Genomic DNA, 71,449 nt, shown 5'->3' on the forward strand with positions numbered 1-71,449 from the left:
CATATAGATATGACTGGGCAGGGATGCTAGGTTTGTGGTATCAGTGCTGTATGCAGTCAAATCTTGGCAGTCCTTCTAACTTTGAAGTGTATACATATACACAGGGCATCCGGAACGTACTCACACCCCTTCACTTTTTCCACATTTTGTTATTAGGTGGGCTAGCTTGCAGAAGCTAGCCCAACTTGTGATATTCCCACTATTTCTTTCTTTCTTTCTTTCTTTCTTTCTTTCTTTCTTTCTTTCTTTCTTTCTTTCTTTCTTTCTTTCTTTCTTTCTTTCTTTCTTTCTTTCTTTCTTTCTTTATTATTATTCTCCCCACTTTTTTGAACCTTAACTAGTTCTTCATACTTTGTGCTAGAAACTTCATTCAAACTTTAAAATGTTCATGAAGTTCAGCTCTTGAACGGATCCATTCAGATTTTTGATATTTTTTTATAGTTTTTTAGAAATTTAACTTTTAAAACTATTTTTTGTCCCATTGAACTGCTTGAAACTGCTTTTGGAATGTTCAGAAACTTTGTTTTTAGAGTGGTGGCAGCAGTTGCTTTGAAAATATTCACACATTTTGTAAACTGCTGACACTCCTACAGTTTTGAAAGCTCACACACATATTATACATCAAAATGTTCACACAACTGTGCTGATTCGTACAATGTAAGTATCTAAGCAGTGTGACTTATACTTTTCGCTGTATGATGATTTGTTCGGCAACTGCGCTCCTCATTGAAACGTATGGCAACGCACTCTAGCTTTTGAGCTGCTAATTTAGCATTTTTACTCTTTTTCTAACTTGTCGCTATGCCTACAGTTTTAACAGATAATACACATATTATATATCGAAACGTTCCCATAATTGTGCTGATTCGTACAATGTAAGTATCTAAGCCGTGTGACTTATAGTTTTTCGCTGTATGACGATTTGTTCGGCAACTGCGCTCTCCATTGAAACGTATGGGCCCACACTACCTTTTGAGCTGCTAATTTTGCATTTTAACCCTTTTTCTAACTCGTCGCCATGCCTACAGTTTTTTAGCTACACGCTACATATCATAGCCTAAAATGTTCAGCATTTTCTCAGGATTCCTACGGTGTCAATATCTAGGCTGTGACCTTTATACTTTTTGAGAGAGAGCTGTCTGAAGCCAACATGCCTTTCCATTGAAGTGAATGAGAGGATGCTCACAGTTTCAGTTGGGATTTGAATTTGGGGACACTTGCAGGTTCTCTGTACAGGCACCCTTTTATCACTACTCTGGTAGCATTCATATTCATTCCTTCCTTCCTTCCATCCATCCATCTTTCCTTCCTTCTTTCCTTCCTTCCTTCCTTCCTTCCTTCCTTCCTTGCTTTCTTTCTTCCTTTCCTTCCTTCCATCCATCCTGCTTTCCTTCCTTCCGTCCTTCCTTCGTTCCTTCGTTCCTTTCTTTTTTTCCTTCCTTCCTTCCGTCCTTCCATCCATCGTTCCTTTCCTTCCTTCCTTCCTTCCATCCTTCCTTCCTTCTTTATTTCTTTATTTCCTTCCTTCCATCCTTCCTTCCTTCCCTCCGTCCTTCCTTCTTTCTTTCTTTCCTTCCTTCCTTACATCCTTCCTTCCGTCCTTCCTTCCTTTCTTCCTTACATCCTTTTTTCTGTCCTTCCTTCCTTCAATCCTTACTTCCTTCCGTCCTTCTTTCCTTCCATCCTTCCTTCTTTCCTTCCTTCCATCCTTCCATCCTTCCTTCCATCCTTCCTTCTTTCCAGCCTTCCTTCTTTCCAGCCTACCTTCCTTCCTTCCTTCCATCCTTCCTTCCTTCCTTCCTTCCTTCCTTCCTTCCTTCCTTCCTTCCTTCCTTCCTTCCTTCCTTCCTTCCTTCCATCCTTCCTTCTTTCCATCCTTCCGTCCTTCCTTCCATCCTTCCTTCTTTCCATCCTTCCTTCCATCCTACCTTCCATCCTTCCTTCTTTCTTCCATCCTTCTTTATTTTTTCCATCCATCCATCTTTCTTTCTTTCATCCATCCATCCATCCATCCATCCATCCATCCATCCATCCATCCATCCATCCATCCACCTTTCTTTCTTTCTTTCTTTCTTTCTTTCTTTCTTTCTTTCTTCCATCCATCCATCCTTCTTTTTCTTTCTTTCTTTCTTCCTTCCATCCTTCCTTCCTTCCGTCCTTCCTTCCGTCCTTCCTTCTGTTCTTCCGTCCTTCCTTCTGTTCTTCCTTCCATCCTTCTGTTCTTCCTTCCATCCATCCTTCCTTCTTTCCTTCCTTCCATCCTTCTTTCCTTCCTTCCTTCCTTCCTTCCTTCCTTCCTTCCTTCCTTCCTTCCTTCCTTCCTTCCATCCTTCCTTCCGTCTGTCCTTCTTTCTTTCTTTCTTTCTTTCTTTCTCTCTTTTTTTCTTTCTTTCTTTCTTCCATCCTTTCTTTCATCCATCCATCCTTCTTTCTTTCTTTCTTTCTTTCTTTCTTTCTTTCTTTCTTTCTTTCTTTCTTTCTTTCTTTCTTTCTTTCTTTCATTCTTCCATCCATCCTTCCTTCCTTCCTTCCTTTCTTTCTTTCTTTCTTTCTTTCTTTCTTTCTTTCTTTCTTTCTTTCTTTCTTTCTTTCTTTCTTTCTTTCATCAGCTATTGAACTCAATAAAACTATGAGTTATGATGAGTGGTCTAATCTATTTTTGAGTGTAGTACTAGCAGTACTTATAACAAACACCTACTGCTTTTCACTGCTACTGCTTCTAACTTCAACTTCCATACAACACCTCCACAGCTACTGCTCCGCCCGGGGTGGGCTATAGACACATGGTCTCCAATGAGGGGTGCATGGGGATGGCCTGGCAATCACTGACCTGCCCCCCACAACCTCTGAGTCTCGCCACCACGCCACTGTCCACGCCACCGTCCCCACATCTCAGACCCTGAGTGGGCTAGAGACACATGGTCTTCACCGGTGCGGGCGGGTAGGTGGCCCGGAGAGGGGTACACTGTCCTTGACCAGCTCTGACCTGAGGGGGCGGAGTCTCACCACCATGCCACTGTCCACGCCACAGACCCCACAACTCAGCCCCTGAGTGGGCTGGAGACGCACGGTCTTCGCCGGTGGGTGCATGGAGATTGCCTGGTCCATAGTAGTTCTAGCAGTATCTTACCTCCGCAGTAGCCGATAGTTTTAGAGAAATAATGACCACAAACAATTTATCAACTCCAGAAGTGGGGCCCTTAGGACATATTGAAGACTTGGCGACCACCTTTAACACCAGAGTAAGGGCAGCCTTGGATTCTGTAGCACCTATTAAACTGAAAAGGATCACAACCAATAATAAAGCTCCATGGCGAAACAAGGAAACATAACAACTAAAGAGAACCTGCAGAAGCTCTGAGCGTATATGGCGAAAAACCAAGCTACAGGTCCACCATGATATTCTCAAAGAACATCTCTCAGCTTTTAATAAAGCAATAAGAAATGCAAGGAAAGACCACTTCTCAAAATTGATATCTATCAATCGAAATAATTCAAGAGTGCTCTTCTCAACAATTGATAGCCTAATAAACCCTGCCGTAAAAACACCTGATAACCTGCTCTCTACCTCTAAATGTGAGGAATTTGCAGCTTACTTCAGAGATAAGATTATGAATATTAGGAGAAATATCACCCAGGAAAGGCCATGCATCCCGTTTACAGATCCTCTCCCTCCATGCAATGGACATATGAGCCTGTTTACACTGATTGACACAGAAATGTTGAGGAAAGTAGTATCCACACTCAAAACCTCCACATGCCTGCTGGATCCCATCCCCACCGATTTTTTCAAAACAATTTTTGACTCTGTATCCTATGACATTTTATCCATTGTTAATGACTCCCTATCTACAGGTGTCTTCCCACCAATACTTAAAACTGCTCTGGTGAGACCCGTACTGAAGAAAAACAACTTAGACACTTCAGTTTTTAGCAATTTTAGACCAATCTCCAACCTTCCCTTTTTGAGTAAAATTCTGGAAAAAATAGTTTTCAAACAGATTAATGATTTCTTAGCTACAAGTTGTACCCTTGACCTTTTCCAGTCCGGCTTTCGCGCCCACCATAGCACAGAGACGGCATTAGTCAAAGTTGTAAATGACCTCAGAATTAATGCTGACTCCAAAGAGCTTTCTGTTCTCGTCCTCCTGGACCTGAGTGCAGCCTTTGATACTATAGATCATGCAATCCTCATCGAAAGACTGGAAAAGTGGGTTGGCCTCTCTGGTCCAGTCCTAAATTGGCTTAGGACCTATCTAACCGGTCGGGATTTCTTCGTCGCCCTCGGTGATTATAGCTCAGGAAAGATCCCAATGACCTGTGGGGTGCCCCAAGGATCGATCCTAGGACCTCTACTCTTCAGCCTGTACATGCTGCCCCTTGGCAGTGTCATCAGGAGGCACAACATTAGCTACCATAGCTACGCAGATGATACCCAACTCTATATTTCTGTAACACCCAGTAACTACAGCTTGGTTGACTGCCTTGTCAAGTGTACTACAGATATAAATGTATGGATGTCACATAATTTCCTCCAACTAAACCAGGACAAAACAGAAGTACTGATCATTGGAGAAAAAGCTGAAAGAGAGAAACTAGCTGCACACTTAAAAACTCTGGAAATTGACACCAATTGCCAGGCTAAAAACCTAGGTGTCATACTTGACTCAGATCTTAATTTCGAAAACCACATAAAGAATATTACAAAGACATCTTTCTACCACCTAAGGAACATTGCCAAGGTGCAACCCTTTCTCTCTCAGGCTGACACCGAAAGATTAATGCATGCTTTCATCACAAGCAGGCTGGACTACTGCAATGCTCTAATATCAGGCCTACCAAAGAAAGCAATCTCTAAGCTACAAATGATACAGAATGCTGCAGCACGAGTCCTCACTAAGACTAGACGAGGGGCACACATCACACCAGCCTTAAAATCACTACACTGGTTACCAGTCAACTCTAGAATAGACTTTAAAATACTACTACTAGTCTATAAATCTCTCCACAATCACTCACCAGAATATATTTCTAACATGCTTGTTAAGTACATGCCCAACAGACCACTCAGATCCTCAGGTACTGAACTCTTAACAGTTCCAAAAGCCAGGACCAAGAAACACGGAGAGGCAGCTTTTAGTTTCTATGCCCCCAACCTCTGGAACACCCTACCGGAGTGCCTAAGAAGGGCCGAAACAACGGAGGTCTTCAAGCGAGACCTCAAGACGTACCTTTTCGACCTAGCCTACAATCACTAGCTAGGAACTTGAGACACAGAAAGGCAGCCTCAAACCTACCTGTGAATCCTCTATATACATTGGTCCAGTAGATGCCCCACTGTCGCCCGCAGACAATAGATACCCCCGTGTCAGTTGTGGATGTTGTAGTACTTAGTTAACACACACGTACACACAGACACACACCAGTCCACACCCAGCTTAGGCCTGGACCTGGGCCCAGTTCCCTTTCCCCTCACCCTACCCCGGGTCCGTATCCCTTTCCCACCCCCAACCCTACCCCCGACCCCTGCCTCTAACTGGACCCAGGCACACCTACACTCACGCTCACACACATACAGACATACACCAGTCCTGGGCTCAGATCCCCTCACCCTAACCCGGGTCCGTATCCTTTTCCTACCCCCCACCCTACCCCAACCCCTGCCTCTATCTGGGCCCAGGCACGCACACACACACAGACACACATCAGGGTTTGCCACACCTCTCCCATGATGCTCTTATCCTTTCTTGCTCTAAAAATGTAGTTTGATGTAATGTACTGCTCTATATATGGCTCTGTGTGCTACTAACCCTGCTCTGCCTCCCCTCTCCCTAGTGCCTCTCTCTCTCCCTCCTATCTTCTAACCAGGTCCAGTGGATGCCCCACTGTCACCAGCAGACCACCCTGAGACCGATAGATACCCCTGTGTCTGCTGCAGATGTCGTAACAAATTAGTTAACACACACACACGCACACACAGACATACAACAGTCCACTTCCGGCTTTAGGCCTGGGCCCAGTACCCCTTCCCCTCACCCTAACCCGGGTCCGTATCCTCTTCCTACCCCAACCCTACCCCAGACCCCTGCCTCTACCTGGACCCAGGCACACTCACACACACACTGACATACACCAGTCCTGGGCTCAGATCCCCTTCCCCTCACCCTAACCCGGGTCCGTATCCTTTTCCTACCCCCCACCCTACCCCAACCCCTGCCTCTATCGGGGCCCAGGCACGCACACACACACACACATTAGTGCTTGCCACACCTCTCCCATGATGCTCTTAGCCTTTCTTGCTCTGAAAATGTAGTTTGACGTAATGTATTGCTCTATATATGGCTCCGTGTGCTACTAACCCTGTTCTGCCTCCCCTCTCCCTAGTGCGTCTCTCTCTCTCTCCCTCCTATCTTCTAACCAGGTCCAGTGGATGCCCCACTGTCACCAGCAGACCACCCTGAGTCCGATAGATACCCCTGTGTCTGCTGCAGATGTCGTAGCAAATTAGTTAACACACACACACGCACACACAGACATACAACAGTCCACTTCCGGCCTTAGGCCTGGGTCCAGTACCCCCTTCCCCTCACCCTACCCCGGGTCCGTATCCTCTTCCTACCCCCACCCTACCCCTGACCCCTGCCTCTACCTGGACCCAGGCACACTCACACACACACTGACATACACCAGTCCTGGGCTCAGATCCCCTTCCCCTCACCCTAACCCGGGTCCGTATCCTTTTCCTACCCCCCACCCTACCCCAACCCCTGCCTCTATCTGGGCCGAGGCACATTTATGCACACACAGACATACACCGATGTTTGCCATGTCTCTCCTATGATGTTATTAGCCTCTCTTACTCTGAAAATGTAATTTAATATTATTTATTGCTCTATAAATGTTCTTAGCCGGTAGACAAACATACTCCAGGAGCTTGCTCGATCGCCTTGTTGAGAGGGGTCAGGGAAGAATTTTTACAGCTCACTTATCTGGCCCCCGGGTGATTACTGTTTTTTTGCTTCCCTCTGGAATATGTAGGGGTGGGATGTCTGCCCACCTCCCTGTTCTCTGTAAAGCGCATTGTGTTGCCTCTGGGTATGAAATGCGCTATATAAATAAAGCTTTGATTGATTGATTGATTGATAGCAGTAGCTGTTACATACAGCTGCAGCAGCTAACCCACCTCACATTTTCTCCAGGAAATGTACTTTCTAGTTTTGTTATGTTATTGGCTTATTCCAAAATTGATTAAATTATTTTTTTTCTCATGAATCTACACACAATACCCCATAATGACTATATATATATATATATATATATATATGTATATATGTATGTATCATTGTCTTTTTCTATCTATATTTTATTGATTATTATATGTGCTTTTTGTATTTTTGCTCAATGGGACACCTTGCATAAATAAAGGTTACATCAAAAGTAAAAAGTAACAGGTAGAAGAAAGCATCTTTAGAAAATACGTACTATTCTTGGCTTGTATGGAAAGCATCATATCCTCAAGGCCTGCGGGTGTTCCCCTGCCTGATGTCCTCACTCTATTTAGACACGGACGGTGGGTAATCCCTGGCCCAATGCCCCCATGGGGGGAATCACAGCTCCCCTGGAGCTGAGTCCCTGGTGTGTGACGGACTAGTGGGTGTACTACATTTGACCTGTAGAGCTCAGAGCTTCTACTGAACAGGAAATCCTCGGCCAGGCAATGAATGCAGTGCAGTGGCATTATCATGCACGGTAAGCCTGTTCAGTGGATGGGATCTGTTGTGCAAAGGTCCAATCCCTCTCTCCCACCATCCACGGCATCCCAGAGATGTTCCAGGTTTCTATGAAAAGTTCAACTGTTATCCAATTAGAGTGCTCTTTTTAAGCGGTGCCTAAGCGGTTCTATGCGTGACATGTGTGTCACTCTGTCTGTGTGTTTGTCTGCGTGTCCATCCGTAGCATGAGATTTAGACCAATCAGGAGTAGCCAATACCATTGCACACTCGCAGAGGGCAGTGAAGATTGCTCATAGACCTGCACCGCTTACTTCACCAACCGTGTGTGATTTTAGTTGCCAAAGAGCTTATGAGATTAAGACAGAGTAGATACATCAAGTCTCAGCCAGTCGACTGTTGCCGCACTCCTCTGTCACTGCTTCCATAAGCCTGCCCACCTCTGCCAGCCCTCTGCTGGGGTCTGGGCGCTTCAGACACTCTGCCCTCCACAGACGCCTCACACCACGCTTGGCATTATGGGTGCCCATGGCTCGAGTCTGGACGACATCCTGGAGCAGGACATGCACCACTGGTACAACAAGTTCATGAAGGAGTCTCCGTCGGGTCAGATCACGCTTTTCGAACTGAAGACCATGCTGGAAATGCAGGGCATGACGGAGGAGGCCAGCAGCTATGTGGACCAGGTCTTCTTCACCTTCGATATGGATGGGGTAAGAGACTGCATCCTCCCCTCTCTCCCTCCCTCTCCCTAGCTGTGTAACAGGCGGTCTCCATGGGGAACCTCAAATCACTGATGAGGAGGGCGACAGCTGATGCTCTCTTAGGATAAGGCAATGGTCTAAAATTGTACATGCTTTTTATGCCTCCGCCAGGCGATAGTTTACTCTGCAGTGTGATTTGCATGCTTCCATTGATGTCAGACTTTGCTGTCAATGGTAGCCTACACTTCCTCATGGCCCTGTATGAAACTACATGCAAACGGAAGCACATTTCTCAGTATGAAGGAGGTCTTTCTACAACGGTAGTAGAAATCTTCCTGCATATAACCTTCTGCCTAGAAGCTCAAGCTCAGAATTATCTTAATTATTCATTCTTATTAATTATTTCTTAGAAGTTCAAACTCAGATTGAAGATTAATCATGTTACATCACCGATGCTCATTCCCTGTGAGTAATGTAGTTTTTATTATAAGTGTGCATTCATTAACTACTTGGGATGAAGAATAAAATGTCTTCATCCTGGTTTAGGCATTCATGTGAGCATTGAGACATTTTGAGTCCCTCAATGTATCTAACAATCTCTCTCTCTCTCTCTCTCTCTTTCTCTCTCTCTCTCTCTTTCTCTCTCTCTCTCTCTATCGCTCTCTCTCCTCTCAGGATGGCTATATAGACTTTGTAGAATACATAGCAGCAGTCAGTTTGCTACTGAAGGGAGAGATCAACCAGAAACTGAAGTGGTACTTCAAGCTCTTTGATCAGGATGGAAATGGAAAGATTGACAAGGATGAACTAGAGACAATATTCAAGGTGTGTAAATTCTGTATCTTCTCATCTCACTATAGTGTGATATTGCAGAGTGGAGTGACCTATATCAGGCTTGGGCCTGTACAGCTCTGAGATACTTCCTAGTACAGCACTCGGAGCCTAATTCTGGAAGGGTCAAAGGGTCAGACCGTATTAAATAGCCTTGAGCTATATAGGGCCTGTAAAAGGGTCTCCTTTTCTTATCCTAGCCCCAATATATCCTTCAGTATGACCTCAGTCAGCTACACTGTGTTACACAAATGATTATCTAGTTATTCACACAGTTATACAGGAATCCAGTATGTGATGTATATCTGTGCTTGCATATTTTAAATTCAACCAATGACTTTGTTAAAAGGTGCTTGAACAAGTAAAAATCTATCAGACCCTTCACTTTTCTACCTAAGTTTATAAGTGGATTAGGGGTAAATTCCTGCGACATACTAGCGTCATGTCCAGGGGGTGTACTTGTACATCAAGCTGCCTCACGCTAAGGAATCAGAAGAAAAAAGGAGACAGGCTCCTGCCTTATGGGCCAAAATGGTTCTCAAGGCTACATACTTGTTTTTATTAAAGGGGTAGTGTACTATTTTTGACATTTAAGATTACACCCTGTACTTCCTGTCTCAGAAAAGCACATTCATCATAGTTTTTTTAACGCATTTACATATGCCCCATTGACTTCGCCTGCAAAACCAATACTGGAACGATCTGTGAAATTATGCACTCTACCCCTTTACATTTTATTAAGCCTTGTACGTTTTTATTATGTTTTAGTAAAAAAAATATATAAAAACTGAATTCTGCTATGTAAGGTCAGCAGTTTGGAGTTCAGGGTTATGATATGATACATTTGAGGGTGTTGCCTAGCTACCGTACTGTAGCTATCGAGTTGCTGTTTTGATGAATAATTAAGCCTCAAACACAAACGTCTCTCCTCTCCGCCAGGCTATACAGGACATCACCAGAGACTACGATATTCCTCCAGAGGTGATTGTGACTCTCATATATGAGAAGATTGATGTCAATGGAGAAGGTAAATACTACATGATAGACACAAGGAAGGAGTTGATTCAGATACCATACTCTGATGTTCAAATACACATTATTGTAAGGCCCTTACGCAATAACAACAGGTTTTTGATGAATGGCTTGGAATCCTCCAGGTGAGCTGACACTGGAGGAGTTCATCAGTGGGGCGAAGAACCACCCCGACATCATGGAGATGCTCATCAAAATGATGGATCTCACAAACGTCCTGGAAATTATTGTCAGGGGCCAGAAGAAGAAAATCTGCTGAGTTGACTGACTCTGGTGCACTGGACTACAGCACACAGTCTGTTGAGAAGATCATCGAGGTGGCAATGGTGGAATGTCACATAAAATATTTTTTAAACGCATACATGCACACACACACACACACATATATATAGTAAATATGGAAAGTGGAAACCCCTCCATCAACTTATGATGTGGGGATGGAGGAGCCAAGCCCCAAACCCTGCTGCCCTACAGGACCTGTCTGAGGAGACCTGACCCTGCTGCCCTACAGGACCTGTCTGAGGAGACCAGATCCTGCTGCCCTACAGGACCTGTCTGAGGAGACCTGACCCTGCTGCCCTACAGGACCTGTCTGAGGAGAACAAACACTGCTGCCCTACAGGACCTGTCTGAGGAGACCAAACCCTGCTGCCCTACAGGACCTGTCTGAGGAGACCTGACCCTGCTGCCCTACAGGACCTGTCTGAGGACTGAGGAGACCATCCTGCTGGGGATCTGATATTCACTACAGCTTGTCTCTTAACAACCTTGTTCACTAAGTGATTGACACAGCAAGCCTAACAGTGACTTCTATGTCCACCATAAAGCTGTGGATGTATGAATTAGCTACAGAGTGGAGAGATACAGTGAAGAGTGGGTCGTGCTGATAAAATTGAGTCCTGGTTGGCTGCTGCCTTTAATGTTATAAATGATCTGTGCTTCAAATGAATTACTGCACTTTATATAAATTCATATTTGCGCCATTTGATCTGAAGAAGGAAGAAACTATGTTAGAAATTTGTCCAATTTAGAATATTGAGGTTAATTAGGTGCAAAAGCTAGCCCAAATTGTGATATTCCCACTATTTCTTTCTTTCTTTCTTTCTTTCTTTCTTTCTTTCTTTCTTTCTTTCTTTCTTTCTTTCTTTCTTTCTTTCTTTCTTTCTTTCTTTCTTTCTTTCTTTCTTTCTTTCTTTCTTTCTTTCTTTCTTTCTTTCTTTCTTATTATAGTTCTCCCCATTTTTTTTAACCTTAACTAGTTCTTCATACTTTGTGCTGGAAACTTTATTCAAACTTTAAAATGTTCATGATGTTTAATAATTTAACTTTTAATAGTAATTTTTGTACCATTGAAATTGCTGGTGGAATGTTCAGTAACTTTATGTTTTTAGAGTGGTGGCAGCTGTTGCTTTGAAAATATTCACACATTTTGTAAACGGCTGGCACTCCTACAGTTTTAACAGCTCATACAGATATTATACATCGAAATGTTCACACAATTGTGCTGATTCATAGAATGCAATTATTTAAGCTGTATAGTTTTTGCGTTATGACCATTTGTTTGAAGACCATGCTCACCATTCAAGTGAGTGGGCTAGAGACACGGTCTACACTGGTGAAGGCAGGTGGGTGGCCCGGAGAGGGGTACTCTGTCCATGACCTGCTAAGACATGAGGGGGCGGAGTCTCGCCACCACGCCACTATCCACGCCACGGAACCCACAACTCAGTACCTGAGTGGGCTAGAGACACCCAGTCTTTGCCAGTGGGTGCATGGAGATTGCCCGGAGGTCAATGCACTGCCCCCGACCCGCTGTGATCTGAGGGGGCGGAGTCTCGCCACCACACCACTATCACTACCACCACGGGCCCCACAACTCAGCCCCAGAGTGGCCTAGAGACACGGTCTTCACTGGTGAGGGCGGGTAGGTGTCCCGGAGAGGGGTAAACTGTCTCCGACCGGCTCTGACCTTAGGGGGCAGAGTCTCGCCTCCACACAATGGAGCCCACAATTCAGCCCGAGTGGCCTAGAGACACACGGTCTTCGCCAGTGGGTGCATGGAGATTGCCCGGTCCGTAGTAGTACTAGTAGTTGCTGTTACAGCTGCGGCAGTTAGCCCACCTCACATTTTCTCCAGGAAATGTACTTTCTAGTTGTTCATTGTTAATTGAACAGTCTATGTTCAACAGGCTGCTGTGAGATAGGAGTGAATGTTCTTTTAATAGACTGACTGACTGACTGACTAAACATTGATTGACTGCTGTGATTGTAAAATTATGGACTGTGTCCAAGTGTCTGTCCTTTGTACAAACATGTTTGGGTTGCCTTAACAAACAATACAGTACAACCATTTAGAATAATTAAAAAAGCCTGTCTATTATTGCACTACTGTATGCATGCACTGATGGTTTGATGAGTGAAAGCTCAGCGTTAAGAGCGAAAGCTCAGCAATTAAAATCGAAACACTGCACTGATCCAAGTGTGCAGAAATCTTCTCTCTTTCCAGCACCTTAGCTAAGATCCAGCCAGATTAAGCGGTTGTCATCCTACAATAAAAAAAACGGAACTAAAAAGTTTCCTGCATTACATTATCGTTTTATTTATTGTCACTTTGTTTACAAATGTAATGTAGAACACAGTACTGGATGGGACACAGGCTCAGAAGGTGAGAACACCACACACGTTTTACCATGACTGCACACTCTGACCCACTGACTGGCTCAATTTGACATGGCTCTATTGCCATCTTGTGGCGGTAAAAGGCAACAAATGCGATGGATGGATGGATGGATGGATGGATGGATGGATGGATGGATGGATGGATGGATGGATGGATGATGGATGGATGGATGGATGGATGGATACTACAGACTACATGCAGAGTACTAAGAATAAAAGAGGAGGAACAGGGATTATATACATCCATCTGTACAGCATGTGAACAGTATAGAATAGAATAAACAATATATGTGCATACATCCAGTCTGTATAAATGTATGTCTAGGAGTACAAATACATACATACATACATACAGGCTGTATAGATATATCTAGTAATACACATACTGTACACATGCACACCTCCACAACACTAGGAATTGCTCAGGCACTGTTATACAGTCTGATGGCTGCTGGCACAAAGGAAGGTCTGAACCACCCCGTATTGCACCTGGGTGGGATGAGCCTGTGGCTGAAGAGCTCCCCATCTGTCACAGCTCGTCATAGAGGAGATGGGAGGGGTTGTCTAGGGTAGACTTCAGTTTGTCCCTCATCCTCCTCTCTGCCACAGACTCCTGTTTGACTCCCTAGACTGGATGCCGCTTCCCCAGCAGGCGACGGCAAAGAACAGTGTGCTGGCTACAACAGCTGGTAGAACATGGGCAGCAGCCTGCTACTCACATCGAAGGTCCTGAGCCTCCTGAGGAAGAATAGTATGCTCTGTACTTTCCTTTAGAGGGCATCAGAGTTGTCAGTCCAGTCCAGTTTGTGGTTCAGATGCACTCCCAGGAACTCATAATGAGTCCACCATCTCAATTTCCTCCCCCTGGATGGTGATGGGGGTTGGAGGCTTCTTCTTCCTTCTAAGGTCCACCACCAGCTCCTTGGTCTTGCTGATGTTGATTTGGAGCTAGTTCTCCTCAGACCATTCAATGAATCTCCTGATCATGTCCCTGTACTCCTCCTCCTCATCTCATCATCCCTGATGCATCCCACAATAGAGGAGTCGTCCAAGAACTTCTGGAGGTGGCACGCTCCAGAGTTGTGGCTGAAGTTCGGAGGTGTAACGTTAGAGGATCAACAGGAAAGGTGACGGGACTGTTCCTTGGGGTCGCCCGTGTTGCTTATGACCACAACGCAGCCCTGCAGATGGACATACTGTGGCCTGCCAGTGAGGTAGTCAGTGATACAGGCCACCAAGTTGTGGTCTACCCGCATAGCTGGGAGCTTCTCTGCAAGCTGGAGGGGCAGGATGGTGTTGAAAGCACTGGAAAAGTCAAAGAACATGACTCTTACTGAGCTTCCTGGCACAACCCTTCAGGTGTGAGTAGGCTCTGTGGAGTAGGTAGATGATGGCATTGTCCACGCTGATTCGGGCCTGGTACGCAAACTGCAGGGGGTCCAGGAAGTCACTCAACATGGGCCTCAGGGGCTGCAGAGCCAGTCTCTTGAATACCTTCATGATATGAGATGTCACATACTGTGTGTGTGTCTGTGTGTGTATATGATCAAAAAGGCCCAGAAGCATCTCTTCTTCCTGAGGACACTGAAATGCAACCAACTCACTCAAAAGCTACTTATCAACTTCTACTGCTGCACGATTGAAAGCATACTAACATTCTGCTGTACAGTCTGGTACTCTGGCGGGACTACAGCGGAGAACACAGACCTGCAGTGGCTAATCAAGACGGCTCAAGTAGGCTCCCCACTTCCACACCTGAGTGACATCCACTCAGGCCGTTTGCACAAACAGGCCACCAACATTATGACACCCTAGACACTCCCTGTTCAACACTCTTCCCTCAGGCAGGCTGAGAAGCATGATGGGTGTCCGGACCAACAGGCTGAGGAACCATATAGTTGTATCATTTAAGTGACCATGTGTATTTATTGTGACCAGCATTATCTATTATGACCATGACTATTTTATTGTGACTATTTTACTATTTATTACTTTATTGTGACTATTTTACTATATATATATATATATATATATATATATATATATATATATATATATATTAATGCTGCTAATTGGAGTGGAGAGAGAGAATGTAACAATGCAGATAGATTAGGCATAGTACATTATTGATCATGTGTAGATGGTTTAGAGTAATAATGCTAAAATTTCATTTCAAATATGAAGTCTCCGACGTAAAGAGATGGCCAGCCCACTTTATGATAAAGAACACAGTAGGGAGTGTCATATCTATCATCCGTAATAAATTATAGGGCGGGGTGGTAGAGAGAGTCCAATGGTTTCAAGGTGTCTATAGATAGTCCCACCATAAAGCATGTATGTAGATAGTGTCACCATAGTCTAATACTGATAAAAAAACAGCTTGAAAAATTATTTTCCTAATGAACATAGGAAAGCTAGAACGGGTTCTGTACAGAGAAATGTACAACTTTGAATCTGTTTCAAAACATTCTAACATCCAGCCTGTCTTTACTGAGTATATTTGTACATACTGTATATACTTGCACATTGATATGTCTATGTAAGCAGCTATTGAACAGGCTTGAAAATACATTTTGAATCAGGAAGTTATTAAAAGCCTAGAGCTGTGTTATCCATAGTTAATGAATGAAAAACTAGGCTACCAGTAGAAATATGGTGAAAAATATGAATGTCAAATCGTCAAGGTTTCAATCCAGTTCAGTTTTATCAGTTGTGTTGAGACAGAGAAGATAAGGGCTGACTAAATACACATGTCCTATAGTAACCTTACATGCAAACAAAGCAGGACTCCGCAATGCACTGAGCATGTTCTCCAACTGAACAGTTCTTTTGCAAAAAAAAACATCTCCGTTTTGATACATTTTGATGAATCATTTTTTCAATCAAATAACAATATACAATCAAATTGCAGTTGGGTTGTTTTGATTATATAAAGAAGAGGGTTCTTTACTTAATCAAAACAACCCAAAATTATTTATCAGAATTTAGATATCTGTTTTTGCAAATGAACTTGTCCAACTGTTCATATCACTTCTCCCATAGAATTAATTCCATGGCCCACCATTTTCAAATACAAATTCAAATAGTAAGTGGACTACATTGTATTTATAAAAGCGCCTTTCAAACCCGAGATTACAAAGCGCTGTAGGCTACAATGAGTGCAAGATAAGAGTAAAAAGCATCATAAAATACAATATTGAAACACATAAAATACGGTATAGGAGCATAGTCAAAATGTGCAGCATTAAAACATTAAAAACACAGAAGACAAGACCTATTATAAAGCAAAATAATTGCGGAATATCTGAGTTTTTAAACTTCTTAAAACTGTCCACTGAGTCAGCTCTTTTCATGTCTAAGGGGAGGCAGTTCCAGAGGGTAGGGGCTACTGCACAGGCTCGGCACACACTAAAGGCTAATGTGAATTAATTGCGAATTCTTGGCCACAGCATACTTGCATAACTGTTTCAAAACGGAGAACAAGTAAATCATCCGTTTCTCCCATTATAGTGAAAATGAGAAGGGAATGAGAGGCTGATTTTAGTGGCACTAAAAGTGCTGTCAAACTGCCAGAAAGAAATCACAGCAGCTTGTGAAAATCAAATTAGATAAGAGACCTTGACTCATCATAGTCAAATGTTCCCAAACGTATCGGACCACCCAGTTGCAAAACACCCACTGACTAACCTCGCTCAGGCTCCACATATAAACCCAGCCTGTCCTCAACAGCCCTGCACTGCAGCGTCTTCCTGTTGCACACTACCACCTTACCAGCAACACAGGAACAGCCAGAACAATCCACCTGGAAACATGCAGTCTGCCGAGGCCAGATCCACTAGGAGCTGTCTGCTCCTGGCTCTGAGGCGCTACAGCACAGCTGTGAACAAGATGGAGCACACCATCCTCCTGCCCAGCCTGCTGCGAGACGTGCCCTCCGACGACGTCCAGGACTGGGAGGAGGTAGAGGGGTCCTGCCAAGATCTGTATGAGTACTACCTCATGCTGAAGGCCATCAGAAACACAGCGGAGAGTGGTTTGATTCTGGACGACTGCAAGGCCAAGGCCCATGCGACCCTGCACAAGACCATGGAACCTCTGATGAAGGCCGATCCCGAGGCTCTCTTCCACTTCCACCTTAAAGGACTGTTCTCCGTCATGGGCTCTCTCACACAGAGGTCTCTGAGCCTCACGAATAAATACATGGACATCATCGGAGTGGCAAACTAGGAAACCAGCAGCAGCCTTTAGCGATTTAATTTGGACATGTAGCCTCCGAGCAGCCTGGAGCTGCTGCCTCCGCGACCCGACCCTGGATAAGCGGATGAAGATGATGATGATGATGATGATGTAGCCTCCGAATATCTATACTGTCTATTTAAATACATAAATGACTACACATTTACAACTTGGTAAAATGTAATAAAGGTGCTTTGAAACAGTGAACAGATCATTACATGTTGATGTCCTTTCTTAATACTGTCATTTTTAAGGTAGGTGCACTCAGGTAGGTTAGCATACTGTTGCTACTGGATACAACAGTCCTGTTTTCATTCTGTATTTCTTAAACTGTTATATTCAAGATCTGTTTATTAGCCATGTATATGGTTCATACTAGGAATTTGACTAGGGTCAAGGCATTAACTGTTGCAGACAACATAGGACAGGGTGCAGTACAGGACAGTGCAAATACATGACAGTGCAGATGCAGTACAAAAACAGTGTAAATACAAAAAACAGTGCAAACAAAATGCAATTTACATACTATATACAGAATGGAGTGTGGTGAGTGTACACTACAGTGTGTGCAGAGTGTAGTGTGGTAGATGAGCAATGTTATATACAGTGTGTTCAATGTGTGTGCCATTGAGATCTTAATATTAAGATCTTGATACATACAACCTATATCAGATAATATGCTTAGGAGAAAGAAGCAATGGAACGGGGAGGTTGGCTACTGACATCTCAAATACACTGACCCCACTGTTGGAAGTAATGATATAAAATACAAACAAGGGCATGTCAGTTAGGGTAGGGATTTTATTATGTACATGACTCCAAATTCCACACAGTATGTGAAAGCATTCAAATAGACAGAACTACGGAGACAGATGGCGGTCTGTAAAATGTGCTCTCTTTCCTTGCCAGCCTCCTACACTCAGCGCACGGGATGGAACGGCTCCACAATCTCTGCAAAGGTCTTTCTCTCTGCTCAAACACAAACGACAAAGGAACAACACAGATTACACTCAAATTGAAAAGTAGGCCTAAAGATTTGACAAAAATGCATTTAAACAAATAGCAGAGCAGTCACAGTACAGAAGGATTGTTTTGCAGAGCAGATATGTCAATCAACAAAGACTTGGCATCTAATTATGGAGTGTAGCAGGACAAACCTTGCAAAAAATATTGCTCTACAGTGTGCAGGCGTGAGGTAGTGGTAGTGAGTAACTGGTAAACTCACTCCTCAAAAGACAAGGACTGTCCCTCCAAAAGGCACGTCCCTACTGGCATACCAGTCAGCGTGTCTGCATTGCAAGCGGAAGAGCTAATGAAAGCCATGTGCAAGCCCTTAACATGGGTCTGCCGTTACACTAGCATATATACACATTATTCAAATTATGGTACAGCATGTTGTAGTCATGACAATGTGATGGTTTGAAGGAGGAGAGTGCAATAGGGATGAAACGGTTACCGGTTTCACAGTAAACCACAGTGAAAATTCCCGACAATTAGTATTACCATTTCAAAATAAATCATTATTAAAACCGTGTTCGATTACCGTGCTTTGAATAACCACGGTAAATAGGCTACCATAGACATACAGTCCGACGTCATTCCCAGTTTCGACTTCAGAGGAAATGATACGCTTACGCACCCACATCCAAAAATGGCAAATACCTCACTGCAGCCTTTCCATATTACATAGCAAAGGACATGATGCCCTTTCAACCGTTGAGAGGCCTGGCTTTCCCTATGTTATTTGTGTTTTTTTTTAATAAAAGTTGTTGAAAGGATTCCAGACTGTCTATCAGTACTTATTGGACATTTTCAGCATATTTATATATATATATATATATATATATATATATATATAAAAACAAAAAAAAACACTGTGATAATACCAATAACCGCAGGAATTTTGGTTACTATAATCGTGGTATGAAAAGTTCATACTGTTACATCCCTAGAGTGCAGAAATAAGAGTTTCTCTCAGACCTGAATGACAAGCAACATAGTAGTGTAGAACATCAAATTCACCTGAGCCCAAATAGTCCAGCTAATATTCAGGACTTATGACAAGCCATACATCTGAGCAGGGGTGTAATTTCTTTCACCTGTTGACTGTGTATTAATGTCTATTGTCTAAACTATGTGAGAAGAGAGGAAAGATCCACACACTGATTTCTCCCGGTCCACTTTATTAAAAATATACACGACTTAGGTCTTCATCAGGCAACTTCGAACTTGAAGTTGCCTGATTAAGACCTAGAGTTCGACACGTTGTGTATATTTTCAATAAAGTGGACCGGGAGAAATCAATGTGCAGATATTTCCTCTCTTCTCACGTATGTACTCTAAGATCCAGCACCTGGCCTACTAAGGTTGGATTTGCGCGCAGCTCTTTTGCCTTTTGTCTAAACTAAACAAGACAGTTATAGGCTATGTATTGTCCATTTGGCTCATGATCTACTAGTCTCAAATTTGCTACATTTTATTAGCCCAAGATGAAAAAGGGCAACTAGCCCACGTCTAGATGTATTTTAATCTGTGCATCTGTAGCCAGGGATGTGGCACAGACTTGAGAACTACTGGGCTACTACCAATTTAGGAGGAAATTATGTTTAGCAAGTCGTGGCTAGTTACTACATTAAGAGTTAAGACAGATTTACCTCTCTCCGGAAATGACTCCGGGTGGAGTCTTATATATTCACTCATGTCCCGGTCCAGTTTCGCATATATGTAGTTTTCATACTTCGTGAGGTGGTAACCAACGAACCAACCAATGGTCGCAAGCAAGACTTGTCTGTGCACACCTGCAAAAACAGTATTCAAGTTGACGTTCACATTGAATCAAAGTAGACAGCATAGCAGCATCATAGCCAGCAAGCTGTCTGACAAACGTCTCTTAGGGTATTAACGTTATGCTACATTACATTAGTTACATGGCTAGCTAGCTAGCCACTCACAACGCACAAGCTGGCTATCGTTAGCTAGCAGCCAAGTTGTGCTAGCTAACGTTACCAGCCAAGTTGTACTAGACCAGTTGTGCTAGCTAACGTTAGTAGCTAGGCCAAGAAACCTAAACTGACTCTGCCAAGCCTGGCTATCTTAGCTAGTCAAGCTAACTGTTAGCTACCGACCTGATTTGAGGGGCGGCCTGCGGTTGAAGGCATTCTCCAGCATCGCCGTGCACCAGCCAAGCGTCCCCAGCCAAAACGAGTTCCTGTTCACTATTCCTGGTGGTGGGAGAACCTTGGCCTCGTCTGGTACAATCCCCATGTTTGCAAACTGTTGAAAACTGTCCTGGTTGTCTAGCTAACTAGCTGTTCTGCAGAGGCATCACAACTTCAGTCACCTCTCAAGAGGAAGCCAAGGGCAAGGTGCAGCAGGAAAACAAGGTCGGTGAACAAACACAACACCTATTCTAATGGTTCCGCTTCACATAGAGGTGCTCAGTCGAAAAAATGTTATTGCATCTGATAGTGATAATGTATAGTAGTAATTATTTCGTTTTAATAGACTAACCTTTCTTGTTAGTGTGTAGAGTGGATTTATTTTATCTGATGTGTTTAGCTACCTAGTTACCTAGTCTAGCTACTTTCCTCAGCAAAGAAAATGTGTTTTCTACTAACGTGTAGGAGAACCCTGTGTCATCCAGTTCATAACAGCAGCTAAAAGATCGAGGATGGACAAGATCCACAACGCGGTGAACTGCACCCCGACGGGTGACATCATTTGAACAGACTCCTCTTCAAGCTGCTGCTGAAGCTGTGGAAGAGATCAACTGGCCGATATCAGGATAACTGACTGAATGCATACCAAATAGTTTGTAGGGGAAATCCCCAGGTTTTGGTAAGTTAAGTGCAAATATAATTTAACGGAACGATTATTTATTCAATTAATGTAAGCACCCGCTAGCTATGCTGTAACGCTATCCAGCACTAGCTAGCTAGCTAGCTGTCTAACTCCACCATCTTCTCCAGCAGCAGCTACACTGGCGTTAAACTCTTGTCTCTGCTAAGATGCCAGTCGAGTTTTTTTCCAACCGAAATAAAAAATAGTGCTATTTATTTCTAAGAACACGTTTAAAATATACTGTTTCAGCTAACGTTGTCTAGCTGCTTGATCAGGTTAGTACTCAGTAGCAGAAGCTATAGCTAGGAAGCAGAGGGGTGTGGGCAGCAGTTTTGCTGTTTCAATCTCAGCTAAGCAAATAACGTCACAGTTTTATATCAGTTAGCTACCCACTGTTGTTGTCACGTTATAAACATTGCTAGAATTGTAGATAGCTGTAAAATAATGCTACAAGCCAGCTGTTATGATATGCTGCATTAGCTAGGCCAATGCCCTGCGAACCTATTAGATAACAGCACACCATTTTACACTAGTTTACGTTAAAATGTATAATAACAATTACAGGAACCGAGGGGGGAGGTCTTTATTGCATTTCTGCATTTATCCCATCCCAGCTGTCCTCCTCCAGGGTCATGACGCCCGGGGACCAAGTCGTAGTGCTCAGTCCAGGTCTTGGTCAGGGACCGGACTGTAGAGCATCTGTTCTTCTGCATGTTTTTGTGCGTGGCTGTAACCCAGCGCACCAAAGATAGCAAATGTCCGGTTGTCACTCCCTCCCTATTTCCCTCCCTTCCTCAGTCGTGTTGTTGACCTGCAGTTCTATGTTCACAAGAGGCAGTGGTCCAAGAGCATCAAAACAAAAACACTATGACACCGCACATTTTCCAGATCCTCTGGTGTAGTGGATAGGGCGTCCGCCTCCCATGCTGAAGGTCGTGTGTGGATGATATTTTGTCACTGGATGTTATAGAAGCTATGTAAAAATGTGGTTACCTGGTGGTGCTATGTCAGTTATTGAATTTATGTGCAGTAATTGGACATTTGAAATACTCCTGTTTTGAAATTATACCTACAGTATAGGTGTCTCAGTAATTACACATTATATATTAGGCTATACTTTGCATGTATTTACCAGGTAAATGTTCAGTTTTTTCAGACAGACGGAAGGCCTTCCCAAATCCTCAGACCACTCTGTGGTATAATGGGCTAAGCACTGGACTTCCACACTGGAGGCCAGGGTTCGATTCCCGTTCGGGGACTTCTAACCACGTCATCTCTTTTCCTCCTCTCTGTTCCCCTGTTTCAGAAGGATGGGAGATAATGTACGTGAACAAAAAGCCCAGGCCTTCACAAATCTTTAGACCCCTTGGTGGTATAATGGGCTAAGCACTGGACTCCCACGCTGGAGGCCAGGGATTGATTCCCGTTCGGGGACTTCTAACCACGTCCTCTCTGTTCCCCTGTTTCAGAAGGATGGGAGAGAATGTACGTGAACAAAAAGCCCAGGCCGTCCCAAACCCTCAGGCCCCTCGGTGGTGTAGTGGGTTAGGCATCTGACTCCCACACTGGAGGCCAGGGTTCGATCGATTCCCGGTTGGGGGTGTCGAGAACAATGGCATTCTCGGTTCTAGCCTGGACTAGGGAAAACTCCCAATTTTTTCTTTTCTTTTCTTTTCTTTTCCTTCCCTTATGCCCTGACCCAGTTGGTTTTCTTAGTGCCTTTTCGACTGATAGATCTTGGGACCCTAGAACAGCTATTATGGCACAAAAACCATCACCCCCTCCCCCCATTCAGAATGTACCTTTGGTGTAAGTCCCACCACCAGCTCTTCCAGACTCCACCCCTGGGCAGACCAACCACCTCCAGTCCAGGGACCCGAGCAGTGTGCATGACCCCGCCCCCGCTCTCTGAAATCTAAACCGTTTCAGATTGTGCCTTTTCTGTAGACTCAGTGGAACGGGAGGGACAGAATCCACATAGCCTCTCGGGTTTTGGTAATATTTCACTCTTAGACTGGAAGGGCATGGTACGTGTTATTGTTGTGTTCTGTCCTGTCCTGTCTTATGAGTGTCTCCCATTGTCCGGTTTTTAATTCCCTTTGATCATAGAAAAATCAAAACTATGGAATTGTTTAAAGACATGGGCCTGTGCTGATTCGGCCAGAGGTCCGCCAGCTCGTCCATCAGGGACCCGCTGTAGGTCCGCTAGCCTTGTGTTATCTGGGTTTATTAGTTCAGTTCAATTTAAATATTTTTTAAAGGATGTGTTTATTTGAATGTAAAAAAAATGAATGACCACAATTGGACCAAAAAAATCGACTTTGACCGTCATGATCGATTAATTGGACCCACCCTAGATGCAAATTTACTGTGTCACTCAGCACTGCAGTTGCAACTAGAAACGGTGCTCAGAGAGCACAGACCTCCGCCCATGAATGCATTTTGTGGCTCATGCTACACCCCTCCACTGAGTCATGAAAAGCGGTCTGGTAGTTTTTGTTTAATCGTAGTCCAAAAAAATGAATGGAGGTGAATGGCCTGCCTGACTGTGTTTAGGAGGCTTGTGGACCCGCCCTCTGATTCGGATCTGCTCCAGAATTTAACAGGTTGTTAGTTGACCCATACATGACGCTACATCCCTCCACCGAGTTTCATGAAAATCGGTCTGGTAATTTTTGCAATCCAATTTGTAATCCTAGTCCAAAATATGGAGGTGAACGGCCGGCCGTGTTTGAGCGGCTCGTGAACTCACCCCATGATTTGGATCCGCTTCAAAATTTAATGGGTTCTAAGTTGGACCATGGTACACCGTTCCACCGAGTTTCATGAAAATCGATCCAGTGTTTTTATTTTTTGCCATAATCCTGCTAACAGACAAACACACAAACATGCCACCAAAAACTTTACCTCTCACCCTGGGCTGTCGCTGGGGCGGAGGTAATTATCTTGCTGACCTAACTGACAACTGACTGACATATTGGTGTCATTGCATTCTCAATCAAAGTGTTCTCAATCAAATATGGCAATGAAAAGAATGAAGTATAAATATTTAAATATTATCTCAATTTCCTGCTCTAAAGTGTTCTGATTTTTATTCCTATTCCAGTTCTGCTAATTCCCCGCCTCTCTCCGTTTCATCTGCAGGCTAGCATGAGCATGGAGGATTATGACTACCTCTTCAAAATCGTACTAATAGGAAATGCTGGTGTTGGGAAGACCTGTTTAGTCAGACGTTTTACTCAGGTATGTATAATTCACCAAGTGTTCGGTATTGATGATTTGATAAAGGTGGAATGAATGGACGTCTGTTCTGATCTTTTCCAACTACAGGGCCTTTTCCCACCCGGTCAAGGGGCAACAATAGGAGTTGATTTTATGATCAAAACTGTGGAGATTAAAGGATTGAAGATTAAGGTCTGTCTATTATTTTTCTTTCATAAAGCCTGTATGGAAATGATTGCCCTATCCCGGTGTTATGTGTCACTGTCACTTACAGCTGATGTTCATAGACCAAACAGGATAAGAGTACCCTCACATTCTTAGTTAGTTTCTCTCGCAAATCAGTCTGGATCCTCTCCATAGAGATCCGTTTGTGCCAGATCAGAAAACGATCTTGCCAATCAGCGTTCTTAAGAGGAAATACAAACAGCTACGCTGTGCAGGGTTAGGTGTAACGACAGCGAGGGGTGGTTGAAGTTAGCGCTTGATAGATGGGGATAAACATGGTTCACCAATCACCTGCCAAGTATTTTGGAAAGCGCCAGCCCTTTTCCAAACATTTTCCAACAGAGAGTTCCCAGATGGTTATGCAAAGCAAACCATCTGGAGTGGTGCGTCAGGTTAGGATAACAGTTGTCGATGGCTCCATACTGATTTCAACGCTTGTTTACACAACACTTGTTTACAGCTTCAGATATGGGACACAGCAGGACAGGAGAGATTCCGCTCCATCACTCAGAGTTACTACCGCAGTGCCAACGCCCTCATCCTCACCTACGATATCACCTGTGAGGACTCCTTCCGGTGCCTGCCAGAATGGCTGAGGGAGATCGAGCAGTACGCCAACAACCAAGTGGTGACCATCTTGGTTGGTGAGTAGGCTGCCTAGTTCCATCCAATCAGATTTTTGGGAGCATTCTTCAAACCTGATTATATATGTGTAGTTACTGTACTCACATGAGCCTGTGTGTTATGTTGGGCAATCAGTGTCAGAGGCAGTGTTTTGTATTATTCGACAGGTAATAAGATAGATCTGGCTGAGAAGAGAGAGGTGCAGAGACAGAGGGCTGAGGAGTTTGCCGAGGCTCAGAGCATGCTCTACCTGGAGACGTCAGCCAAAGAGTCTGACAACGTAGAGAAACTCTTCCTTGACTTGGCTTGTGAACTGATTCAGGAGGCCAAGCAGAACACGCTGGACAACAATGACACTGCCCCGATGCCTGGTGAGGGCAAGAGCATTAGTTACTTGAGCTGCTGTAGCCTCAATTAGGGAGCTCAGCACTTTGGCCGCGGACAGCGGCTGTGGAGTGTGGATGGCAGGGATCCATGGTCACGGTGCTCCACTGAGCCGTCCTGATGCCAGTCACTCTGTGAGCCCCACGCCTTTCAGCTGAACTAGGGAGTTCATCAAGTAAGCGTCCTTTGTTTTTCCAGGAATGAGTGTGCTCAGTGGAAACAACTCTAAGCTGCTGCCACTATGGAGAACGTTCTCCGCAATGCAACACGATGCAAAGTATAGTTTGCTTTGTGGGTCCCTGAGGTAGGTAATTACATATAGGGGTTTGTAAAAAGGAGGTTTTAGGTTTTTAAGATTATTCACGTATCTTCATTCGGATAAATGAGTTCTGTTATGTTTGATTGGAATGAAAATGCAGAAATTCACCAGCAGTATTACTTAATTTGACAGCACCACAACTTACGTTCTTCATACAACTCATCTTCACATCTGGGACATGTTCAAAATGAAAATTAAGTATATAAGTGATATATGAGTAATTGTTACAAATAGTTAGCCTACCAATCTTAACAAAATGGAAACGCTGATGCCAGAGGGTTTTGTAGATCTTCATGTATGTATGCTTCATGTTATTGGAGAAAGCTTATGGATAGTATAATTTCCAAGTGGTTTTATGTGTTACTGAATTGAAAATGATTCACCAGAGGTCCTTTGCACAATCATTTTTACTCCAGTGGAACTCTCCATCTGCGTGCTAGTTAGCACCATGTCTGCTAGTTAGCACCATGTCTGCTAGTTAGCACCATGTCTGCTAGTTAGCACCATGTCTGCTAGTTAGCACCATGTCTGATTGAAATGCACTATCGCATGTGAAAGCTATCAGAGCTCGGAACTTCAGACAGTGGTCAAGCATTTTTACTTTCTTAGTAATCTGAATGTGCTGTGTGGCTGTTTGCACCTGTGTTATTACAATATAACTGTGAATATTCTTTCTTCATCAGACTCTAATTTTACCTGCTGCTATTATAGTGTATGTTTCCGTTTTCAAGTCTGATAATAGGAAATTTAAATGTCACACATGACTAGGTTTATATTTAAACTTAATGTTTGTAGCGTCAATAACACTATATAACATGTCTTGTTATAACATGTCTTGTTTTGCTTATTCTTTTCTTGATGAATACGTTTGAGCTAAATTGATCATGTATTCATTAACCCACTACCTGCCATAACCAGTCACATGTAGTGGATATAGTGTTATAACAGTTGATTTAAGTTCACCTATCAACTAGGCCAATGTTATGTCTGCAAAGAGAGCGTACATTTCTGCCTTGGCTGTTGCCCTGCCACAATGAACATTGCCAGTACTCTAGTGTTGCAATCTTGAGACATATTTTTTCTTTAAGTGACTTACCTTGAGCATGCACTTGCCATAAAACTTGAGTGTCTGGCTTTATTTGATAGTCAATTGCCATATTGTAATGTATTGCACAACAACATAATGTTCTGTATAATTATACTGTAGTGTATTTCTGTACCATTTGTTGTTAAATGTGTTCAAGGCCTGTATTTTAACTTTGCTTTATTTGTAGTACTTTTTTCAGAACATTGGTCAATGTTTATTGAGTTTTTATCTTTTTCATATGTTTGCCAACTGGGAGAGATTCAAAGTAACAATCAGAATATTGTTGAGTAAGAACATCAGAACAATTTCTATATGATTTGTATCTTTGTTTTTCCCCTGTTAAATGTACTAAATAATAGCTATAAGCTATACTCTGTATTACATTAAATAATCACACTAAACGTCAAGTCTGGTTCTTTTTGTGCATGGCTGTAAGCCAGCACCTAGGATAGCGTTTGTCGGGTTGTCACTCCCTCCCTCCCTTACTCCGGTCAATGTTGACCTGCATTTCTCTGTTGGTACCACAAGAGGCAGTAGTTCCAGCACAAAATAAAGAAGAACACCAAAATCAACCTGCCGATCTCCACTGCACAAGTAGAGTAGCGGTTAAAGTATTGAACTTCCACCTGGGAGATTGGGGTTCAAGACCCGGTGGGGATGATTTTATGGGACTATACCCCAAACCTCCACATGTTCATCCTTTCACTCCAACCTTTTCCCAGATAGCACACAGATATCAGTCCTCCATCGGAATCAGAGCGACAATCCGCTGGAGTGTTTCTACTGGGGGGTGTCTAGAGGGGCACAGTTGTTAAGGTTACTTATGACCATATACAATGATTCAGATCATAACGTTGACAAAATTAGCATTTTTGAGAAAGTTGATAATTGCTCTACCACCGTTTTGGTCATACAATGGATGTTGATGGGCATCTTGAAAAATCATTCAAAAACATGTTAAACTCGATTTCAAAGACAAGAAACTCACCTAGGTGTTAGTTGGCGTTCTGACAGGTCCAAACATTGCAATGTATTGCTTTAATGTGGGTGAATCTACATTACCCACACTTGTTTGTGTCCATTTTCGACAAATGTTGTTTCTTCGCCAACCTAGAGCAAGCTAAGCAACTACGTTAGCAAGCTATCTAACTGCAATGTTAGCTGCAAGCTCATGTTAGCTAGCTACTCTAAATATAGATCTGCATGGCTAGGGATAAGTTATTTCACTTGAGGCGGCAAACAGAATCTGATTACGTTTTTAAATCTTTATGGGCACACTTTCCTTTTCTTGAGGAAGTTTCAATCAAAATTACTCACAGAAAGGCATTTGTTTACTGACCACTGCGACAGCACCAGCCGATGGCCACGTTCCAGTGGCTGAGAGAAAGTGGAGAGATAAGTTGTATTAAGTAGTAGGGAGTGAGGTCTAGTAGGCTAGAGATGGAATGTGGAGTTGGAAAATATATTTATAAAAATATTTGTTCCACAATTTTCATTTATTTTAGAATTGGGAATATGGAGTCGGAAAATACATTTGTTCAATTTCAGGGGGGGGGGGGGGACAATTTGTGTTTTTCATAAATTGATCTGCACCCATGCCGCCAGCAGATTTCGCCGGAGGTCCGCTAGCTCGTTCATCGGGGACCTGCTGTAGGTCCGCTAGCCTTGTGTTATATTCCGCCTGAGGTCCGCCAACTTGTCCATCGGGGACCTGTAGGTCCGCTAGCCTTGTGTTATCTGGGTTTATCCCTTACCTTTGTCCAGAAACAGAAGTTGAACCAATTGCAGCAAAATAGCTAACGTTACAGGAATCATCAGTGTAAATGCTTTAGCCACTGACCGCTACCATTAATGTTATGGAAGCTGCTGCTAGTTGGTGTGAGCTCATGAGCTATGGAAGCATTGGAACTGATGTGTCCAGGCGACAAAACCTATCTTAATTTATCAGACATTATTTCATGTAATTTAAATTCACAGCTATTTCAGTGGCATGACTAGCTTCCGTCCTACCAGTCCTGAACAGAAACAAGCCAGCCACGCACATAAGCCAGGCTGGACCTGGCCTGGTTGGTGTAGTGGTCAGTTTGTCATTGAACTCGTTTGGAAAATTACTGAAATACCCCCTTTCCCCCTCCCAGTATTATCAACGCTTTTGAAGTGGAATAGAAATCTTGTTTTATGAATGGTATATTATGTTGAGATTCCTATTCCACTTCCAAAACGTTAACCCCCTAAGGGCCACGTATTCAAAACATGGAGGTGTAATCGTGGGTTCAAAATAATAAGAGTAAACATCATCATGATTCTGCCATGCATTCCAAGGTAGGCTACGTTCCATTCTGGAAAACAGCTCTCATGTCCTCGACTCCTCGTTCACTAGATCTGGTCTGATAATGGTTTGTGGGTTTAATTAATACGAGAAATACGAGCAAGACACATTCAAATTTCAGGATCGTCTCATATCTTTAAAGGAAAGGAATTAGGACCGCAGTACACTATATTAAGAGGGAGCAAGTTCTGAAAGGGAATACATCCCTAATCTTCGATACTGTATTTCGCGACAATCGTAAAGCAGTATTCGCAACATGTTCACAATAAAGCTTTAGGGCCGCTACCTGAACCAGCTTACTCTCATGCCATAATGACTAACACTTTAGCTGACAACCAACTTTTAACTTCCTCTTAGCGAAGCGTGAGACAGGTTCCTTCCTCTTTCCGGCATCATGGGACTCCCGTGTGGGAAGATGGCTTTATCAGTTGACCCCTTGGAACAGTTTCCGTAGTCTGCACTCAGTACCGCCGCGACGATGAGAGGAGACCCCAGGACTGTGTCTGCGTCGCCCATGGCTGCTGTCACCAGCATCGTTTTCTTAGGTCTCTTTTGTTTTAATGTGTCTGCTCTTAAACACCAACTTTTATCGAGGCATGGAGTTTTAGACTACACAATTCAGAACGACATAACCTATAAAACATTATATTTTGAACAAAAGGTGAGTTAAATATTGCCATCTATAGCATATCGTCAGACTTCTGACAGAGATTGCCAATAAATAAATAAATTGTCAGGAGATCACAATCTTTTCTTGAAATTGTATCCATTTTAAATGTATGTTCTTGGTGTTCACTAGGCTATTGCGTAGTAAACTGATATAAATGTGTAAAAGTAGCAGGGTCAGACTGATTTGCAAAGCACTTGGAGCAGTGGTTGTTACTGATTGACAGAACATGTTAAACAATCTTGTCCTAGAACACTTTTCAGTTATGCAGACATGATGGTTCTGTGTTCGTGATATATTTGTTGTATACTTTGCTGCAGTTGTATTTGTTTGTGGTTTAGTCATAATTCTTGCACTACTTGCTTTCTACAGGATATCATTAATTTCAATTTTCTGCACAGGCCTACTTAATCACTACAGACCTGCTTGGCTATTGTGTCAGCAGACAATCAGTGTTTTCCTTTCGCTTCCTGGTAGAGTGGGGAAGACATTAAAAGCTAGTCCTGCTGGCATGCTGCCTACAAACGCTGCTTGGGAGTAAAATAAGTAAGTAGCCGAACCAATGGTTCTCAAGCCAAGTGGCCCATAGGGCAGGAGCCTATCTCCTGATTCCTTAGCGTGAGGCAGCTTGATGTACAAGTATACCCCTTGGACATGACACCAGTATGTCTCAGGGACTTACCCCTAATCCAACCCTTGATGCTGAGTGCCAAGCAGTGAGGCATTGGGTACCATTTTGTATAGTCTTTGGTATAACTCAGCCAGGGATCGAACCCCCGACCTCTCAATTTCAGGGCAGACACTCTAACCACAGGCCACTGAGCTTGAGAGCGCATAGAGAATTTGAAGAATTATAGTCTTGTAGGTGCCATCTAGCCACCATATATCCCCACTTCTATCTTTTGTGCATATACAAATGGTACCACTCTTCAACATGTTTCTCTGATTCATGATTGTAATTTTGAACCAGCTTGTCATATCATGTGCATGGGGTGATCTCACTGAGGGTGAGATGCATGTGAACCTGAGCCTGGTCACAAGACGCTGTTCTCCTGACAGTGAATCAGTCTCATCATGCCCACGCTCTGTCCAAACTCATCTGCCAAGCAGCCAGGAAGAGAGGAGTGGTTCCTGTTTATATACACATTACTATTGTCTCCTCCCCTCTCTTGAGGATGCTTTTTATCCTAAAAGTATTTTTTTGTTTATCATAGTATTTTAACCTATGTAGGCTTTTACAGAGAAAATCAAATCGGTTTGCAAAGGCTAAGTGCACCAGTTGGTTTACCTGGATACATCTGTAGTTGTAGTATAGCTACTCACAATCCCACTTCCTCTCCCATGTCTACTGTAGGATGGGCTGTTGGTCTGAAGGGAGTAGACGTGATAGCAGTTAGAATCCTAGCAAAGGAAATCCTGTTAACTTCAGTCTGGCCATAGACAAAGCATGGAAGTCCTCTTTTAGCATCTCTTGTCTTTACAGAACTAGACTATTTGCTCATTAGTTGTATCCTGCATTAGGTGTGTGTCAGTTGGTTAATAACCTTAGACAGCATCATATTTGGGCTATATTCTTCATTTCAGAAACTGAATGTAACGTCATTATCTGTGGCTGGTTAAAGGAGTACTAGACTTACTCTTGTACAGGTTAATAAATTAGACAGAAAGGCAAGATTGGCTGTGTTGGAACTGCCCTTGTCTGAATGACTGTTGAGAAAGTGATATTTGTAGATACCACAAGATGGCACTATTCAGTATGAGATGGATATTGAATACAGTCATACTATAACCATACATAACCTAGGATAGGAATTAATCAATAGAATATTTTGTCTCGAACACACTCTTTGAAAAAGTTGGCTATAAGCCTAGTGGTTTGTTTTTTGGGTTTATCAGTTATGTGAAAACAATATTTCTTGAGGGAGCCAGGAAGCACTGGGTATTTGTTAACTAGTTTTATATTTTTGCCTTTTAGAAGATTAGTTCAGCTTCAGTGCTTACTTAATGCCGGTGAAAGTTACTGAACATTTCCCTTAAAAGCAGTCTAACACAGTGCCAAGCTCAGAGAGGCTAGCGGATGAATAGGCACATTCAAGCCTGAGAATCTTTTTGCTGTCATTGGCTCATAAAATTGCTGCCGCTTTTGTATCCACTGGGAAGGGAGAGAGAGAGAGAGAGGGGTGAACGCAAAACAAAAACATTCAGTATTAAGTGTTGGGTGGGTTTCAAATGTGTGTGTGTGGAGGGGGCAACTATTCTATAACACACAGCAGTAGCATGGGGCCCGCTAGCCTGTGAAGATATCTGCCTGGCTCTCTGGAGCAGAGAGCAGAGAGGATGGCAGAGTTGGGAGGACACCGAGAAGCCCCTGAGGTAGGATGAAAGGACATCGCAGTACTCTGCTAAACTGGAACTAATGTGGCATCCCTGGAACTGGCTCACGATTTTAATACAAATTGCAGCTAATTACCCTCTCATCTGGCCTGGGGTAACCCAAAGATGGAACGGTGCCAGATAGCCACCCATCTCATCTCTGGGGTGTGGGGTGGACCGGATCCTCTGGCGTAGGTGCGCCTCGCAGATCTAGTCATGTCACTGTGACCTTCTCAAGTTGTACCATAGTTGCCCTGCCAATATTGATATTGCTAAGCCTCAAGGTTATTCTATGACGTGCTTTCAGATCGATCACTTTGGATTCCTGGAGGATGGCACGTTCAAACAGAGATACCTGGTTAACGAGCAGCACTGGCACCAGGAAGGAGGTCCCATCCTCTTCTACACCGGCAACGAAGGAGACATCACATGGTTCTGCAACAACACTGTAATCCTCTCCCTCTCTTTGTAGTCTACACTACAGTACAGTAACACCTACTGGATAATGTAGCATCTACTTACCAACGAAATTAATACATAGGGACAAAATATTGATTTGAATATAGGATGTTTAATATGTTTGTAGCTAACGGTTGGCTTGAGCTACACTATCAACCATCAACGCTACTGCTTGGCTTTGTATAAACATTGCGACATAGCCAATTACTTGTTATTTCCATTGAAAGTGACATTTAAGCAATGCAGCAATGTCCATGGTGGTAATGGCCTACACTTTTTCTTTTGCCAGTGAATTAGCTTAGATTAATTTAAATTAGCAGAGTACTGTGTGTAACAACGGTTGAACAATGTTGGCCCTAGCAAGGGTCATTATTGCTCCATTGCCCCAAGATATAATTGACCGTAGAATGTGTCGATTGTCCAAACAGAATCAAGTATTTCAGAGAGCCATGTAATAACTACAGGATAATGTAGCACCTACTGGATAATGCATCATGCAGATGAATCTGTACTATTTCGTCCTCAGGGTTTCATGTGGGACATTGCAGAGGAGCTGGGGGCCATGCTGGTCTTTGCAGAACACCGCTATTATGGGGAGTCCATGCCATTTGGTCAAGACTCCTACAGTGTATGTATTGCATACTGTGTTATCCCCCTAAGACGCTATGAACCCTAGCAGCTTTCGGGCTGGAGTGTTTTGGCTGCAGAGTATCAGGCGCCCAACCACAGTGGTACTCAGGCTATGCTGTCGTCGTGATCTGCAGGACAGCAAACACCTGAACTACCTGACGTCGGAGCAGGCGCTGGCAGACTTCGCCCTACTGGTCCGGGAGCTGAAGAAGAGCATGGTGGGAGCAGAGGCCAGCCCGGTGATCGCTGTGGGGGGGTCGTACGGAGGGATGCTCTCTGCCTGGATGAGAATGAAGTACCCCAACATTGTAGTTGGGTAAGGGCCTCAGGAGCGAGACTGTGTGGTCGTAATGGTAGACTATGCACTTGTAACGTTAGCTAAAAGCATGACGCATGTAGCCTATACCTCACAATTATAATTGTACATGCTCATATAGTTACTCAATGAAGAAATGTGTAATTTTACTGTGGTAGATATCTTTGATCGTTGAGAATTTCCTTGTGGTGAATTCCAGAGCTTTGGCAGCATCTGCGCCGATCTGGCAGTTCCCTGGTATGGTGCCCTGCGGAGACTTCTACAGAATCGTCACACAGGACTTTGCCAGGAGCGGACCCAACTGTGATGTCAACATCAGGAGGTCGTGGAAGGCCATTAATAACATCTCCTCAACCGGTAGGGTACATATTGATCTCTTTTACCTTTTAACAGCCAGAGTGTCAAGTTTTTTTTTCTTAGAGATGTTCACTCACTAAGACCTTGCTGTGCTCTTCTCTCTGTGTTTTCTCATTGCAGATGATGGCCTCCAGTGGCTGTCCAGTGAGTTTCGCCTGTGCGTCCCACTCAAGAAGCAGGAGGACTCGGTTGGCTTCAAATACTGGCTCCAGGCGACGTGGGTGAACCTGGCCATGGTGGACTACCCCTACGAGGCCAACTTCCTCCAGCCTCTCCCTCCCTGGCCCATACAGGTACATGTAGTAACTCGAAAGTCTGGCACCGCAAGATATGCATTAAGCCATTCATACTCTGACATTTCTTACGTCAATCATTTAATACATCAGAAGAATTGAGACAATCACATCAGATAGAGATGGAAATAGTTGAACTAAAGAAAGCACCAGCTATAGTGTTTATTTGGCATCTGGCGAGGCCCTGCTTTTACATTGTGTTGAAAAGCCTAAACTTTTTCCCTTAATTTTGTTATAGTTATAGTTAAGCAGCGTTTGGCTTGAAAGTCTCTCCTTAATGCAGATGACTGTGTCATTCAGTCCTTCTTGTGTTACGAGCGGATGTTGTGGGTCTTTCAGCTTCATGTAGCGTTCGTGTACTATTGCTGTCAATTAAATTCATTAATATTCATGAGGATCCCATTTCTTGTCAGATTGTGAAGTAGCAGCTACAAGTGAGCCTCCGTTCCTTTCTCCTCTCTTACCAACAAGCCTTTCATATACACACTCCCTCAGATCTGAGAGGTGTTCCATGGGGGCTGGTCACATGACTGGAGGAAGGGAGAGAGAGAGAGGGAGGGAGATGGAGAGAGAGGGAGGGGGAGAGAGAGGGAGGGAGGGAGAGGGAGGACATTTCATCCTCTAGATTCAATCATCGCATCTACATTATGCTTCACTGCCTCCATTTTGTCTGACATGGCAACTTGGTTGCAAATGTGTCACATGTCATACTTAGGAGGTAAGTCATTCACCAGTAGAGTCTTGCAAACACAGTTACTACTAAGCCTGTTTGTTGTTCTAGATTTGTTGTAGTCTTTGATTGGGATCTGTAGTTCAAATATGTCTGTTGTCTGTGTGCTCATTCAGCAGAGCCTGTTTTGCTGTGCGGGGTATCTGATGGACTTGAGCAGAGCCTAGTCTCCCAGTAGTCTTGGCATGTCACGTGAATAAACCTAGCCCCACAGTTGACCCTAAACACCCCTGCTAGTGCCTGCTCACCCTCCCGTGGTCATCCACAGAACAATCAGGGTTACACAGATGATATATGTTCTCGGTAGTGTGCCTTTTAGTTTTTGCTGGACTGTAATGGAAATGCACACTCTGCAGTTTTAGAATCACCTCAGGTGCGTCACGCTGGCTGAGACAAACACTAAATGGTCATTTGGAGGTTTGTGGGCTGAAAGGCTGTAATGTATGCAGCCCCTATGGGTGGTTTAAGCGGTTTAGGCAGTGGGCGCAAAGAGGAGCTTTTTTAATGACAAAGCTAATGTGATTATCTGAGTGACTGTGAGAAGGGGGTATTGAGGGCTTAGAGGGTGGAAATCTGTTGGCAGAGATGAATGTATAAGCCTAATCCTATCTGAAAAGTAGGGAGAAGATGCTTTAGAGCAATTGCAGGTTTTTTTCCCCCCGGTATAAATCTGTGGTCGGACATGTCTGTTCCCTCCTCAACCGTGGAGCAGGGTCCTCCGCCCCAGCCCTCCCCAGCCTGCAGACAAAAGCCTTAGTAACAGACTCCATGCTACCAACCTCCTTACCAACGACAACAGCAACAGCCAGCTCTGTTGCGACCCTAACAACTACTAGTTCAGTCACTGCGATCAAAGTAAAATACAGATGGAAATCAAAAGAAATGAAAATCGGTTGAAAGAAACTCCGGAACACAAAATGTTGTTTTGTGAGGACGAGGGTTGGGAAAAGCATATCAATGGTTTTAAATCTCCCATCATCATGCATGGCTAAACAGAATGTGCTTCCTCTCATGCCAAGTTGAGAGCCATAAATTCAAGTTAAGCTCAGTTTCATTCCACTCAATTTCATATGCAAATCAGACGCCAGCACTCTGGAAGTAAAAGGGGATTTACGAGCCACAAGAAAAACATCTTGTAAACAGGCCAGGCGTGAGGGACTCAGAGCTTCTATGTTGTAAACCAGTGTGTGTGGAACTGCAACTTCACACTGGTTGTTGACAAACAAAACGCCTGAAAGTGCCTCATCTGAAAACACATTTGTAATCACAGTGTACAAAATGTATGATTATGTATATGCTAGTTTGGCTCAGACGGTTGAGTTGGCGTTGTCCTCAGGTGGTCTGTAAGCACCTGGGGCTGGACCCCCGAGTGTCTGACCAGCGCCTGCTGGAGGCCGTGTCTCAAGCGGTCAGCGTGTACTACAACTACACTGGAGCCGCGCCCTGTCTCAACACCTCGCAGACCGCCACCGGGAACCTGGGCTTCATGGGCTGGTACTACCAGGTAGCACACACACGCACATGCACACACACACACACACACACACACACACACGCACACACAGGCATCACCACCATATCAAACTGGTTTATCGACTTATCATTTATTTATACAGGTTTGCATGTCTTTTTCAAGAGAAAACTGTCCAGGGCTAACAGGACATAAGATCAAGATTACTTTATTAATAGTCCCCAGGAGGGGACATGTTGTCTATATACAGTGGACAACATTACAGTACACATAGAATTACTTAGCTGATGTGAGCTGTCCTTGAAAAGCAAACTAACTCATCCAACCATATTTGCTCCTGTTGATTTTCACTAGTCATGGTAGAGCCTTCCTAGCCTGTGGTGTTTAACTGTAGTAATGTCCCTGTGTTGAAATTTGAAATGTATTTAAAGGATAAACCCCTTAAGATTAAACAGTCTTGTTTTTGGGTTCCCAGGCCTGTACAGAGATGGTTATGCCCATGTGCACTGATGGGGTTCACGACATGTTTGAGCCTCTGGACTGGAACTTCCAGGCCTTCTCAGACGAGTGCCAGGCCCTGTTCGGAGTGAGGCCCCGGCCGGACTGGGCAGCCACTGTCTACGGGGGAGTGGACATCGCCTCTCATAGCAACATCATCTTCAGGTGAGCACCTGGTGATATGGCACCTGCTCTTCCACACCATATCAGGAAATCCACACGTGTTCTGGAGAGTTGTCCCTGTAGTTATCAAGCGAAATGGATCTGGTCTTTCTATTCTCCCTCTCTCTCTCTCTCTCTTCCTCCCTCTCTTTTTCTCTCTCCCTTCCTCTCTCTCTCTCTCTCTCTTTCAGTAACGGAGGACTTGACCCGTGGTCAGGTGGCGGGGTGACCCGAAACATCTCTGATTCCCTGGTTGCCATAGTGATCCCCGACGGTGCCCATCACCTGGACCTGCGCTTCAACAATGAGTACGACCCCCACTCCGTCCTGTGGGCGCGCGCCCTGGAGGTGGACCTGTTCAAACACTGGATCCAGCAGGCCAGGAAAGACCCCTGAACTCCTGGTCTTCACGCCCTGCAAGCGCTCCTCTCTAGTCATGGGCTAACGATCTCCCTGTTTGAGCAGCTTTAAATGAACTACCACCACTGTGTCCTTTGCTATCTGCCAAAGATGTCTTTTTCGATGGTTGTTTGGCTTTCAGCCCATTTCAGAAAGGGCTGGAGTATAAAATAACCCAAGACTGTTTTTGTGATTTTTTGTACCCTTTCGCATTTCCGCGGTACACCTCTATGATGCCAGCTAGCTACAATCATTCTCTCTTGCTGTGTAACTAATTTAGATAAACATGTCCATCTGAGATTAGTTTTACTATTCCATTTTAATCCAGCAGATTCTCAGGATAAAAAAAAACTGTTTACAAAAGTAAAGGGAAGCAATAATGTAAAGTCAGTGATCAGAACAGGTTTTCTAGGTAATCACATTTTAATGCTACTGTATTTTTTCCTTGTACTGTGTGGTGCTGCTGTTTATTCTCTTACAAAGCCTACGTCTTACAGCAATACTTGTTACAATTGCACTTTTCCGAACGCCTTGATGAACTAAAAGCAGGTTCTCCCATTCTGTGTGGTGTGTTGTGCTTTCTCTAACACCGTCACAGCCGGCCGTAGGCGGCATCGTGAGGCGGACTGACCGCCGGGGTTCACCGGTCATCCTCCGCACGGCGGCACAGCTGCATGCGCTTTAATAACGGCCCAATCGGAGGAGGGCAATAAAGAGGCCGGCGGGAGGCGGGGGCAGTAAAGCACGGTGACCCCCGGCACACGGGGACCAACCTGTGGGATTCCCCCCCCCCGACACACATTCATCCACTGGCCAGTGTCCAAAAGCCTCTAGACAGCAGCACCAGGATGGCCCGTGGTCTCAGGTTGGCTCCCCCCTGCCGGGAATATTATTAATTCTACACATGGGGGGTGGGGTGTGAGGTTAACAGAGAGACAGGGTGGGTACAGGAGGAGGGGAGGGGGGCACAGAGGGGGGTCTTTGTGGTTCATCAGAAAGTCACTGCCTTTTGGAGGCCATTTTTTGATACCAGTTGTTTGAAAACCTTGAGACCCTTCTAGCTTAGTACGTAAAATTGCGTCATTACCAACAGACAACAGTCCTATATGGTCGCAAAATAACCAGTCCTCGTGGAGACTGTACGGCAGCGTTGCTGTAACGTTATAGTGATACGTGAATACGATGCAATTAAATAACGTGAAAAAATTACGTTATATCACAGTCCTCATCCTTACTTTATTGGAAATTTACATTTCTAACGTCACTGGTGAGTTGTCAGAATGTTTGTAAATTATGTAGGATGTGGGCCAGATTGTCCTCTGAAAAACAAAAAGACGGACTTCAGCAACATTTCAGAGACCAATTTCAGATGTGAATGTGCCGTGGGGGGAGGGAGGTCCCCTGCTACATAGTCCTCCTGAACTTTTCTCAGGACTTTGAGCGGTCATTAATTTTGTGGGGTCTTTCTCTGTCCCTGACATGGCCATCAATCAAAGCTGTTATTAGTATTCTGCTAACCCCGGGCTCTGGGTGTGTCAGCGTGCAGACAGGGACCACACACTGGAGGGAAGAGCTTAAGCCTGTGGGTGTCTCCCCCCAGGGACAACCTAGGACACCCCCCCACCCGCTGGGGGCAGGGTGCTGAGGAGGAAATTCCGGAGGAAGGAGGGCGTGGCGGGCCATGTTAAACAATATCCAGACAATATGGACGTGTGTACATAAGAAACTTACCACTGATGGGTGGACAATTGGATGTGGACAGAGTAGCCTACTATTTCCATGTCCCGTGTCTGTTTTGTCATTATGGACGATTACCTTGGCTTCCCCTGGCCTAGTTCCATTTTGCCTTTGGTGTACTGATCTTTCTTGTCGACTGAATGCTGGAACCGTGTCCCAACGAGACTTCAGCACCAGAGGAACTCATGTTCAAACGTGGTGCTTCGCTTATCAGAGAAAGCCGTGCAAGTTCAAGTGTTCCAAAATCTCCTTGGTAGATTCAGCCAGTGTTCTCCCCCCTCGCGGGGCCCTGGCTGGGGCTGTAGAGGCTGGTTTCCGGAGAGGCTCCAGAGCTGTGAATGACCCGCCAGGACAAAGCCTCCGGGTGGGGGGAGGGGAGAAGGAGTCGACTTTCCTCTGATGATGTCACTGTGCCAAGCTGCAGGCAAGCACTGGGAAGAGAAATTACACTCAGCAAGCTGACCCAGAGATTTCATGGTGTGCTGGCATCGTGACCTCTCATTTTATAGCTTTTTTTACTTGTTTGACTGATTTTACAATCTATTAGCTTCAACATAAAAATATATATCTTGTTTTATGTGACTGATAAAGTGAATATTCAATTTTTAGTCACTGTAGACTATACAGTAGACTATGAGTGTGTTCCTCTTTCTCTTCTGTTGTCAAAATGAGAGATTAGAGGTGGAGGATGCTATGAATATCTATTTTTAGATACCTTGCTTTTCTGTGAAATGCTAGAGGGAGGCCAACAAAGACCAAGAATACGCTTTTTAAAACAGAATTGTAACATTTTTCTGTTCTTTGCCAACTGTTTATGGTGCCTGTATGTCAGCAATTCTGGGAGGTTCATTCAGCCAGGGTCTTGTGTTGGGCTACAGATAATTAGATCAGTGCTATCAGTTTCACTGTCCCTTTTCTTCTCAGGAATTTAAATAAGAATGACAGTTTCTTAACGGCCTCTCTCTCTCTCTCTCTCTCTCTCTCTCAGTGCGCAGGCTGCGTCGCCCCTCCAATGATTCACAGCTTCACCTTAAAATGCACTTTTTAAGAGGAAAGGCATCCTGATTCTTTTGTAAGGACAAAATGTCTTCTCTTTTGGGCTCCTGCAACTTTCCAAAATGTAAGCCCAGACCTGACTCTGTCCAAGAAGGATTCTGGAGGCAATAAAATGTAGAAATGTAAATGAGCCGATCTTTTCATAGTGTCAAAGGACAATGGGGACTCAGGAACATGTTGAAAGTTGTGAGGCATATTGATTTAAAAAAAAACTTTTTGGTGTTAGCTGTACTGTGGGAACGCTTATAAGCTCTAGGACTTCTTACCTAACTTAATACCCAAAAGCCCCAATATTTCCTCCCAGAAATTCCACTTAAAATGGGATAAACATCGGCAGCGTGAAACCCAGAGACTTGGACACATCCTCTGTTGTTTTCACTGCGGGCCAAGACACTTCCTGTAAATGCATTATTGTTTACAGCAGAAGTTTCATACCCAGGATATCTTAAGGTCAACATTTCTTCTGGCACACACGGAGCCTGAACCCCACTTTATACCCCTTTAATTTAACTGCTCCGGCAGCTTTTCTAGTTAAATCGACTGTTCATTATTGAGACCCATTTTACGAAGGGGCTGTGAGGTGCAGTTTAATGAATCTCTGGCACAAAGCTCCCTTTCACTGCCGGGGGAAGAATAGAGGCTATTTAGACCCTGTAGGGCTGTATGTCAAAGCCAGCCCATAATAGCTGTCAGGCAGGGGCAGAAATTCCCACTGGTCCGGGAATGCACAAGAAATCAACTTTCACCACGAGCAGATTAAGACACAAGCAACTATTTGGGAAGCTCTCGTATGGTGGCATCTGTTAACGCAAGAACATCTTCCCACACTATAGATGTAGTATGTAGGCTTAGTGGCAGAATGTGTTTTTGAAGCGTGATCAGGGGGCAGTGATTGGGGAGGGTAGCATCCCATGCTAATCCATCTGGGAGGTTTTGAATTGTATCAAATTGTTAAACCTTTGTGTTATACAAAAACGTAGAATTACAATGTTAAGACAGTTATGTATGACAATGACAATCATAGCACACTGGAGAGGTTAACACTGCTTCAGTATGATTGTGATTTATTTTACAATATAGACTGAGTGACACATAACCAACCATTTTTGCTGAGACAAAATAATCACTTTTAACACAACGTTAATGTGTAATGAAGTAGATTAGTGTGGCTGCAGTAATATCCTCCAGTTTCATAACAGTGTCCTGGCACACATTACCAGTCAAACGGAGGGGTGGGGGCTGGGGGGGGCAGTCCCTCCAAGAAGCATTGTCTTCTGACCCAGCAGGGAACCTCAGACAAATCCTCAGTTGCAGGTGGTCAGGCGTGAGCAAAGAGTTAAGTCTCGGGGGTCCCTGTGCCCCTCCCCTTTTATGTTCTGACATCATTGGCCACGCCCACTGAAAGATCTCTCCACTCTCCCCAAACAGTGGCCCTCAGTTCTACACTGGTGAGTCGACAGGAGCCGCATGACCAGCATCAGGACCAAGGGTGTGCTGGCCGTCCCGGAAGAGGAGAAAGACGCGCTGTGACCAGGCTCTTTGTTTTAGGATTGTAGCAGATGGTACAGCTGACGCCGAGGAATGGCTGTTCAGACTGCAATCATGAACTCCCACTTCATGAGTTTCTGTTTCCCTGGATCTGTCATGGAGTACGACACGGAGAAGAGCCTGGACGGGGACTACAGGGAGACCACTAGAGACCTGCTGAGCTTCATAGATTCGGCCTCCAGCAACATCAAACTGGCCCTGGACAAGCCGGTCAAGTCGAAGAGGAAGGTCAACCATCGCAAGTACCTGCAGAAGCAGATCAAGAGGTGCACCAGCATCATCGCCCCCCCGGGGAGCGCAGCTCCGAGCCCCGCCACGAGCCAAGGCTCGCCCCCACCCCAGCCCAGCCCCTTCCACGGCAAGAGCCCACCGAAGCGCGACGGGGTGCAGGCCAACCTGCAGACCAAGAGCTTGGCGGCGCTGTTCAACCCGGTGAAGGACGTCAGGGGCGAGAAAGCCAAGAAGCCGCCCCTGAGGCACCGCAACCTGCCCCCGTCCTTCTTCACGGAGCCCGCCAACAGCCCCAGGGTCACCTCCACCTCCGGCATGAGCCTGAAGGACCTGGAGCGGGGCAACCCCGAGGCCACGGACTTCTTCGAGCTGCTGGGGCCGGATTACAGCAACATGGTCGGCGAGCAGGACCTGTTCCAGGGCATGCCGGCCAGGGTCCAGCCTGAGATGGCGGGCTCGTCGGACCCCGCCGCTGCCTACGACCCCCACCCCCTGGTGGGAGGCTTCCTCTACGCTGAGCCCTGGAGCACCAGCCCTGCTAAGAGGCCGGGGGAGAGCCTGCGGACAGGGCCGGAGCACACCCTGCTCTACCCTCACTCAGACTCCTCTGTGTCCGGGCCTCTGGAGGACAGCACCCTGTGCTCTCTGGCGTTCCCCAACTTCTTCGCTGACTGCTCCCTCCCACAGGTCACGTATGATTTGAGTGGCGGCTACAACAGGACTAGTTTTCAACCTCTTTAAGACGTGGTTTGATTTTTTTTTTTTTTTAGAACTGAACATTGAACTGCGATATAAAACTGTGGTGCAGAAAATAACAGTATGGTTAACTGAGGTGTGTTTTTAATGTCATGCTGCATAGTTAACATAGGACTGGAGCAGGAGACTGAGCTGAAGACAGAAGTCTTGGAGTAATCCTGCCAGTCAGGAGTTGTCTGGGAGAAGAAATGGCCTTTTAAATAACTGACTTTATTCTCAAAAAGGATCAGACTTGAAAGAATCACTTTACAGTGATTTGTTGGTGCCTTTGAAATTTCAATCAGTTAGTTTGAAAGTTTGCTTGATCTGAACTTGAATTAGATCTTCTGGGTGATAAGCCAGTGTCTGTAAGATGTATCTTAACCTAGACAGTGGTTTGTAAGGTCTGTGTCTAAACCTAGACTGTGGTTTGGTCCAAAGCCTACCTGGTTGTGATACCCTTCATATTCTCCTGGGGCCCCTAGACTACTCTATCTCACTCATTCAAAGATGAAACATTCTTTTTGAGGCAAACATTGTTCTCCAGTTTACATTTATAAATCAGTTTACATCGTAAAACAGAAAAGATGACATGAATCAGGGTTTCATGGTTTTCACGCTAACATTTGTGTAAGACATTTTCTATTGTGATCATATAGCATCGCCACATCCGACAGACCAACTGTCAAATATGGTCCCTTTTGTGTTTGTCAGTATCACGTTTCTGTGTGCAGATTAGTTTGAGCGGTTTCCTGATGGGGCAGATGGGCACTGTGCTTCTAGAAGTACTTTCCAGCTCAAAGTGGGTGGTTAACTGTCTCCCTGGGGCTATAATCACCATTTAGTTATAAAAAGTGTAAAATCTATGTTGATAAAGGAGACAAAATAAAGCTGGTCTTTATTACTATTACAATAAAGTTGTTACTTGCCACTCTCTTTGTTATCACAATAATGTCAGCTGGATAATCATAGTAGTTATTTACATGTATGTCTGAGTGAAATAAATAATATCAAGCATACTTCTATGTTATAAAGGTGGAGAGAACATCCACACATCCATTACAACAGACACGCAGCGGATGTAATAGAATACATTTGAATGGATAGCTCCATCTAGTGGAAGCATAGGGCCATGGTAGAATACAGCAATATCACACAAGAGAAACACCATCACCACTACTTAACAGATGCACTAGATGGCAGCGATGCTCCTTGAAATCACCAAGTATGCACATCAATTCAGCCAGACTCATGCCAATTCAAACTGAAACAGAGTTTAGAATGCACACTAGACACGCCCTGGAATACAGGTCTATGTAACTGAATCAGCCAATTAAATGAAGTGACGTGGCTTATAAAGCCTTCTTTTTTTTTTAACAGTGTTTCACTCAGACATAGATGGATGATTGCATACAGGCTAGTTTACTCACATAAGCACACTATGAATGATGGTTTATGATAGGCTATGGCAATGCGTGGTCTTCGTAGAGTTCATAATGTTCATAATGGAGTTCATAATGTGTTCCAGGCGTATCCATTCATGCAGCCATCCATCCCACCTACACACGGGTGTCTCACCTCGGTAAACAACAGTCCATGGTGCGGGGGACAGAAACAATATTTGGCACCTGTATGTAGCCTATAGAGAGCCTTGCAGAGAAGAGATCGTCTGATTGAGACAGATTACTGCTGGACCCACCACAGTAGGCTATCATGCATTGATTTGTGGTACAGGAGAGATTTAACGTTTGTCAAAGAGATTAACAAGATTCCCATTGGCATAGACTGGAATAACGAGCCAGATATGCAAGCGAGCGAGTTGGCGCTGCTGGAGGTAGGCTACTGCACTGCGGTATGAGGTGGGTGATGTGAGCACAATGTAATTACACACAGAAAAAAAGGCCACAGGGTTGGCGAATGCGTGGCGGGGCTAGACTACAGCATCGTTGAGAAAACCAATGTGTTCCCCCCTCTATTGCGCTACATTAGAGATATGGAATCTTCTATCACCTGAACTCTCTCTAACCCTCCTCCACGAATGCTTTGCGTCAGCGCGCCTGGACGACTGCTGCTCTGCGTCGTGTCTGTATCTCCTCCAAACCTCTTCCACCTTGACTCATCAGTCAGTGGCTTCCGGGCTGCTGAACCTATAGAAACCAGGCTAGACCGCGCTGGCCTCGCTACACCTCCAAACATCCAGATAGAGGCCTTAAAGGAGAATGCTCGTTTTTGACAACTTGGACCTTATGTACGGCATATTATAAGACATTTGACTCACCGAGATAACTTTGGTGTAATTCGGAGGCCTGTAGAAGAAATTTAAAATCCAGCGCGAGCCAAGTAGGGGAGAACCGGGTCAAAAGTCGCACTTTTTGGTTTGATTCCATTTACTCCGAAATTAATAGAGATAGAGATTCCACATTTTATGACACACAACTTGCACATGTCCTTCACTATTATCAACTGTAATTTTCGTGCTAGGATATAAGAGCTTAACATAAATAGGGCGAGAACGGACCGAGCGCAATACGACATTTGTCCCTGCCGAGCGGGACAGAAGTCTCATAGGAGAGGGGCAAAAGTCGCATTGCTGCAAAGTGTGTCCTATCAGTTTTTTTTGGCATGTAATTCTCTTTACTTTCAACGAATGTATTATTAGACATACTATCATAATAATATATAGCCTTCAACGACCTCCTGAGCTGCCTGCCTGATGGCCTCAGGGCTAAAGAGGCCGCGCGTCGTTTTCCTCACCCTAATATATTGGCATGCTATCAATGAAAGAAAATACATTGTAAATAAACATGGTTTTAGGCTATTGTTTTTATGTAGGCCTATAGGTTAAGCTATTTGTGTTCATAAGGTAACGTCATTGTAAACGAAAGTAGCCTATAGCCTATAATCCCATTGACTGGAACCAGGGGGTTTGACAAAAGTTAAGAGGCAAAATAATTTGTCTTGACTGCATTTAAGATGTATCTTTCACATTAAAACTGCATACAAAGCTGACCAATAGCATTAGAAAGATCTCTTCGAGAGCTTTCATTTCACCTGTTCATTCTGCCCAAATGTCACTCGCGCACCCCTCTGGTTCTAAGCCATCACAACGCGACTTCTGTCCCGACATGGTCTCCTGTCATTTCTCCCTGGCTTGCAGGCACGACTTGCTCGCACGAAACTTGAAAGCTATGTTATCATGTAGCCAGTAGATATGCTAAGAAAATTGCGTATGTTTGCAAACTAAAACAAGTGAACACAATTTTACAATCGAAAAATGCTTATGAGACCATTATTTTACTTATATGGGGCAAAAGTGGTTTTCCATCGATATCTCTGTCAAATATGCTGCGATCGCGCCCAAAATTTGAAGGGAGCTCGTACACGGTAATATGTGTAGGCACGTATAACCACATATTTGTAGGTCCAGTCATTCTGGAGAAAATTTGAACGCGACTTTCGTCCCGGCCCTCCCCTATATCCATGTAATGGCGGCGGACAGGGCACTGAGAATGCAGCTTCTAAAAAATCTATTTTCTGCCGCGAAACGGTTGTTTTCATCGATCTGTCTTTATGAATCGCTAGTTGTGCTTACATAGAGCGAGGGCTTGTTGTGGTTTTTCACATGCCTCTGTAATATGATCTTATGAAACGAAATAGCTTCCCCACTTGCTCCAGCATGCATGCGCACAGCGCGCAGACTGGCTATTCTCCGTTACGTCTGTAGGCTACACTCGTGGCTCACATTCTCTACTCTACGATCGGCTTGTTGGTGCCTGGAATATTGTGTCCAATATGCCTGAATATTTATCAGATTTTGAGGATATAGAAGATGACTTAGAATATGATGGACGCCGATCGTAGCGTAGAGAATGTGAGCCGCGAGTGTAGCCTACAGACGGAGAATAGCCAGTTTGTGCGCTGTGCGCATGCGTGCTGGAGCAAGTGGGAAAGCTATTTCGTTCTTCTAAAGACGTTTCTAAATATCATATTACAGAGGCATGTGAAAAACCACAACAAGCCCTCGCTCTATGTAAGCACAACTACCGATTCATAAAGATAGATTGATGAAAACAACCGTTTCGTGGCAGAAAATAGATTTTTTAGAAGCTGCATTCTCAGTGCCCCGTCCGCCGCCATTACATGGATATACTTGGCTCGCGCTGGATTTTAAATTTCTTCTACAGGCCTCCGAATTACACCAAAGTTATCTCGATGAGTGAAATGTCTTATAATATGCCGTAAATAAGGTCCAGGTTGTCAAAAACGAGCATTCTCCTTGAATACCTTGTAACAATGTTAATGCAATATTAGGGCAATCCGATGATAATAACCACAATATATTATCGTATTGATAAATAACAACACATCTAAGTCTGTGATAATGGTGAGTTAAGGAGGGAGAATAAGAATTGATCCATTTCATGTTCCCAGATTCTCCCTTTAAAATGTTTGCCGTCGCCCCGCCGCTGTGTGGAAGCGGGTCTGCTTGCGGGTCTGCTTGCTTCTGAGTGTTTGTTTGTGTGTAATAACTATAGCAAGCTGTGCAGCTGACATAAATCTTTGCTATAGAACAAAGAGAATAACATTGCCTCACATTTCCGTTACTACAGCAGATGCATCTGAAATTGACTGACACAAATCTCTCATGCAAATCATAGAAATAAATCTTGTTTTAAAAAGCCATTCCTCTGCATCGCTGACAGACCACTTTTTCTCTCAGTCGAACAGCATTTCTCACAGCCTCCACAAATCCCCTCACCTGCTGCCCCTGACAAACACAACATCCCCTAAACTGGCGGAGATGTTCATTAGCCCTGAGAGGCTCTGCGCAACATTTACAGACAACTTACCCTAGGCCTAATTCACTCTTCCAAGAAACTTTGAACTGACTTTATTTTAATATAGCCTATTCTGTCAACCATATTGTCATGCCATTCTGGTGTCGCCTACAGGTAGGCTATGTGTGGCTTTTGTTTTGATGTTTATAGGCTACATGCTTTGTTTTGTGTTTCATTTTTGTGTATTTTATTGGATTAATAAAAGGTTTAATATGTGTTTGTTTCATGTCTGCGAAAAAGAGGTCTCACTCTCCCTTCTCTAAAAATAAAGGAAGAATAAACTGAGAATACAGAACTGTCGACACTGCTCCCATAGTCCCTGTATAGTGTGTAGGCTATAGGCTACTCCAATACCCACGACTCCATAGTAGGCTAGCGTACTCCATAGCCGTCGATGAACTGCTAGCAACGTATTTGGTCATGCCAGCGAGCTGCCGGCGAACCGCTTGGCTTGACCGATGAGCAAGAATGAAGCGGAGCCGCCGAATTGGCCTACGGTGGCCGCTGGCTGCCCACCCATAATCTGCTAGCTGGGTAACTATGTAGACTGTACTATATTCCAACAAGACCTGAAACATTCCGTGGATGGCTGTCCCATCTTTTTTGATAATCGTGTAAGAATATGTTTCGGTGTGACGGCTAGCCTACGGGCTACGGATCAGTTATTAGGCTATGTTCAGAAAACAGCTTTTTTTCTGGGAGGGTTTATAAAAATCAGATGTGATGATCCATTCATTTGGATGCCAAATTATCACAATGTGCAGTACATTTTCACTTTCACATTTATAACCATCCTTTTGGCTCATCCCTGAAATAGGCTATCTATAGCCTAGATCTGACAGATTTATGCAAATGAGAAAAGACTGAGCCCAGCTCCGGAGAGCCAGCTCCTGTATAATTGTGAGATATAAATAATGTTCTAATTCTACCTTTGTGCTGCAAAAACACGTATTTCATTAAAGCTGACAACATTAAACTTCATCTTTGTAACTAAGACCTTCATCTGGAATAGTGAGTCATCATTAGTCCTCTATTCAGTGTCTGTACCCATGAACACCACTGTCCTGAGAGCAGGGGTCATCTCAATCTGTTCTAGGGAACGTGCTCAAGGATGTTCAGGAGACAAGACCGCACCGTTATCACCCAGTGAGGTCAAAATCAAATCTAAAGATATAAACGACGTGCTCATCCGAGGGAAATAAAGTCATACTATGCCACCTGCACCTCCCTGGAGAGGAATGCTAATCCTGAGGAGCGCTGGAAATCCCATTACCTGTCACAGATTTCATCCCGCATAATTGCCAGAGCCCCTCCTGTGGGAGGTTGAAGGACACCCTTCAAGTCCAGACGTCAGGCCGTATCTGCTGAAAACATCTAGAGGACAACTATTTTGGAAGCCACTTATCACCTTGTCATTTGAATACCAGGCCGTTCTATTAGACTTCCTACTGACCTCCGACCCTTCTGTCTCTGCCACAGGAAATAGACAAGTAACGGCACACGCTCTCTGTCTCACACACACGCATGCACACACACGCATTCACACACGCACACACATACACACACGCACACACACATGCACACACATACACACGCACACGCACACACAGACACACACACACACACACACACACACAGCCAAACAGGTGAGGTGAACCAGGTGTTTAATCATTACATGGAGACTTTTCCCTCTGGACTAACCTGGGCCGCTTCATCTGTGAAGTGACAGACAGGTGTCTCTTTGATGCTGCCTGTCTGTCTGTCTGCCTGTCAGTCTGTCTTCCTGACTGTCTGTCTGCCTGCCGGTCTGTCTGTCCTCCTGCCTGTCTGTCTGCTTTCTGTCTGCTTGCCAGATTGTCTGTCTGCCTGTCTGTTAGTCTGCTTGCCTGCCTACCTGCCAGCCAGCCTGTCTATCAGCCTGTCTGTCTGTCTGTCTGTCTGTCTGTCTGTCTGTCTGTCTGTCTGTCTGTCTGTCACAGGAGATATAGGTCTCAACTGCACTCACACAGCCCTCTTTTCTGGGGATGTTTATTTTTTTATTTTTTTTATACCTGAGTCCAACCAATTTACTTCTGTCAAAAATAACTAGGCCATCTAATTATCCAGCAGTTTAATTGGATAAATAGTTCCAGATCTTTCCCTGCAGAAAAAAACAGACAGATGCCAATTCCTTGCTAATGTTACCTCTGTGTGAAATTAATGAATACGTTTTACTTACAGTTGTACTCCCACTACTCCTGCTACCTCTCAATTACTGCTACCTCAGTACTCCTGCTACCTCACTACACCTGCTACCTAATTTCTCCTGCTACCTCATTTCTTCCGCTACCTCACTGCTACCTGACTACTATTTCTACATCACTACTACTGGTACCTCTCAACTACTCTACTTCAATACTGATGCTAGCTCCCTTCTCCTGGTACCTCACTACTCCTGCTATCTCTCTGTAAAAAGAGAGGGAGGGAAAATATGGATAGGTAAACAAAATGGGGTAAGGAGAGAGAGACCCACTCCTGGAACTTCAGTGTGGGCTGGGCTACTACAGCTGCCCCTATAAAGTACATACTTTTCACACAGTATGCATCCAATTGGGACATACTACCTTGTCATAACATTGCCATTGCAATGGTACCATTGCAACAAAGAACCAAACCCAACAATAATAACAGAAACCACCTTACACTGGGCCCCCAGCCCCCCGATCCCCCAAACCCTGGTATTTGGAAGCAGATTAACAATAGAACCACCACAGCTCACTATATACCTATATCGGCCAGAAGCCGTTCAATGGACGTACCGTAAGAACGCATCGTTTTTTACGGTATACGGTCTTAGGATTGTACTGTACAACTCAAGTCTTAATTTTGTCCTTTCATACTCCTCATAAAATGGCTATATGGCAATAAAATAACACAACAAAATGATATTTTTGCACTTTAACAAGAATAATATAGCCTATTAAGCCGAGTAACTTATTTGTCCCATTCAAGCTGGAACAGAACAAATTATTTTAGCTGCTCAAATATCAATGCAACATCACGGCCAGCTGAGAACTGAGACAAACCCGCAGAGCTAACCTTTAATAGGGACTTACCGCCACCCTTACAGACCAGGACCCCTAACTCAAGCAGCCCTGTCCTGAGAAAAGCCTTGACATCGTCCATCAACCGACTGGCACTGACCGCAATCTCATAACGTGCCGCAATGCTTAACAACCAATCCTTAGTACATAGCTCCAACAACTCCTCAGAAGGAGCCTGCACAAAGTCCTCAACACTCACCATAATCATCAACCAAACCCCCAAAATACACTAAAGGAACCCAACCAAACGCTGACACCTCAATGTGTATAGTGGACACGGCACAGCCAGCCCATTGGAGCAGAGCTTCCCCCCTAACTGCCTAGCCAAAACTTACTAAGACTCCTCCCTTGTCTTCATGTGACTACATATGGTGGGTATTTATGCACTAGAGCCCAGTGGTGCGAGAAAGCGACCACCACACCGACCACCCCTCAGGAACCAGGGATGTGCCCCCGAGACAAATGCTCTAACCATGTATGTCACAACAACACTAACACCCCCCCACAACGAACCCAAAGGGGAAGCGTTGCTAAACCTATCAGGGGAAAACAAGCAGAGCACCAGCAACAGAGATGTGTGCCTCCTTCACGTTGGCATACAGCAGGCCCAGGATCTTATTCTCTCTTGTTTTGCATTTCATACACTGAGTGAAATTTGTCAGGGCTCTGAAGAGGGAAACATGATAGAAGTCTCCATTAATTGTCATGAAGGCGCTGGGGTGTCGCAACAGAGCAGTGGATGATGTCACAAGCGTGCGCCACCCAATGTGCACGATGACAACAATGCCGTGTGAAAACTCACGAGACAGATAGTAGGGTCATAGTCCTACATTTAAAATATCACATTGAGCCTGTGTTTCATCTTTGAGAAGATCACCACACCACTGACTTTTTAAATTGCTGAGGTACCAGAAAACCAAATAACAGAAAATAGGTTCAGCACCCTTAAATCCATGCAATTGTCTTTAATCCAAAACCAAGCATCCGGTCATCAGGGCTGATTTAACCTGGATATAATATCATTCTCCAAACGGAAATGAAATATGTATGTCCTTGTGAGTCCCGAGTAGGTAGCGAGTTGTTGGTCGAACCTGCCAATGAAGAGCTAGCTTTTCATCGGGGTAGCTGGTTAAAACGGCGTCCATCTGTGGAAGACAGGGTTCGAATCCCACCCTGGGCATACCAAAACATATGGGTTAATGTACATACTGTACGGACATGAGAAATGTTCCTGACTGAGGTTCAAAAGAACATCAATGTGCAAGAATCCCTGTTGTTGCCAGTGTCAGTCTTCAATAGAGTCCTGGTCCTCTCCCCCCAGCTCTCCCAACACCAGCAGCTGTGATAGGCTAGCTGCCCCCCCCCCCCCCCCCCCTTACCCCATCCACCAAACCCCGGTCTGTTTGCTTAGCTGGCTCTTGTCCCTACACCCACTTCCCAGTTTAGTTGCTTTGACTGGTGTCTAAGAAATTATTCCAAAGATCATGTGATGGGGTTTTTCTTTGTTGGTGTCATTGTTCGTGCACCTCTGCGTGGGCTGACTGAATTCTGAAGCCTCCACTTTTAATGAATTGTTTACCAAGTGTCTGGTTGCCGGTTCCTTGAGGGGAGACACAGAAAATCAACTTCACTACTTGATATTTTGTTTAGTCTCATTTGAAGTTTCTGAATTTCCGTTTTAAAAAAAGAGAGGGAGGGAAAATATGGATTTCTGCAATAAAATATGAAACCCAGTACTAAACAACGTGACTCAAATATTGATTTCATACAATAGAGGGAGATGTGAGGATCTCAATATAAAAGAAACTGCAAATAAACACCAGGAAGAAAAATGCTGTCTTTCTGAAGAACCGCCTCCAACTGACTGATTATTGCGAACATTGAAATATGCTACTTTAATTCAGAAATCCAGCTTTAAGTCAGTGGATATAGTGTACATCATCTACTACACCAATAAAAGCAGTACTGCAATATGGCAGCTTGTTGCAGAGTCCGCCATTACTCATCTCCTACTTCTTTTTTCCCCATCTGACCTCTCTGTGACACTGTAAACAAGCAGCACATTTCTGCATCTCAGTGAAATAGATGCATTTCCTTGGGAACAACCTCTGGCTGGAATCCAGCAGGCTCAAGGTAATCCTTTCAAGACTCTGCTTCTGAATGGACTAATCCCTTCTCATTAGATAACACATTGACATTGCTTTTCTAGTAAAATAACAGCTGTTGAATAGCATGTTGAGGTTTTAGGAATGACAGTGCCTAGTCACTTTTAGGCAGGGCAATAGCTTCCATAACTGCTCGGTTTAGAAAACACCACATATCTCCACGGTTAGTAATGAGTGATACTGTTATCATTTCTGAAATAATTGGTTGAAAGAATCCTCTGTCATGGAAGGTCCTCCTTGCATATCTGCTGAAAAATAACCTCTGTTGAGCTTCAGCATGAATTTGCGTCTCATCCAACCATTGGAGAGTGAGTGCAGTGCAGTGCAGTGCAGTCATTAAGACACAATACCTTCTCATGTCCTTGTTAGTTTTTCTGAGATGCAAATGTATGCAGATGAGGCCAACATTAGCATCCAGGTCCCAGAGGATATGTCTGCATACATAATGTTAAACCAAGTTAATGATAGATTATTTCTGGGGACAAAAATGTATATTTTTGTGGAGTCATGTTTTTCTTACTTCTGAGAGGCTCTCACACTGAAGATTAAAGACAAAAAAACAACAACCACGTCTTTCAGTCACATCAAAATTGTGAGCTACTGCAACACGACTAAAGGTTGATTTGGAATGCGTTTGAGAGTAGAAGGATTGTTAAGGAACACACATTGCTTGTGCTGACTAATGAGCTCTGATCAGATGTGGCCTAGTCCATCCTTCAGACAAGACAGCCAGGAGACACAGCCATGATACGGCTAGGACTCCACCGCCACACAGGGTTCTGGTGCAAGGACAAACGCACGGTCGTGCTTACTTGATTTATTATGCAGCCAGCATGATGTGTCTCTAGCTGAATGATAGTTAGGAAGGCTTAACACTGCTCAACGGTACCTGCTTCCTGTACTGCTAGTTGTTATTAGGCCTCAGCAGCACCGGAAACATGAAATATCGATGAGCTAGGAAACTGCCTATCTGAGTAGGATGTAAAAGTTGCCAACATCTACAACTTTTCTGTTTAAGTTATGCTGGCTTGCCAAGTGCTCAGCTAACTCCACAGCAGATGTGTGTAATAAGTGGGACCCTCTGGAGCAGCTGTATATTCAATGCTGGTTCATTGACCATACGAAGACAAATGGCTAACAGCTGGTTTCGTCACAGCAGTCACATTGTAGAAAGTGCAGTCTCTTTCAGCATCACCTCATGAATCCTGCATCCCAATGAGGCTACCGAAGGAGACACGAGTATTTTTCAGTGGTACATGTTATATTTTTATTTCCTTTTAGAACAGAACTAAGACTAGACTATATTGATATTGTGAGGAATTGCAGGGTAGGAAAAGACCATTCTCAGTTATGTAGCTGGCAAGGAGACGGGGAGAGGTGTTTTTTATCAATCACAATCACAAACCAATAAATCTGCCAAAAGCATTAACAAATTAAGACTCTGTCGCTGTGATGTAACACTCAGCTATGAAGCTGCATTAATAGGCTGGATTGGCACAGCGGGTAGCAGACACACAATACAGGTGACCCCAACACTGCTTCAATCTGTACAGAGAGACAGGTGACCCCAACACTGCTTCAATCTGTACAGAGAGACAGGTGACACCAGATGTAATCAGCTCCATCGGCCCCTATATGCTCTCTATCATTAATAGCTCACTGGTTTCTTTCTGTGTTCCCTCCTATTTTAAACTCTCTGTAAAAAGCCTAACCTGGACCCCTCTCTATCTAACTATTGGCCTATTTCTAAGCTGCCCTTTATTTCAAAGATTTTAGAAAAAGTTGTTGCTAGCCAGATCACTGTTGCCTTGAATTGCCTTCCAGTCTGATTTTCGTCAGAAACATTCTACAGAGACAGCTTAGAGCAGGGGTGTCAAACTCTGGCCCGCGGGCCAAATTTGGCCCGCGAGGCAATACCAAATGACTACTAGAGCTGGCCCGCCAGTATTATACAGCGCATTCACCGCTAATACTACAAATCCCATAATGCTCTGCTGTTGTTTTGGCGCGTCAATCAAGACAGGACCCAGAAACGCCCTCTCTTCTGTGACAGTAGTCATAGCAATCTCATACTACAACTGTAACCGTGTTACCCCTTCTTAAAAATGGAGAAAAGAAAGGCAGAAAACAGAAGCTTTACGTTATGTAACGTCTCACTGTGATAGAGACACCTGTGTTGACCTAGCCGGCCGCTGTGTTTGCTCTGTTCCTGTTCATTCAATCCTGCCGGCCTGTCTGCCTGGCTGTCTGTCTGCATGCCGGCTGTCTGTCTGTCTGCCTGGCTGTAGGACAGTCAGGGTTTTACAAGCTTCTCTACTGAGCAGATGGAGCACCAACACTCGTGTCTGAGGGAGTATTCACATATGTTAGTGCACACTCAATGTTAAAGCAAAACTTGTTTGGGTCCATATTAAAATTTTCATTTGTTCAATGTTGGCCCGCGACTTTGTTCAAGTTTTAAATTTTGGCCCACTGTGTATTTGAGTTTGACACCCCTGGCTTAGAGTCTCAAATTGTATCATGATGTCCTCTGATGCTGGAACATGTTGTATCCTGGTGCTGCTTGATCTCAGGGCAGCTTTCAATACTGTGGATCACCATATCTTGTTAGACTATCTTGTCTCATATCTCTCAGGTAGGAGTTTCTCTGTAGCTGTTTGGCCTCATATGTCTGAGTCCTGTGTGGAGAACCGGGGATGGGTTTTAGGTCCGGTTCTGTTCGCTCTGTACATGCTTCCTTTTGGCCTCAATATCAGCAAATTCGAAGGCATTTCATACCATTGTTACGCAGACAATATTCAGTTGTACTTTTCCTTTAAACCTAACATGATAATTTTAATGTATTGCATGATTGTTTGTCTCCTATTAAGGACTGGATGGCCAGTAACTTTATCCAACTAAATGATGACAAAACTGAAGTTCTCATTTTTGCTGCTGACAACATTGCTTCTAAGGTGGCCAGCTGTATTGGGTCCCTCAACTGTAATGTCCGCTCGAACCTGAGAATTATCGGTGTCATTTTTCATCAGGCTATGGACCTTGACAAGCACATCAAGTCCCTGACCCATACATGTTTTTCCCATATGAGAAACATTGCAAAACTCAGACATATTGGATCTCACTCTGAGTTAAAAAATAATTATCTATGTCTTTGTCTCATCACACCTGGATTACTGTAATTCTCTTTTTACTTGCCTCAGCAAAGCATCCTTGGACCGCCTTCAGCTGGTCTAAAATGCCGGCGCCAGGCTGATGACCATGTCCAGTAGAACTTCTCATATTACTCCTGTCCTGGCCTCCTTGCACTGGCTTCCAGTTAACTTTAGGACCCAGTGCAAGGTTCTTGTAATTACATATCGAGCCCTGCATGGTCAGGCACCTGTATAACTGTCTGACCTGCTCCATGCACATGCTCCCAGCTGGTTGTCCCTCTCACCAGGTTTAAGATCAGAGGTAACAGAGCCTTTGAGTCTGGGGCACCTAGATTGTGGAATGCTCTTCCTCAGGACTTGAGAGCTGCGGCCTCTGTGGACATTTTGAAGAAGCAGCTAAAATCGATTCTGTTTAGAAAGGCATTTGTTAAATTAATTTGACTGTATGTTTATGACTGTTGTCCTGTTTCTTGTGTTTATTTTTGTTGATTCTTTGTATGCATTTTAACCTGCGTGAAGCACTTTGTGAGTCCTCTCTGTGGAAAGTGCTATATAAATAAAATGTACTTACTCACTTACTGACTTACCAACACTGCTTCAATCTCTACAGAGAGACAGGTGACCCCAACACTGCTTCAATCTCTACAGAGACAGGTGATCCCAACAGTGCCTCAATCTCTACACAGAGACAGGCGACCCCAACACTGCTTCAATCTCTACAGAGTGACAGGCGACCCCAACACTGCTTTAATCTCTACAGAGAGACAGGTGATCCCAACACTGCTTCAATCTCTACAGAGAGACAGGTGACCCCAACACTGCTTCAATCTCTACAGAGTGACAGGCGACCCCAACACTGCTTTAATCTGTACAGAGAGACAGGTGACCCCAACACTGCTTTAATCTGTACAGAGAGACAGGTGATCCCAACACTGCTTCAATCTCTACAGAGAGACAGGTGACCCCAACACTGCTTCAATCTCTACAGAGAGACAGGTGACCCCAACACTGCTTCAATCTCTACAGAGAGACAGGTGACCCCAACACTGCTTTAATCTGTACAGAGAGACAGGTGACCCCAACACTGCTTCAATCTGTACAGAGAGACCGGTGACCCCAACACTGCTTCAATCTGTACTTAGAGACCGGTGACCCCAACACTGCTTCAATCTGTACTGAGAGACAGGTGACCCCAACACTGCTTCAATCTGTACTGAGAGACAGGTGACCCCAACACTTCTTCTGTGCCAAGAGCCGAGCAGAGGAAACAGTCATTAGTTCACTGGCTGCTTGGAGTGAAATGCACAGTAAGTGTGTCACTTTATTTGTGCATTTGCCACCCAGTTGAACAGAGAAGGAGTCTGCTATAACGTACTCTCTGTGACCTTTGATGAGAGAGCATTTAAGAGGATGAGGACAGTCAGGAGTGACAGCTCTTCAACATTCTCTGTGTCTGTCCACTGAGCAGACCTGGCCCACGTTGATCAGTAGTCTCTGTCTGTCCACTGAGCAGACCTGGCCCACGTTGATCAGTAGTCTCTGTCTGTCCACTGAGCAGACCTGGCCCACATTGATCAGCAGTCTCTGTCTGTCCACTGAGCAGGCCTGGCCCACGTTGATCAGTAGTCTCTGTCTGTACACTGAGCAGGCCTGGCCCACGTTGATCAGTAGTCTCTGTCTGTCCACTGAGCAGACCTGGCCCACGTTGATCAGTAGTCTCTGTCTGTCCACTGAGCAGACCTGGCCCACGTTGATCAGTAGTCTCTGTCTGTCCACTGAGCAGACCTGGCCCACGTTGATCAGTAGTCTCTGTCTGTACACTGAGCAGACCTGGCCCACGTTGATCAGTAGTCTCTGTCTGTCCACTGAGCAGGCCTCCTACAGTACATGGTGATCAGGTAGACACACTGTGATGTGATACTGGCCTGGAGAACACTGCATAGACCCTGGGTACATACCAATGAGACGGGGACACAAGCTAACTATCCTGCATATTTATCATGGCACATTTATGAAATACGCATCACCAGTGTCTGTGTTCTACATAGGTCATTATTCCAGGGTGTCATATAATACTGGTAGCATCACATATACATGCCAGGCACATGTCAACAGACCCAGATCATAGAGGGTTGAACCTTATAGGTTTTCACAAAACAAATTGCCATTTTAGATGTTTCAAAAGCTGTTCTGCAGAACTGGACATGTATTAGGGCCAGGCTCAGCCAACAGCAACTAACCCTAACTCTGACCTCATTCATTTATTTCTTGGTGAGTTTTCAAGGATCCTGTAATATTACGGGCGGCTGTAGCTCAGTTGGTAGAGTGGGTCGTTCAATGATCGAAGGGTCAGTGGTTCGAATCCCAGCTCCGACTGTCCACATGTCGAAGTGTCCTTGAGCAAGACATCTAACCCCAAATTGCTCCCAATGAGCAGGTTAGCACCTTGCATGGCAGCTGCCGCCATTGGTGTGTGAATGTGTGTGTGAATGGGTGAATGAGAGGCCATTGTAAAGCGCTTAGAGTGCCGCTAAGGTCGAAAAGCGCTATATAAGTGCAGTCCATTTACCATTAAAACAGTAGGGTTATTGATGAGAAATAATATAGATAGTCTTGTGCTACTGTCGAGTGCAAAACAACAAACAACAATTCACTGAGGTAGTGAAATGCTCTGGACCACATGTCCCAGTTAGTATTCTACACATCTGAACTCATTAGTAAGTTAGTCCCAACAGTATCGTTACTATCAGCCAGACGTTCAGACTGCAGAAAACTATTCAGAGTATCTAGCCCTCTGAGACATAGAATGAGGTGAACCTTGTTTGAGCATATTTATTGTAAACAGCAGAAAAGCTTTCCTGTCACAATTATGTATTCTTCTTTCTGGGACCATTGTGTAAAACCACAATCAATACATTTAAACCGAATCATATTTATCGTTCCCTAGATCCTTTGATGATAAGAGTGCTGGAAAAAGCAGAAATTGAGGAAGAGCCCTCATGTGCTGTCAATCAGCATTAGGGTTTTAGCATGTAGAACTGGTGGTATTACCTTAGGGAGGGGGGGATCACATCACATCACCACCCTGGTGCTGCCTGGTACTGCCCAGACACACATCACATCACCACCCTGGTGCTGCCTGGTACTGCCCAGACACACATCACATCACCACCCTGGTGCTGCCTGGTACTGCCCAGTCACACATCACATCACCACCCTGGTGCTGCCTGGTACTGCCCATGTCATTGTTATATTCTCATGTTCCATATCCTACAACACTCACCAGCAGGTAACACTACGGTCTCACATTGTGTCCTGAGACATAGTGGAGCAAACAGAAATGAGGTTATAACCAGGGACTGACCCTTTATCTAACACTAATATAACTATATTAACCCTTACCCTAATATAACCTCCTACAATAGCTGAATTACAGGAGCTAATTATATTGCAGAAAGCCACAGAATTTGATTGACTGCTGGAAATAATCATTACAGACTTATATATGTTTGGAAAAGGTACATTTGCCCGTTTATGGAGAGGTAAAACATTGAGCCCTTCAAAAGGTTCAACTAAATTAATAAGCCCTCCAAAAAGTATCAGCGCTATATAAGTAGATAAGGGCTGAAAATAACATAGCTTTTATATTCCATTCTGGAATCAAAGTACAAACATTAACAAGCAGTCACTGGTAGGAAAGTAGTTTTACAATTTCAATACATGCAGTTATTTATCTAGACGTACACATACTTACAGTGCATGACACTCCATATATCACAAAATATATGAAGTTTATCACATTTGTATTTTATCTATTTAATCTGCATAATGGAATGTGTTTCTCTGTGTCAGCCAGTGACTTTGGTACATCCGGAAGCAGGATTCAGATGAGAGCTATGTTTGTCCTTGTCCACAGGTTTTGATTCCCATCTCTGAATGTTTGTTTACATTTCATCAAACAAGGCTTTGGTATGAACAGTTTGGGACAGCATTTGCTCCAAAGTAGCATGTGACTCCCAGGCCCCAAGGGCAGGAGACATCACTAGTGCCCTAGTCCCGGGTTTCGGCACCACTGCATGTCTGTGTTTACTCATCTGCATGTCTGTGTTTACTTGTCTGCACTCTAAGCATACTGTAAGCGTGTAGCAAAGCACAATATGATCAGCACGTTTCAACAGATTAGGTTTGCATTCAAAAAAGGTTCTTATACGAAAGGATCTGCCATCATCCCCTGTAAGGCATTGATACACTCATCTGTCCCGCCACTAACAGGCTCAGTGGCCTCCTCAAAGGGGAGGTCACTCACCTGTCCGGTGGCCTCCTTAGCGGGGAGGTCAATTACACTCATCTCTGTGTTTCCCTCCCCTGTAAGGCCCAAGAATGGATCTGACGAGCAGCCCATAAGAGCCGCCTCAATACTGAGGGGTTCAAAGGTTGGAGACTCAGGATCAAGTGGGCCCAGATTAGCTGCTCTGGCTCTTGTTTGACCTTTATCTGGTCTGGTTCTAGTTGGACCTCGGCCTTAATAGCCTTACTTAACAATCTCCTTGCCTTAGCTTCTCTGTTCCTTTCCTCCAAGATGACTGACTTTTCCCTAGTGGACATCTTCTTCCAGACATCCTGAGGAATCCTGGTATAAGACTTCTTTGCTTTGACCTTGTCGACTTTTACTAATCTTTTCTTAGTACCTTCTTCTGGTACTACTCCCATCCCGGGAATACTAACGGTTGATCCCCAGGCAGGCGACCCTTCGGTTTTGGCGGCCAGGTCGACACATGGTGCCCTTACTATTCCCATTGTGGTACCATTTTACATTACATCTGTAATAGCAGGGTAATACCAAGGTAATACCAGGGTAATACCATGGCAATTACCATTTGTTACTAGTAGTAGTTACCTAGTTACCTGAGTAGTACCATGTTAATACAAACTGACAATGTTGCATTTTCCAGCTCTGATTCCAAATTATTACATAGAAACTACCGTCTCTGTTTCCATGTAACAAATCATGGGGATTGGGGGGTAACTACACAGGTAACTACTACATAGGTAACTACTACACCGGTAACTACTACACCGGTAACTACTACACAGGTAACTAACTACACAGGTAACTACTACACAGGTAACTACTACTAGTAACTACTGGTTATTTGCTGGTAATGTTCTAGTAATAATGAAGACATTAACATGCTTTTACTCTGGTAACTACACATGTAACTACTAATAGTAACAAATGGTAATTGCCCTGTTATTATTGAGCTGTAATGTAAAGTGATACCCACATAGTTGTTCTCTTTCTCCACATTTGGTGTTTACAGTGGAATAGTTGTAAGACTCACACCACCAGAGTGACACTATTAATTTATGAATACATTAATCCAGACAGATACTGTGGTCACTGGTAATTTTTGACATGAAGAAACAGGCGTATGGAAAGCTAATGAAAACAGTCACTAACCCTAACTTTGTGATTTTATGACATGTTCACTACCACATGCAAAGTAAATGCTGAAATGTATTCATTGCAGAGGTTGCTGATTACTCTGGCAGGACTTTGCTTTAGACATCGAATACCAGTCAAATAATATTTGGGTTATCAGAAAAGCTCCTTGCTGTTGTTAGTCTCCCTTCCAGTGTCAGTCTCACTGAGCACTGAGGAGCAGCCAGAGAGCCATGCCTGGTTATCTGGATATCTAGCAATAATATAACTATAAAGGCAGGAATCTCTGTCTGTCTGTCTGTCTGTCTGTCTGTCTGTCTGTCTGTCTGTCTGTCTGTCTGTCTGTCTGTCTGTCTGTCTGTATCACGGTTATCTCGAGAACCGGGCACTGTATGAAGTTAACAGTTGGCAGGTGTATTGCTCAGGACCAAGGAAAGTGTAGTGTCGAGTGAACTATTTTGTGACAGCACTACCTCATACCTTTCGCACTGTAAACGTCCGCAGTATGTTGTAGAGAGGTCATCAAGCCCCGCCCACACACTCACAATGTACTGCGGAAGTTCTGTTTCAAATTGACCTTTTGTTTCAACATTCCGTTTTGTATTGCGCTAAATTTCACAGCAGAGCATATTGAGACTGGTAAGATTATTACACTCTGTGCTTCCCGGCTGGGAAAAGCACATTTATCATACTTTTCCCAACATTTCACTGGCCTTTGACTTCCATTGTAGGTAGCCAAGTGCAGAACAACTGTAGCTAGCTCAATACTGAGGCAATCAGGGAAATTATAGTTTCTACGTGTCAGGTTCAAGACAGACTGAGAATAGGCCCTGAAGTCCAAAATAGTGAACCTATCCTTTAACTTTTGATTGGGGGTGAAAGACACATGTTTGGGTGGGCCCCTACCCATAGCTAAAACTGGCTCCCAGCATATGCTGAAACTAGCACTCGCAGGTAAAAAGATCCTGACCGAGGCCGAGGCCCTATGTGCATGCCCACAACAGTGGGACTTACAAGCTTTCATTAGCCATACTTATTTCACCATTTCACAGCACAAAATCCCACTTGGTTAGCTGTGGGGCTTACAGTAATCATATGGCAAAATATTTACGCTTGCAAAAAAACTCACGCTTCAGGCGTCAGGGGATCATTGCGTGATCTGAGTGATTGACATCTGTCACATCTTTTTATTTTTATTTTAAAGAAAATACAAATATTTTAAATGCATCCAAAATAGACCAGCAAGTGATTTATGAGTAACTTCAATGGGAAATACTTTTGTAAAAGAATAACAGAACAGATAACATTAAATATTACCACAATTTATTTACAGATTTGGATAATTACAAACAAGGTGCCGGATCCAATCTAATAGCTGCTCGTCCAAATCTCTGAGGTCCTGGATCCTGTTCCCTGCATCAGTTTAATTCTAATTCAAAAGCAAATGGTGATAACATAGCATTAGAGCTATGTGACAGATAACTCCTACCTACTATTTAATTGAGTAATTAACATAGCCTACGTGAATCATTATCTGGCTGTTAATTAAATTGTGTTGATCTAATTATGGACTGTGCTTCCAATTCCTTAATGAGACACGCTGCGGTGGGCTTGTCAGAAGTAAAGAGGCAAGGCCAGTAAACTCAGTACATGGGTCTTCCATCAACGGATCTGAAGAAAGGCTTTTCATGTTAAAATAGATATGGATAAATGGTTTTCATGTTGCAATGTTTAAGTTGTCGGAGTAGAGATACAAATACCTCTGAGGATAAACAATCCTGTTTGGCTTCTGTATGATGCAAAAGAAAAAAACATATCAGTTATGAAAATTGACCAAGGGACATTGTGTCACGGCACCGCCGCGTCAGCCTCGTCCACCTCCTCAGCCCCCTGACCCCGGCCCGAGCCCCGGTTCTGACGCTGGTCCCCAGCCTGTCCCTGTCTCTCCAGTGCCGGACTCCGTTTCCCCCAGCACCTCCCAGAGCCTGCAGCGGGAACTGCGGGCACGTCTGCGGTCACAAGCCAGACACGCCCCCGATCCACACCTGCCGTGCGTCACCTTGATTGCCTCTCCTCCACACCTCAATGCACCTGGTCCTGATCAGCCAATCAACACACCTGGTCCTGATCAGCCAATCGCCAGCAGGATAAGAAGCCGGTCCACACAGCCCTCTGTGCCAGATCGTTGACCAACCAACCTAGTGGGTACACGTCTCTAGCTCCCTGCCTCGTCTGTTTTTTTGAACCTTGCCTTACCCTGTTCTCCCTGTCTTCCCAGTTCCTGCCTGACCCACGCCTGTACGATTACCCCGCTCCTGCCTGACCCACGCCTGTACGACAACCCTGCTCCTGCCTGACCCACGCCTGTACGACTACCACGCTCCTGCCTGACCATAGCCTGTACGACTACCACGTCCCCGCCTGACCCACGCCTGTCTACGGATCACGTTACTGCCTACCTCTCCCCGGATCGCAATAAACGTGCCTACGGGCTTTCACCCCAATCGTGTCTGCTCTTGGGTCCTCCATCCAAACCCTAACACATTGGCAATCTGCCCAGTTCCATACCAATTTTCTCTTAACCGTGTCATTTTCTCTACTTGTGATGCCCCCCCGTAGTAGACACAGCAGCCAGAATAAAATGATCCAGCTGCACATTACAGACAGAGGTGATGAAAGCCGCGGTGTGTCCGCTCATGCTGATTGCTCTAAACTCAAAGTAATGGAACATTAGAATCACTCTACAAATCTCCATTCCTGCGGGCTACGAGAGCCAATGAGAGGGGTGGATGGTTTCACTGTGCAGAATTCTTCCATATATATACATCCAACTATTTAATGGCCCTTATACTTCAGAGTTATATAATCTATCAGCAGCCCTCTCAGTGTGCTCTGTGTTGGATTGGTACTAGTGGGGCTGAGGATAATATCTGGACAATCTTTAAATGGAATGCACTGGCTTGGAATATGCAGAGGCTGCTTCAACACAACGTCCTCTCAAAGGTCACCATAATATAATAATAACCAATGTTGTTGGTGAGTTTAAGAGGACTGGAACAGACTCATAAGGGATGTGCTTCCCGCTCCCTAACACCCCACCTCCCACAGACCGGCTCTGGGTGTGCTGCATTGGCCTGAAATGCCACTGGTTCAGTTCAACCAAAGGTGCCCTTGTGTGGGGAGCAGCAGGGAGACAGTAGGAGGGAGCAGGGTCCGTCAGGCATGCCCCACTGCTCCCCGCTCGGCCTGCAGGCGCTGAGGGACGGCCCTGGCATGATGATGATGATGATCTACCGCTCGCCGTGGTTACTGATGCCTGGTTGGAAAACAAATTCTCCCAGCAGGAGCACGACTAAACCTTCCCCTGCTTTCTGGACGAAATGGTCTATTTCAGAAGGCAGCTCTGAGCTGCTCCCAAGAAATTGGAGACAGCGATTGGAGTGGCTTGTCACACATGCAGCCCTATCAGTAGACTTTGTATGTGACTGCCTCCCTCTGCAAGACTAACAGGGAGTTAGCGGTGTGCAGTGATGTCTCACACAGACTCACACAGGACCTCAAAGGTTGTTTTATTGACCACACGGCAAGTACACACAAATGCACAAGAGAGTGAGCGGCGACACGGAACACACAACACACAAACACATGCATTTTCCAGTGGTCCTCCTCCAGGGGCAGCCAGGAGCAATGGGCAGCCTCGTCAGTGGCACCCGGGGACCAAGTCCAAGTGCTCAGTCCAAGTCCTGGTCAGGGACAGGACTGAAGAGCATCCATTCTTCTGCATGTTTTTTGTATTGGGACGACCCTGGGGGAGATACCCCACCTGAGTACCTGATGACCCTGGGGGAGATACCCCACCTGAGTACCTGATGACCCTGGGGGAGATACCCCACCTGAGTACCTGACTACCCTGGGGAGATACCCCACCTGAGTACCTGATGACCCTGGGGGAGATACCCCACCTGAGTACCTGACTACCCTGGGGAGATACCCCACCTGAGTACCTGATGACCCTGGGGAGATACCCCACCTGAGTACCTGACAACCCTGGGGGAGAAAATCCCCAGTGCCGACAAGTGGGAATCGAACCGGGGAATCAACCCTGGACCTTCTTGCTGCGACCCTGCCTCGTTCTGTGACACCGTGCAACAAAGACTGGAGTTAATGTTCAATCAATGTTACAGTGCTGCCTTGCCCTAACACATTCCATTATTGCTGAAATACATATACATAGCATAATTATACTCACACATTTACGATCAATCAGAATTAGGCTGATCCAAAATCATTAATACATTAGTCATTCATCACATCAGAATATAATAAAATGACAGCAAATTGTCTCTCTATGCTTATTGGCTGTAAGCCCAATGGGACGAGAGAGACCTTTTATAAAGGATAGATTTTTTCTTCTGCCCTCAGGTCCCTATAGCAGTGATGATCCAATGTGTTGTCTTAATCCTCCCTCAACAATGCACCTTGGGTAATTACAACTCAATTATTTGAATTATCAATCTAGAAAACGTGGTAACCTCATTTGATTCTTAAACACTCCTCTTGAGAGCTGCATTTCGTGATTACTTGATAGTAATGAAATAGGCTGTGCCTGTGCATGGGTCACTGGTTGCAGCTGATTAAGGAATGATAAGAAGGTCTATATAAATCAAAGACAACCAAGCAAACTAATTAGCTGTCCTAACCATTACATCAATGAACATCCTTTGAAGATGAAGTCTTTTTTTTTTTTACATAATTAGCTACATTAGCCTACTAGAAAGCACCTCAGCAAAATTATATCTGAAGGTGAAATGCTAAACTACACCAGAGCATATCAAGCTAAACCATACTGCAATATTGACTGCAGAGGGGAGGAACAATGATATATTTTGTCACCGACTTTTAGCAGAACGAAATTCGTATTTCGAGAGATTAAAAACATCATATATTTTTGTTGAGGCACTACTTTACCCAAGGACAATGTAGGTGACTGGATTATTTCAATTACCTAGAGCACACTTTCACTTGATTCCAATTTGTCTATATATCAGTTACAATATTCCTTGACAGCTATATTACTTCAAGGTAGAAACTCAGAGTATGAAGGACATGTCATTATGTGCAGCATTAATTACTGAGTCCCTCATTACAATATTAGGCTGGACTGGCTCCACCCTCTCCAGAGGGCCTCCCAATGACACACAGACTGGGAGGTGAGCCTCTAATAGCCTCTAACAGCCTCTGAGCCTCTTACAGCCTCTAACACAGTCTCTAACCACCTCTGAGCCTCTACCGCACTTCTATGAGCCTCTAACAGCCTCTCAGCCTCTACCTGCCCCTGAGCCTCTAACAGCCTTTCAGCCTCTAACAGCATGTGAGCCTCTTAAAGCCTCTAACAGTCTCTAGCAACCTCTGAGCCTCTAACAGCACTCCATTGAGCATCTACTGTAATAGCCTCTCAGCCTCTAACAGCCTCTGAGCCTCTAACAACCTCTAGCTGTCTCTGACCCTCTAACAGCACTCATTTCAGCCCCTAACAGTACTCCTCTGAGCCTCTAACTGCCTCTCAGCCTCCAACAGCCTCTGAACAGCAAACAGCACTTATCTGAGCCCCTCACAATGTCAATGTAATTTTATTTCTATAGCACCATTCATACAAATTAATGTAGCACTTAGAGCTTTCCATGAAAATAGATGTATAAAAACATAACAATAAAATAGAATACAAAATATAAAATAGCATAAAAAACATTGAATACAAATTAAGAACACTTTAAGATAGTAAGTAAGTAAGTAAGTAGTAAGTAAAGCTATTAAAAAGGTATGTTTTAAGATCTCATTTAAGTTACTACAGTCTCAGACATTCTCAGGTCCTCTGGCATTGTGTTCCAAAGGCTAGCAGCATAAGAACCGAAGGCTGCCTCCCCATGCCTCTTAGTCCTGGCTCTAGGAAACACCTGACCTGAGGGACCTACTAGGTGTATATATTAAAATGTCTGACATGTATTTAGGTGCATGATTATGTATGGATTTATAGACTAATAAAATAATCTTAAAATCTATTATAAAACTGACAGATAACCAGTGTAGTGATTTTCAAACTGGTGTGTGATGTGAGCCCTCCTTCTAACACATGCTGCAGCATTTTGAATCAGTTGGAGATGACTAATCGCTTATTTTTGGTAAGCCAGACAGGAGAGAGATAACAATAATTCAACCTGCTAGTAATAAAATAATGTATTAGTCTTTCAGTATCTGTATGGGAGAGGTTTCACCTTGGCAATGTTTCTTAGGTGATAAAATTAGGTTCATGTCATATGGGCCTCAAAGCTAAGATCAGAGTCTAGCACGACACCTACATTTCTGGCCTAGCATTTGGAATTCAGTGACAGTGTTTTTAAGTGCACCGATAGTCTCTCTCTTTCAACTTTTTCACCAATGATCAATACTTCAGTTGCGTCCTGGTTTAGCTGGAGGATGTTCTGTGACATCCACACATTTATGTCAGCAATACATTCTAACAAACGGTCAACTGAGCTGTTGTCGAGGGGTATCACATAAATGTACAGCTGGGTGTCATCAGCATGGCTATGGTAGTTAATGTTGTTCCTTCTTATGCCATGGTGTAGTCCTGAGCCAGATGGAAAGGGGAGGTTGAAGATTTGTCTAAAATTACTAAGGACTGAGGAGTCTAAGTTGTTTTTCTTCAGAATGAGTTTTACCAGGGCAGTCTTAAGTACTGATGGCAAAACAATGTCTACTGAGGGAACAATTTACAATGGCTAAATTGTCCACAGATACAGAGTTAAAAAACTTGGTGGGAATAGGATTGAGGGGGCAGGTAGTCGACTTAAGTTGTGACACCACTTTGCTCAACATCTCAACTGGTGTAAATGAGTTCATAACACTGCTCTGTGGAGGAAGAGGGTCATCAAGCAAAACATTTGGCCTTGACTGGGTGATATTCATCCTAATGCAGTCAAGACTCATGCTAAAAATTCCTCACACTTTAAGGTAGAGGACATGTAGGTGTATATGGGGGCAGCGTTTAAGAGGTTGTCAGTTGTTGAGAAAAGCACCCTGGAATTGTTTAGATTTCTAGAAATCAATTTTTAGAAGTTATCTCTTCTAGCATTTCTTATGGCTTTATTAAAGGAGTAAAGGTTCATGTTCTTTGAGAATATCACGGAGGACCTTTACCTCAATCCCTTGATCTTCCTCCATGTGCACTCAGCTCTTAACAGCATTCCTCTCAGCCTCTAATCACACTCCTCTGAGCCTCTAACAGCCTCTAACTGCACTCCTTTGTGCCCCTAACTGCCTCTAATAACCCTCCTCTCGGCGTCTAACAGCCTCTAAAATCACTCCTCTCAGCCTCTAACAGCACCCATCTCAGCCTCTAACAGCACCTATCTCAGCCTCTAGCAGCCTCTAACAGCACAGCACTCCTCTGAGGCCCTTCTCTCTGCGAGGCAGAAAGCGTGTCCTCAGAGGGTTCACCTTCAGAGCAGGCTGGGTATGTTTGTCCTCGCGTGGCTCTGATGTTAATCAGGGGATTGTGTTTTAGGATTTAAGGCAGATGAGATGTGCTGATGATGGCCGAACAGTGAATAAACCTTATCACCTAAAGGCATCTGTTCCCTCGCTGTGACTGAGTGAAAACGCCCTCAACAAACGTCCAGGTCTGGGAGAATGCATGAGCGACATCATTAGAGAGAAATGAATGCATTGTAATCCACAGTGGGTGATGCCGATAACCACCTTTTATATCTCAAAACACACGGGTGGGGGCTGTCTGAGACATTATCAACTCTTTAAAGTTTAAATACTTTCATGTTCACGGACTTAAATCATGGTTCGTTTGTTGAGGTACAAAGACTGTTTTGTATGCAGGTATTATTACAATAACACTGGTAGGAACAGAATGCACTTGAAAGGCCCAGACTATTCAGAGTGAGTTCACAGTTTGTTTGTTTGTTTGTTTGTTTTTCTCTGTTTATCTTGGATGTTTGCACTGTAGCACAAACTGCAGAAATGATATGAGGAGGCAATCTACCTGAACCCTACAGGGAGTCTTCACAGTGCTCTCTGCTATCCGTGGAGGTAGGGGAGCTGTAAATTTGTGTGTGTGTGTGCGCGTGTGTGTGTGTGTGTGTGAGAGAGAGAGAGAGAGAGAGAGAGAGAGAGAGAGAGAGAGAGTTGATTCAATTGCATTATTTCATTTAAAGGTAAAAATGCAGTTTTATGTGAATCCATTGCACTGTGCCACTGTTTATTAAAAGCATAAAGCACAGAGGATTGAAACACACAGAGACTTCAGACAGAGGCGAACACGGCAGAAAATAGAAAACTCTCTAAACACATACGTAGACTTGATATAATCTATCAATGATCTCTATATTTTTTGTATTCATACTTGGTTTGGAGATTTGACTGGACTGTGAAACTACCTGTTATTACATAACCCCAAGACTGTACAACTACAGGGGACCGTAATTCTCGTCACATATTGACAGTTTTGTCGAGAGTTAGAACGGCGTTGACGTCATTATCCCGCAGCCCGAGTGTGGCTCCTTAGAGAGACGCAGACCCAACAGAGCAGGGCCGGGGAGGTAATCACTCATTGTGAGGAACGGCTGAGGTGAAATGTAAGTAAACTCGGTGAATGTGCATGGCCGCTCTATTACCAGATGCTGAAGACTGCTGCCAACGTGTGACTGACTCATTAAGGAGAGAGAATGGAATCTGCTGGCCTTCGTCTGGTGGCTGCTTCGCTTCCTCACGCCAGCACCGTCGCTCTGTCGAGACCATCCTCCATCAGGGAACGCAGCCAGCTGGGGCACATCCCGATTCATCATTGGGATGACAAATAAATAAATAAAACCAAATAGCATTGACAATCAGACCGTGGGGAGCCAGCGGTATTAGAGAAAAGAAAACAGTTTTCTGTAAGGAGCAGATTAGGAAAACATTAAGCAACAATTACTGTAATGAGAGTTATTGGAGCGTCGAGTTAGCAGACAAGCTGTGTGCATCTGGTTGCTGCATCTGGCTAGGGTGGCAAGGGTTCCAGAGGGCCAGGACCGTCGCTCTCATCTGTTACCTCCACACACAGACGCATGTCAGCTTCTGAACATTATCTCATAAACTCCAGAACTCTGTATCTGTCACATACTGTATCTGCACAGACAAATGGGAACACTTTGTAAAAACTATCTTTTATTTTTTAAATAACAACTATTTATATATTAAGGTAATTGTAAATGAAGTGTCGATAATTATCAATGATAGGTTTGTGTGAATACAATATATCTAATAGTTTACTGATCATTTATTAGAGTTTCCATACATGTCTTAATAGTAAGTTCATAATGTGTGTATGTGTACAAGTATGTGTAAAGTAAGTATTACTGCAGGTAATTGCAGGTCAGCAATAAAAGCAGCTCAGCTGTCAGTTAAAATGACTTAATGAATGGTTCATAAGTGCAGTTGATAGTCGTCTATAGTCATTCAGCTATTTTAATATAGGTAGTGTGTAACATAACTATCTTGAAAGGAGAGCAGGATTCAGATTATTTGAGAAAACATTTCCACCCCAAATGTCAGATTGTCAAGTTAACCTTGTTATGTTAGGGCTAGTGGAGGAGGACCCAAGAGCAGACATGATAGGCGTAAGGGGGCGTGACAGTGTACCTGTGAGATATCATGAGACCAACATGTCTCATTATCTATCTGTCTATGTACTTCAACCAAATCTACTGTACACAGGTATGGTGCAGTTACGCTCCACTTTTCATCAGTAATAGATTTCATGGTTCCTACATGAAGTTGCTATCTCTATATATAACATTATCATCTCTTCACACC

At 44.2% G+C, this 71,449-nt stretch overlaps 6 protein-coding genes across 8 annotated transcripts; 5 read left to right on the plus strand and 1 right to left on the minus strand.

The window, feature by feature from the left end:
• Positions 1–8,248: 8,248 nt before the first annotated feature.
• Positions 8,249–10,556, plus strand: LOC311328200 (guanylyl cyclase-activating protein 3-like; the record flags this gene model as incomplete). The annotated part of the gene is made up of 4 exons (XM_084461251.1): positions 8,249–8,443; positions 9,110–9,259; positions 10,205–10,292; positions 10,423–10,556. 4 exons carry the CDS (start codon positions 8,249–8,251, stop codon positions 10,554–10,556), a joined length of 567 nt encoding a protein of 188 aa, XP_084317377.1.
• A 6,142-nt stretch (positions 10,557–16,698) lies between these two features.
• On the plus strand, positions 16,699–17,424 carry thrsp (thyroid hormone responsive). The gene has a single exon (XM_084448451.1). It carries the CDS (start codon positions 16,787–16,789, stop codon positions 17,201–17,203), a length of 417 nt encoding a protein of 138 aa, XP_084304577.1. The 5' UTR covers positions 16,699–16,786; the 3' UTR covers positions 17,204–17,424.
• A 571-nt stretch (positions 17,425–17,995) lies between these two features.
• ndufc2 (NADH:ubiquinone oxidoreductase subunit C2) lies at positions 17,996–20,596 on the minus strand. Of its 2 annotated transcripts, none has more exons than XM_084446087.1 (3): positions 20,338–20,586; positions 19,867–20,010; positions 17,996–18,181 (listed from the first exon to the last, which is right to left on the minus strand). In XM_084446087.1, the coding sequence occupies exons 1-3, from the start codon at positions 20,474–20,476 to the stop codon at positions 18,132–18,134; spliced, it is 333 nt and encodes a 110-aa protein (XP_084302213.1). In that variant the 5' UTR covers positions 20,477–20,586; the 3' UTR covers positions 17,996–18,131. The 2 variants fall into 2 exon arrangements, with proteins under 2 accessions (XP_084302213.1, XP_084302212.1); XM_084446086.1 differs by lacking the exon at positions 17,996–18,181 and adding an exon at positions 18,275–18,501 and having other exon boundaries at positions 20,338–20,596.
• Positions 20,597–20,908: 312 nt separating this feature from the next.
• Positions 20,909–27,285, plus strand: rab30 (RAB30, member RAS oncogene family). Of its 2 annotated transcripts, none has more exons than XM_084446069.1 (5): positions 20,909–21,049; positions 24,197–24,295; positions 24,383–24,466; positions 24,960–25,143; positions 25,291–27,285. In XM_084446069.1, the coding sequence occupies exons 2-5, from the start codon at positions 24,203–24,205 to the stop codon at positions 25,539–25,541; spliced, it is 612 nt and encodes a 203-aa protein (XP_084302195.1). In that variant the 5' UTR covers positions 20,909–21,049; positions 24,197–24,202; the 3' UTR covers positions 25,542–27,285. The 2 variants fall into 2 exon arrangements, with proteins under 2 accessions (XP_084302195.1, XP_084302194.1); XM_084446068.1 differs by lacking the exon at positions 20,909–21,049 and adding an exon at positions 22,295–22,537.
• A 2,299-nt stretch (positions 27,286–29,584) lies between these two features.
• Positions 29,585–38,079, plus strand: prcp (prolylcarboxypeptidase (angiotensinase C)). The gene is made up of 9 exons (XM_084446605.1): positions 29,585–29,903; positions 32,590–32,730; positions 33,268–33,369; positions 33,506–33,687; positions 33,887–34,044; positions 34,165–34,337; positions 36,404–36,571; positions 37,014–37,201; positions 37,390–38,079. Exons 1-9 carry the CDS (start codon positions 29,721–29,723, stop codon positions 37,592–37,594), a joined length of 1,500 nt encoding a protein of 499 aa, XP_084302731.1. The 5' UTR covers positions 29,585–29,720; the 3' UTR covers positions 37,595–38,079.
• Positions 38,080–41,971: 3,892 nt separating this feature from the next.
• Positions 41,972–42,910, plus strand: fam181b (family with sequence similarity 181 member B; the record flags this gene model as incomplete). Its single annotated transcript, XM_084446038.1, has 1 exon — positions 41,972–42,910. One exon carries the CDS (start codon positions 41,972–41,974, stop codon positions 42,908–42,910), a length of 939 nt encoding a protein of 312 aa, XP_084302164.1.
• Between the last annotated feature and the right edge of the window lie 28,539 nt (positions 42,911–71,449).

This window comes from Borostomias antarcticus (assembly GCF_949987555.1).
Source record: "Borostomias antarcticus genome assembly, chromosome: 1".
NCBI lineage: Eukaryota > Metazoa > Chordata > Actinopteri > Stomiiformes > Stomiidae > Borostomias > Borostomias antarcticus.

Excerpts from the sequence above, each read along its gene's own strand:
- thrsp (XM_084448451.1), top strand. The coding sequence starts at position 16,787 with ATGCAGTCTGCCGAGGCCAGATCCACTAGGAGCTGTCTGCTCCTGGCT.
- ndufc2 (XM_084446086.1), bottom strand. The coding sequence starts at position 20,476 with ATGGGGATTGTACCAGACGAGGCCAAGGTTCTCCCACCACCAGGAATA. Across the intron at positions 20,011-20,337 it reads CAGGCCGCCCCTCAAATCAG|GTGTGCACAGACAAGTCTTG; the intron begins GTCGGTAGCTAA and ends CTGTTTTTGCAG. Across the intron at positions 18,502-19,866 it reads GGAGTCATTTCCGGAGAGAG|ACACGCTGACTGGTATGCCA; the intron begins GTAAATCTGTCT and ends CTTGCAATGCAG.
- rab30 (XM_084446068.1), top strand. Across the intron at positions 24,296-24,382 it reads TAGTCAGACGTTTTACTCAG|GGCCTTTTCCCACCCGGTCA; the intron begins GTATGTATAATT and ends TTCCAACTACAG. Across the intron at positions 24,467-24,959 it reads TTAAAGGATTGAAGATTAAG|CTTCAGATATGGGACACAGC; the intron begins GTCTGTCTATTA and ends ACTTGTTTACAG.
- prcp (XM_084446605.1), top strand. The coding sequence starts at position 29,721 with ATGAGAGGAGACCCCAGGACTGTGTCTGCGTCGCCCATGGCTGCTGTC. Across the intron at positions 33,370-33,505 it reads TTGGTCAAGACTCCTACAGT|GACAGCAAACACCTGAACTA; the intron begins GTATGTATTGCA and ends CGTGATCTGCAG. Across the intron at positions 37,202-37,389 it reads CATAGCAACATCATCTTCAG|TAACGGAGGACTTGACCCGT; the intron begins GTGAGCACCTGG and ends TCTCTCTTTCAG.